This window comes from Phyllobates terribilis, unplaced genomic scaffold (assembly GCF_046119375.1).
Source record: "Phyllobates terribilis strain yellow unplaced genomic scaffold, ASM4611937v1 Scaffold_9__5_contigs__length_417890890, whole genome shotgun sequence".
Lineage (NCBI taxonomy): Eukaryota > Metazoa > Chordata > Amphibia > Anura > Dendrobatidae > Phyllobates > Phyllobates terribilis.
Genome location: NW_027362769.1, coordinates 292,386,906 through 292,458,994, shown reverse-complemented (window position 1 = coordinate 292,458,994; position 72,089 = coordinate 292,386,906).

Sequence of the window (72,089 nt, the reverse complement as noted above, 5' to 3'; positions counted from 1 at the left end):
GGTAAGGAAGGAGCACTACCCGGGACTAGTGTTGAGCGATACCTTCCGATATCGGGAAATATCGGATCGGATTGGATCGGACCGATACCCCAAAAATATCGGATATCGCCGATTCCGATACCGGAAACCAATGCAAGTCAATGGGACACAAATATCGGAATGAAAATAAACCCTTTCTTTCCTTGTAGGTTAATTCTACATGAAGGAAAACAACTAAGAATAATGTAGAATGTATTGGGGGAGGTGGGGGAGAGAATAAAGGCATAGATGTTTAGCCCAATCAAATGGAATAGCAGGAATTAATATCTTTTTTAAGACGTTCTGAGTTACAAAAATATTGACTATGTTAAGTTTTTTTATATTTTGTCTGATATTTATGTTTCACTACTTCCATGCTCTTCACCTTCTTTTTTAATTCTCCCACACTTTCTCCTTCATCATCCTCAGCATCAGCATCTTTTTCATCAACTTCTTCTTCACCTTCTTCACCATCTTCTTATTCTTCTTATTCAACTATTATTCTTCTTCATATTCTACTTCTTCATCTTCTTCATATTCTTCTTCTTCATCATATTCTTATTTGTGACAGGAATTCCTGTAGTTGTTATCTATAAAAGTTTGAAGATTGCACCTTTCCTTCTGCCTGTCACAAAAGATTTACAACAGGATTTGTCCGCGTTCAGTTTGGCCTGCAGCAGCAGGTCTTTTCCAGGGGCACCACGAGGAGGAACAGACTCACCCCCATGCACTGCTTAGTCTTCTTCTGCTTATAATTTAGATAATATCTTTTGCTCTGATTTTTAGTCTTATGCTTAATGTTCTTCTGCTTTTTGTTCTGCAGCTTCTTGTTCTTCTGCTTCTTGGTTTTCTGTCTCTTGTTCTTCTGTATCTTGGTGGTTGTCTTCTTGTTCTTTGTACTCTTCGTCATCTTCTTCAGGGTCATCTTCTTGGTCTTCTTCGGGGTGGTCTTTAGGGTCGTCGTCTTCAGGGTCATCATCTTCAGGGTCCTCGTCTTCTTCGGGGTGATCTTCAGGGTCCTCGTCTTCAGGGTCGTCGTCTTCGGGGTCCTTGTCTACTTAGGGGTGGTCTTCAGGGTCCTTGTCTTCAGGGTCATCATCTTCGGGGTCCTTTTCTTCGTTGGGGTGGTCTTCAGGGTCCTCGTTTTCAGGGTCGTCGTCTTCGGGGTCCTCGTCTTCTTCGGGGTGGTCCTCAGGGTCCTCGTCTTCAGGGTCATCATCTTCGGGGTCCTCTTCTTCTTCGGGGTGGTCTTCAGGGTCCTTGTCTTCAGGGTTGTCATCAGGGAGATCCAGAGTGATTACCAAAAACCATTTCAAAAAGCTTGAACTTGGAAATGTAGCAGAAGGTACAAGAAGGCTGAGGAACTGCCGAGAACCAGCTGACGGTACTGGAACCCGGATGGGTAGCAGAAGGTACAAGAGCCAATGGAACTACCGAGAACCAGCTGACGGTACTGGAACACGGTTACTAAGCAGGAGGTACCTGTGCCAGAAAGCACTACCAAGGACCAGCAGACGTTGGTGGAACTTGGATACAGAGAAGGAGGCACCTAAGCCAAAGGCACTGCCGAGAACCAGCTGACGGTACTGGAACCCAGATGGGTAGCAGAAGGTACAAGAGCCAATGGAACTACCGAGGACCAGCTGACGGTACTGGAACCCGGTTACTAAGCAGGAGGTACCTGTTCCAGAAAGCACTACCAAGGACCAGCAGATGTTGGTGGAACTTGGATACCAAGAAGGAGGCACCTAAGCTAAAGGCACTGCCGAGGACCAGCTGACGGTACTGGAACCCAGATGTGTAGCAGAAGGTACAAGAGCAAATGGAACTACCGAAGAACAGCTGACGGTACTGGAACCCGGATGGGTAGCAGAAGGTACAAGAGCCAATGGAACTACCGAGGACCAGCTGATGGTACTGGAACCCGGTTACTAAGCAGGAGGTACCTGTGCCAGAAAGCACTACCAAGGACCAGCAGACGTTGGTGGAACTTGGATACCGAGAAGGAGGCACCTAAGCCAAAGGCACTGCTGAGAACCAGCTGACGGTACTGGAACCCGGATGGGTAGCAGAAGGTACACATGAAAAAAAAAGTTGCAAGGCCGTGAGCCAGCCTGAGTTACCAAAGCCCACAGTCCTACAGGGGGTGCTTGTCCTATTGGCACTATGAAACCAGTCTTCATTGCCAGATCCCGCAGACAACATAGGAGTCACCTAAACTGCAGGCACCATAGAGTCGGCTAACCCGACCGCAAAACGACAGGACAACGTATTGGAGGCAAAGTGATGTTGACACTACCCGGAAACAGCTGATGTGCTGGAACCAGGCTGGGCAGGAGGGAGTATCCGTGTCAAAGACACTGCCGGGAAACAGCTGGCGGGGCTGTAACCCAGGGTAAATACTGAAAAAAGATTGGAGCCAGAGGTGTAATTGGAGCAAGTTTTAAATCTGAAGTAGTAGTGAGAATGTGGACAGAGCAGGATAATTTGCCGGACACACAACTGGGGATCAGCTGACGTTAATGAACCCCAATAACACTGGAGCAAGCGTTGACTGTGCAGACGGCACTTCTGAGCGGCAACTGGCAGTGTTGGAAGCCAGGGTAAATACTGAAAACAGAGAGGAACCAAAGGTGTAATTGGAGCAAGTTTTAAATCTGTAGTAGTAGTGAGAATGTGGACAGAGTAGGAGAATTTGCCGGACACACAGCAGGGGATCAGCTGACGTTACTGAACCCCAATAACACGGCAGCAAGTGTTGACTGTGCAGACGGCACTTCTGAGCGGCAACTGGCGGTGTTGTAGCTCAGGGATAATACTGAAAACAGAGAGGAGCTAGAGGTGTAATTGGAGCAAGTTTTAAATCTGAAGTAGAGTGGATGTGGACAGAGCAGGAGAATTTGTCGGACACACAGCAGGGGATCAGCTGACGTTACTGAACCCCAATAACACTGGATCAAGTGTTGACTGTGCAGACAGCACTTCTGAGCAGCAACTGGCGGTGTTGGAGCTCAGGGATAATACTGAAAACAGAGAGGAGGTAGAGGTGTAATTGGAGCAAGTTTAAAATCTGTAGTAGTAGTGAGAATGTGTACAGAGTAGGAGAATTTTCTGGACGCACAGCTGGGGATCAGCTGACGTTACTGAACCCCAATAACACTGGACCAAGTGTTGACTGTGCAGACAGCACTTCTGAGCAGCAACTGGTGGTGTTGGAGCTCAGGGATAATACTGAAAACAGAGAAGAGCCAGAAGTGTAATTGGAGCAAGTTTTAAATTATTAGTAGAGTGGATGTGGACAGAGCAGGAGAATTTGCCGGACACACAGCAGGGGATCAGCTGATGTTACTGAACCCCAATAACACTGAACCAAGCGCTGACTGTGCTGACGGCACTTCTGAGCAGCAACTCTTGGTGTTGGAGCCCAGGGATTACATTTCAGGTGGTAGAAACATGAACACAACAGGAAACCTGGATACTGTTGCTAACCAATTATTTATTATGGAAGAGGACTTGCAAATTCATGCGAGATCCAGGCCTTGTTAATTTTCAGAAAAGTAAGCTGGTCAATGTTATCAGAGGATAGTCGCATGCAACGGTCTGTTAGTACACCACCTGCGGCACCAAAGACGTGTTCCGATAATACACTAGCAGCAGGGCAAGCCAGCACCTCCAATGCATACTGGCTAAGCTCTGGCCATGTATCCAGCTTAGAGGCCCAAAACTTGAAAGGGGAAGAGCCGTCTGGAAGTACACTGAGAGTGCAAGACATGTAGTCTTTCACCATCTGACGGAACCGTTGCCTCCTGCTGACTCGAGCCGTCTGTGATGGTGTAGACATTTGTGGCGGGGACACAAAACTTTGCCACATTTGGGCCATACTGATCTTGCCTTGTGCTGAGGCCATGCTTCTGCTCCCTCTTTGTGCAGAGCTTCCTCTACTGCCTCGACGCACTGAGATGCTTTGTAAAGCACTAGCAGCACTGCTCTTGGGTGGAATGGAGAACATGATGGAATGCACCAGTGCGTCTTAGTACTCCTGCATTTTACACTCCCGGTTCAACGGTGTTATGAGGCTTTGTAAGTTGTCCCAGTAGCGAGGGTCTAGGAGGGTGAACACCCAATCATCAGCCATGTTGAGAATGTGGGCGATGCGGCGATCATTTCTCAGACACTGCAGCATGAAATCAACCATGTGCTGCAGACTGCCAACTGGCCAAGAAACGCTGTCCCCTGCTTGAGGCGTGATCTCTGCCTGCTCTGCATCACCCCACCCTCGCTCTAGATACTGACTACTAGAGCATTGTGTACCTCCCTCCTCTGAACAGATGTCTTCCTCCTCCATTGACTCCTCCTCATCCTCCTCACAAAGTGTCCCCTGCCTAGGCCTTTGTGAGGAACCACATTGCGCAGACTGTACAGAAGCAGATGGCATTTGTGACTCCTCATCCTCCACCTCTTCCAAAACCTCCTCCCTTATTGCTTGCAGTGTTTTTTCAAGCAGGCAGATAAGGGGGATAGTCATGCTGACTAGTGCATCATCTGCGCTCGCCATCCGCGTGGAATAATCGAAGGCACGCAAAACGTGGCAAATGTCCTTCATAGAGGCCCAGTCAGTGGTGGTGAAGTGTGAACGGCGTGCACTGCGACTTGTTTGCGCCTGCTGCAGCTGGTACTCCATTACTGCTGCCTGCTGCTCACACAACCTCTCCAACATATGTAACGTTGAATTCCACCTGGTGGGTAGGTCACATATGATGCGATGTTCCAGAAGACGTAATCGGCGCTGCAGAGCTGCAATTAGTGATCTTGAATTGCTGGAATGCCGCTAGTGAGCACACTCTATGCGGACCTTGTGCAGCAGTGCATCAAGATCCGGATAGTCCCTCAAAAAACTCTGCACAACCAAGTTGAGCACATGTGCCAGAAATGGGATGTGAGTGAGGTTGCCTAGGCCCAGAGCTGCCACGAGACTTCGGCCATTGTCACACACTATCATGCCTGGCTGGAGATTCGCTGGCAAAAGCCACACGTCGCTCTGCTGCTTGATGGCATTCCAGAGATCCTGCGCTGTGTGGCTTCGATTCCCCAAAGAAATTAATTTTAATACGGCCTGTTGACGTTTGGCCACGGCTGTGCTCATATCGGTCGTAACAGGTAACCATTCACGGGTCGATGTGGAAGTAGACCGTGACGGCTCCTGCAGTGCTGATTCAGAGGAACTGGACTATGAGGAGGAGTCAATGTGTACAGACTGGATTCCTGCAAACCTTGGAGTTGGCAGAACACGTACAGTGCCACTCTCAAGATCTGTACCCGGCTCCACAACATTTACCCAATGGGCAGTGAGGGAAAGATATCGTCCCTGTCCATGCTTACTGGTCCACGCATCGGTGGTCAGGTGGACCTTGCTACTGACGGCGTTTTGTAGCGCATGTTTAATTTTTCCCTCCACATGCTGTTGCAGGGCAGGGACAGCTTGCCTGTTGAAATAAAAGTGGCTGGGCACGTTGTATTGTGGGACTGCCAATGCCATCAAGTTAAAGAAGGTGTCAGCCTCCACCAGCCTGAATGATAGCATTTCAAGGGCCAGTAGTTTTGCAATGCCAGCATTCAGAGCCTGTGCTCAGGGGTGGTTTGCCGAGTAGGGGCGCCTTTTCTCCCATGCCTGTGCTAATGATGGCTGTAGACTGGCCTGGAAGTGTGAGGATGACCGGGAACGTGGTGCTGTGGGTGGAATGACACTGTGTCTCTGTACAACAGTACCAGAGGTTCTTCCGTGGCGATCCTGTGAGGAAGCCGAACCAGCTGTGTGTGAGCTGGAGGAAGAGGCTACAACACGAGCTGAAGAGGTGGTAGGTGGCGCTGTAGGTTGGCCTAGGTCTTCAGTGTGTCTATGTAATTCCACCACGTGCTTGGTCTGCACGTTTCCACATATTTGTGGTATTGAGGTTGCTGACACTTTTCCCTCTTTTCACCTTCTGATTACACAGCTTGCATTTGACAAAGCAAATGTCATCTGCAACTGTGTCAAAAAAGGACCAGGCACTGCAAGTCTTGGGAGCGCCCGCTTTTGGTTTTGGAAGAGCCATGCTCCTAATGGGTGCCGAAGTGGAGGCTACAGGCAACCAAGTCTGCCCCCTCCCTCCCCCTCCTTTTTGGACTGTTTGGGGAATCTCTTCCTCAGAGCTGCTCCCACCACCTTCCTGTCCGTCACACCATGATGGGTCAAGGACCTCATCATCTACACCACCCTCTTCAAACAACTGCTTCTCCTGGGTAGTCTTGATAGCACAGTACGCACCAGAAAGTGGCACCTGAGTCTCATCATCAGATGCGTACTGAGGTGTGCTGCTGACCATAGGCACTGGCCCACCCGCCTCTTCAGATTCAGAGAGACAAAACGGTTGAGCATCACTGCATACCACCTCTTCTTCAAATTCTCGAATTCTGCTTGGCTGGCCCCCTCTTTCCAAGCCAAGAGATTCAGAGAACAGAAGTAGAGATGGCTCCTGTCCAGGGCTCTCTGACTGCCTGGGAAATTTGGCAGGTGGTGAAGAGACAGATGGGAGCTCTTCAGTGCTCAGGACCTGAGAGGATCTGGAACTAATTGAAGTTGATGTGTTAGCTGCCATCCATCCGACAACGGCTTCAATTTGGTCCTCCCGCAGCAGTGGGGTATGGCTTGCTCCTACAAAGCTGCGCATAAAGGACTGTTCCCTGGTAAAACTGGAGGATGCTGAGTCACTGGTGCCCGCAGCAGGCACAGAATCCCCACGTCCTCTCCCTGCAGGCACAGAATCCTCATGTCCTCTCCCTGCAGAAACTTCCCGCCCATGCCCACGACCACATGCCTTACTACCTGCCTTCTTCATCTTGGTAGACTGATAAAGATAGGCAGAAAAGTACTAAGGGCTTAGTGTGCTTATTCCTGAACAGCTGCTAACAGGTATAAGAAACACTAATTTTATAAAGTGTGGACTAGACTTTAATATTAGCTAATGTGGCCTACACAACTGTAAAGTGGAGTGTTTGGTGAACTTTATTTAGGATTTTTTTGTCACAAAAAGACACTGGATGTGCCCAAAGATGTAATACCGATAGTATCACAAACTGTTTGTAGCTATTACAATGCAGGAAGGTAACCTACAATGCAATAGATGAGGCTACAAAAAATAGGCTAATACTAATCTGGCTGGGGCTGCAGGGCACAAGGCTGCAGAAAGGCTCCTATATCTACTCCTAAATAGTGTGTTTGGAACCAATCTAGCGGGATACGGATGGAACCATCACACTAATAGGAGAAATCAGGAAAGATTATCAATTAGCAAAAAAGGACAATGTATGAGGCAGTGACGCACGCTGAGCGCACTACAACCAGACGTGGCTGAAGCACACACTACAGCGTGAGCTGCACTCACACACAGAGACCTTGCAGACAGCCGTGAACAGTGCTGATGCAGAGCACTGTGCACTAGCGCTGCAAGGCAAAATAAAACTTCTCTATCTACTCCTATATAGTGTGTTTGGAACCAATGTAGCTGGATACGGATGGAGCCACCACACTAATAGGAGAAATCAGGAAAAATTATCAATTCACAAAAAAGGACAATGTATGAGGCAGTGACGCACGCTGAGCGCACTACAACCAGACGTGGCTGAAGCACACACTACAGCGTGAGCTGCACTCACACACAGAGACCTTGCAGACAGCCGTGAACAGTGCAGATGCAGAGCACTGTGCACTAGTGCTGCAAGGCAAAATAAAGCTTCTCTATCTACTCCTATATAGTGTGTTTGAAATCAATCTAGCTGGATATGGATGGAACCACCACACTAATAGGAGAAATCAGGAAAAATGATCAATTAGCAAAAAAGGACAATGTATGAAGCAGTGACGCACGCTGAGCGCACTAAAACCAGACGTGGCTGAAGCACACACTACAGCATGAGCTGCACTCACACACAGAGACCTTGCAGACAGCCGTGAACAGCACAGAGAACTGTACACTAGCGCTGCAAGGCACAGCGGTTTATAAATTAGCTTGGGTAAAGCAGAATAGAGCAAATAGGTAGCTAAAACTGTCCCTCAGAAAAGTAGCGTCCTATCCCTAACTGAATTCACAGCAGAGTGAGCTCAAAATGGAGGGCGGCAGCTTTTATAGTGCATCATGACTATTGTTGAGCTACCCCCGTAGTGTTCGAGTTCGGTTCGGTTCGTCGAACACCGTCGAACACCGTTAAAACCAATGGCAGGCAAACAAAAACACATAGAAACACAGAAAAAACACCTTCAAAGGTGTCCAAAAGCTGACAAACTGCTCAGAAGACATAAATAACACATGGAAAAGTGACAAGTACATATAGTCATTAGAGATGAGCGTTGTTCGACTCGAACTGTTCGCCAATCTCAAATTCGAGCTGTTTTGGGCGGTGTTCGAGACGCTCGGCAAACACGAACGATTTGAAAAAAATTCGGCTGTTCGAGGCAATGTTCGATAACTGTTCGTGCACCAAAATCATAACTGGATTTTTTCTCAGTAATGCTGAAAACTAATGTTAATACGCAGTTTGAGTATACAGTGGGGCGGGGGGAGGGGCAGGGGATGGATCTCTGCAGGAATAATGAAGATCTCCATTTTTTTTTCTCTTTCCCGCATTTACAGGGGGGAGGTGCAGTCTGTCAGCCTATCAGCAGTGCACACACGGAGCGAAGTGCTTTTTTTCACACAAGCAAGAGCATGTGTCATTGGCAGTGTATGTCACATGTCCTTGCCCTATAAGACCCAGCCATTTTCCCCGTCGCCACCATTTTCTCACTGCTGCAGCTGCGTGTTAGATGGCACCGCTGTTGCTGTGTGCGCTGTACCTTGTTAATTTAAAGCCAATTTTCGCACAAATCTACAGATAGCTTGGGAGTAGGGAATAGTTGTGATTGCAGTCCTTTAAAGGACTAGGTTACAGCATTTCCTACGACTTTTATCAGGCAGGTCTGTGCTCTTAAATAGATAGGTTGGGAGTAAAGACTAATTGTAATTGCAGTCCTTTTCAGGACTAAGTTACAGCAGTTCCTATCAGTTTTTGCCAGCAGGTCTGTGCCAGTGCTGTGCAAGTTTTTTTCACAGCATTTGGCTAAATCTAGCAAAGCTAATCCTTTTTGGCCTATTGCAGAGTGTGTTAGTCAGTGGAGTAGCCTATCTGTGTTGCAAGCTACACCACCTGTGTATAGAATACCAATTTTTTTACTGCACCTAGTGAAGTAAAACCTTTTGGGCATAGCATCATTCTATTAGTCCATCTATACTGACCTCCATCAGGTTGCAAATTAAAAATATTTTTTATCTGCATCTAGCTCTGAAAAAATGTTTGGCCTTCTAGCAGTGTGTGGGACTTGTTCTATTAGTCCATCTATACTGACCTCCATCATGTTGCAAATTAAAAATAATTTTTTTCTGCATCTAGCTCTGAAAAAATATTTGGCCTTCTAGCAGTGTGTGGGACTTGTTCTATTAGTCCATCTATACTGACCTCTATCAGGTTGAAAATTGAATATAATTTTTATCTGCATCTAGCTCTGAAAAAATATTGGCCTTATAGCAGTGTGTGGGACTAGTTCTATTAGTACATCTATACTGACCTCCATCAGGTTGCAAATTAAAAATAATTTTTATCTGCATCTAGCTCTGAAAAAATATTTGGTCTTCTATCAGTGTGTGGGACTTGTTCTGTTAGTCCATCTATACTGACCTCCATCAGGTTGCAAATTAAAAATAATTTTTATCTGCATCTAGCTCTGAAAAAATATTTGGCCTTCTAGCAGTGTGTGGGACTTGTTCTATTAGTCCATCTATACTGACCTCCATCATGTTGCAAATTAAAAATAATTTTTTTCTGCATCTAGCTCTGAAAAAATATTTGGCCTTCTAGCAGTGTGTGGGACTTGTTCTATTAGTCCATCTATACTGACCTCTATCAGGTTGAAAATTGAATATAATTTTTATCTGCATCTAGCTCTGAAAAAATATTTGGCCTTATAGCAGTGTGTGGGACTTGTTCTATTAGTCCATCTATACTGACCTCCATCAGGTTGCAAATTAAAAATAATTTTTATCTGCATCTAGCTCTGAAAAAATATTTGGTCTTCTATCAGTGTGTGGGACTTGTTCTGTTAGTCCATCTATACTGACCTCCATCAGGTTGCAAATTAAAAATAATTTTTATCTGCATCTAGCTCTGAAAAAATATTTGTCCTTCTAGCAGTGTGTGGGACTTGTCCTATTAGTCCATCTATACTGACCTCCATCAGGTTGCAAATTAAAAATAATTTTTATCTGCATCTAGCTCTGAAAAAATATTTGGCCTTCTAGCAGTGTGTGGGACTTGTTCTATTAGTCCATCTATACTGACCTCCATCAGGTTGCAAATTAAAAATAATTTTCATCTGCATCTAGCTCTGAAAAAAAATTTGGCCTTCTAGCAGTGTGTGGGACTTGTTCTAATAGTCCATCTATACTGACCTCCATCAGGTTGCAAATTAAAAATATTTTTTATCTGCATCTAGCTCTGAAAAAATATTTGGCCTTCTAGCAGTGTGTGGGACCTGTTCTATTAGTCCATCTATACTGACCTCCATCAGGTTGCAATTTAAAAATATTTTTTATCTGCATCTAGGTCTGAAAAAATATTTGGCCTTCTAGCAGTGTGTGGGACTTGTTCTATTAGTCCATCTATACTGACCTCCATCAGGTTGCAAATTAAAAATAATTTTTATCTGCATCTAGCTCTGAAAAAATATTTGGCCTTATAGCAGTGTGTGGGACTTGTTCTATTAGTCCATCTATACTGACCTCCATCAGGTTGCAAATTAAAAATAATTTTTATCTGCATCTAGCTCTGAAAAAATATTTGGTCTTCTAGCAGTGTGTGGGACTTGTTCTGTTAGTCCATCTATACTGACCTCCATCAGGTTGCAAATTAAAAATAATTTTTATCTGCATCTAGCTCTGAAAAAATATTTGTCCTTCTAGCAGTGTGTGGGACTTGTTCTATTAGTCCATCTATACTGACCTCCATCAGTTGCAAATTAAAAATAATTTTTATCTGCATCTAGCTCTGAAAAAATATTTGGCCTTCTAGCAGTGTGTGGGACTTGTTCTATTAGTCCATCTATACTGACCTCCATCAGGTTGCAAATTAAAATAATTTTTATCTGCATCTAGCTCTGAAAAAATATTTGGCCTTCTAGCAGTGTGTGGGACTTGTTCTATTAGTCCATCTATACTGACCTCCATCAGGTTGCAAATTAAAAATAATTTTTATCTGCATCTAGCTCTGAAAAAATATTTGGCCTTCTAGCAGTGTGTGGGACTTGTTCTATTAGTCCATCTATACTGACCTCCATCAGGTTGCAAATTGAATATAATTTTTTTCTGCATCTAGCTCTGAAAAATTATTTGGCCTTCTAGCAGTGTGTGGGACTTGTTCTATTAGTCCATCTATACTGACCTCCATCAGGTTGCAAATTGAATATAACTATTTTCTGCATCAAGCTCTGAAAAAATATTTGGCCTTCTAGCAGTGTGTGGCACTTGTTCTATTAGTCCATCTATACTGACCTCCATCAGGTTGCAAATTAAAAATAATTTTTATCTGCATCTAGCTCTGAAAAAATATTTGGCCTTCTAGCAGTGTGTACGACTTGTTATATTAGTCCATCTATACTGACCTCCATCAGGTTGCAAATTGAATATCATTTTTTTCTGCATCTAACCCAGACTATAGTTTTGGCCTAATACCACAGTTTGGCCACTCAGCTCTGCTCGGTTCCCATCCATTGGTTTTTTGTGCAAACAACTCCAGAGTTGTGAATTAGTTAACCACCAAAATGAGTGGAAAAAGGCCTGCTGCTGGTGGAAAGGGGAATAGGCGTGTTGGGAAAGGGAAAAAAGGTTGTGTCCGCTGGGTAGGTGTTAAAGCAACAGTAACATCTGCAGAAGAAAGACCATCTTCAGCCAAACTAAAATGTTTACTTCTTTTCGCGGACAATGTGATAAGATCCCTTTCTTACGGCCACGCCAATCGCTACAAATTCCAGATGAGGCACAAAAACAGCAGGTGCTTCAACGGATATCAAGTGCTCCTTTAAGTGGGCTCTCCTCCACATCAACTTCAACATCACAAATACTCCAGTCCTCAGAGGTGTCACCCCAATCGCACTTGCTTCCTCACAGCTCCCAAATCCCCAGCTGCCCGTCTGAGTATGAGGTAGAACAGATGGTTGAGTCTGCAAAGCTGTTTACTCATACTATAGCCTGGGAATCAGAAGTCGGCTCCAGCGCTTCTGTGAATCCAGACGAGGAAATGATCTGCACTGATGCCCAGAATCTTTATGAGTCGGATCCAGGACCAGACGCAGAAGGTTCTGACCATAATGTAGACCCTCATTCCCAAACTGTAACTCCTGTTGGTGGAGACAATGAGGAAGACGATGATGAGACTCAAATACCTGATTGGAGCGACAACTTTAGTTTTTTGTCAGGGCAGGAACAGGTTGGATCTGAGGACGAAGGCTGTGATAACACACAGGGTGATGATGATGAGGTTGGAGATCCCACTTACTGTCAACCCACAGTCAGCCAAGAGATGAGGTCAGCAGAGGAGGTGGTGGAGGATGCTAGTGACGACGAGGTCAGGTTGCACCTTCCTGGACAGAGACGTAGTACTGGAAGCACGTCAACAACTGCATCCTCAAACACAACTCTGCCTCTGACCACAAGTCGTGGTGGCTCTTCAGGTCGCATGGGTGCTAAGCCTTGCATAGCCTGGGCATTTTTTCAGATCGATAAAGATGACCCAACTCGTGTTATCTGTAACATTTGTCAACAAAAGCTAAGTAGAGGCCAAAAAATACATAGTTTGAGTACTTCATGCATGAACCGGCACATGGACATGAAGCATAAGTTGCAGTGGGAAGCTCACTGTGCTACAATGCGGCCTAGCTGGCCGGGCCAACCATCGTCTGCCCCATCTTGTGCATCTGCGGCCTCTTCATCCTCTGTGACTGGGGGAACCTGATCCTGCGATCAGACCCGCTAAAGTCCTCGGCTAGTCTGTACGAAGACCTATAGATGCAAGGGAGGGAACCCTACAAGAACTAGGGACTGGGATAAAGTTGGACACCTCCTAGCAGAAATTGTAGCAGTCAAAGACAAACACACAACAAAGAACATAGAGGTCCGAAGACCTAGCACAACTAACAGAGAACGGTAACAGAGCACCAAGCTAGCTCAAGAGTAGTAAATACAATGAAGTCTAGCAAGGCCAGGAGGGCGGAGCCGGATTAAATAGGCAAAAATGGTCATGTGACCAGCAAACTAGAAAAAACCTAACAGGAGAGTTCTAACAGTACCCCCTCTTCTAAGAGGATTCTCCGGATCCCCTAGGACCGGGCTTATCAGGAAACCTCCTGTGAAACGCTCTGACAAGTCTGGAAGCAGAAACATCATCCGCCCTCACCCATGAGTTATCCTCGGGTCCGAAACCCTTCCAAGCGACGAGATACTGCAAACTCCCTCTATACCGTCTATAATTTAGGATGCGGGAAATTTCATATTCCCCGTCCTCCACCACCGGAGGAACAGTGGCAGAGGCGTTACCAACCGACACATCAGCTTTTTTCAACAGAGAAACATGAAACACCGGATTAATCTTCCAGGAGGTAGGAACCTCCAACCTAACAGCAGATTGGTTAACTATCTGAAGCACCTTAAAGGGCCCTACAAACTTGGGACCCAATTTTTTCGAAGGAATCCTCAATCGCAGATTCTTAGAGGACAACCAAACCATGTCACCAATAGCAAACGAAACCTCTTGCCGTTTCCTATCAAAGTACCTCTTAGATTTTTTGTTAGCCTCCTGAAGATTATCACGCACATCCGTCCAAACTCTCTCCAAATCACCGGAAAAACTCTCCTCCTCCGGCACAGCCGTTACCAATTTGGAGAATGACCCAAAAGATGGATGTCTCCCAGTACAACACAAAAAAGGCGAACACACAGCAGAAGAGGATGTATGGTTGTTAAGAGCAAATTCAGCAAGTGGCAGAAACTCAGACCACCCCTCTTGATTGTCTGCCACAAAGCAACGCAAGAACTGCTCAACATCCTGGTTCTTTCTTTTTGTCTGGCCATTAGACTCAGGATGATATCCTGATGAAAACGACAAATGAACTCCCAACCTGTCACAAAAGGCACGCCAAAAATGAGCCACGAACTTAGGTCCCCTATCAGAAGCAATGTCAGTAGGAACGCCATGTAGTCTGACAATTTCGTTGACAAAGGTCTTAGCGAGTGTCTTAGCGCAAGGCAGTTTGATGAAGGGAACCAAGTGACACATCTTGCTAAAACGGTCCACGACCACCCAGGTGACCGTGAAACCTTCAGAGGGGGGAAGGTCAGTAATAAAGTCCATAGCCAGATTTGTCCAAGGTGCACTAGGAACCTCTAGAGGGCAAAGCAACCCCGCAGCAGGAGCATGCGAAGACTTAGATCTAGCACACACAGTACATTGACGCACCCACTTAATGACTTCTTTCTGCCATCCAGGCCACCAAAACTGCGACCCACAAGTCTCTTGGTCTCAGAAATTCCTGGATGACCTGCCAACCGAGACTCATGACACTCAACAAACAAATCTCTCCTAAAGGTCCTAGGCACAAACAACCTCCTATGGGGAGTGTTAGATGGAGCATTCTCCTGAGCTTTAAGTATCTCATCCTCCAAAACGGAATCCAAAGCAGCAATCACAACACCTTGTTGTAAAATGCTCTCCTCCTCCTCCTCAGCACTGACCATGGGAGAAAAGCTGCGAGACAATGCATCCGCTTTAACATTCTTGGTACCCGGGATGTAAGTAACGGAAAAATTAAACCGCGAGAAAAAAAGTGCCCACCTAGCCTGACGGGCATTCAAGCGCTTGGCAGCATCAAGATAGATCAGATTTTTATGATCAGTGAAAACCTGAATGGGAAATTCAGCACCTTCCAAGACATGACGCCAGTGTTCAAATGCGAGTTTAATAGCCAGCAATTCCCGATTACCAATATCGTAATTAAGTTCAGTCTCAGAAAAAATTTTTGAAAAAAAGGCACAGGGATGTACTCCATCCTTGCTTTCCTGAGACAACACCGCACCAACCCCCACAGAAGAAGCATCAACCTCAACCAAAAACGGCTTAGTCACATCAGGCTGCATAAGGATGGGAGCAGAGGTGAACCTCTCCTTTAGAAACACAAAAGCTTCAATGGCCTCAGAAGTCCACTGAACCGCATTAGCACCTTTCCTAGTGAGATCGGTCAGCGGTTTGACAATAATAGAACATTTTTTTATGAATTTTCTGTAATAATTGGCGAAACCCAAAAACCTCTGTATCGATTTCAAACCAATAGGCCTAGGCCATTCCTGCACAGCTTGAACTTTAACCGGGTCCATCTCAAAACCTTCACTGGAGATAATGTAACCCAAAAAACTAATTCTCTGTACAGCAAACTCACATTTCTCTAGCTTAGCAAAAAGCGAATTGTCCATTAATAACTGTAAAACCTCACGTACGCTCCGCCAATGAGACTCCAGATCAGGCAAATAAATCAGAATGTCATCCAAATAAACAACCACATTTTTGCCGATCAAAGGTCTAAGGATGTCATTAATAAGATTTTGAAAAAAGGCATAACCAGATTCTCAAAATGACCCACAGGAGTGTTAAAAACAGTCTTCCATTCATCACCCTCCTTCATGCGCAACAAATTGTATGCCCCCTAGAGATAAATTTTAGAGAACCACTTGGCCCCCACTAACTGGTTAAACAAATCAGGAATCAATGGCAGTGGGTAAGGATTGCGTACAGTAATTTTATTAATCTCACGAAAATCCAGACTAGGACGTAAACCGCCGTCCTTTTTTTTAACAAAAAAAAATCCAACAGCCACAGGAGACTTGGAAGGCCTAATGTGACCGGCGGCCAAGCTTGTCTGTATGTATTCCTCCAAAGCCTTTCTCTCAGGAATAGTAAGATTAAATAAACGACTTTTAGGAAGAGTCGCTCCAGGGACAAATTCAATGGTACAATCATAGTCTCTATGGGGAGGCAAAAGTTGTGACTCCTCCTAAGAAAAAACTCTTTAAAAATCCTGAAGAGGTACGGGTAATTCCCCTTTTTCCAACGCAGCAATACGTCCGTTACAACACTTGTCATAACATTTAGGGCTCCAGGACTTAATTTCATTGGTAGACCAATCCAGTACAGGATTATGCAATTTTAACCAGGGCAACCCCAATATTACTGGAGAAGGCAAATTATTCAATACTACCAAATCCAAATTCTCTTGATGAACACCATTAATAGTGAGGGGAAACTCACAGACTTTGTGAGTAACACTCTTCAAGGGAGAGCCATCAACAGAAACCACAGCAATAGGGGATGACAAAGGTTTAGGTTTTAATGTAAGTTTTTCCAAGAATCCCCCATCAATCACATTCAGAGTAGAACCACAATCCACAAATACCCGAAATTCAATTAATTCTTCCTGAGCAGCGGTAGTAGCAGATAGGAATACTCCCTTTGTATTTAAACAGGCTATAAGTGCATAACTGTCCATTTTTTTCCTTTGTTCATACGAAGCACACAGTTCTTAATAAATGACCAGAATTTCCGCAATAGAAGCACAAACCTTCATAAAGCCTGCGGTCTTTTTCCTGAGAGCGGGGTGTCATCGCCCCAATCTCCATCGGTTCTCCTTTGTCAGCACAGACCCTCTCAAGACTCGGAGCTGACATAGCAGAGGATTTGCTCTCATTAACCCTTGCACGCAGTCTCCTGTCCACTCGTATAGCTAATTGCATAGCCTCCTGCAAGTTTCCAGGTGTGGGATAAGCAATCAGCAAATCTTTAACCCTTTCACCTAGCCCCGCAAGAAACAAACTTTTCAAAGCTGAATCGTTCCACCCCACCTGGGCAGACCACCGGCGGAAGTGAGAACAATACTTTTCCACATTACCTGATCCCTGCCTCAAACGTCTCAATTCAGACTCAGCAGATGAGACACGATCAGGATCATCGTACAACAAACCCAAAGCAGAAAAAAAACTATCCACTGATCTAAAGCACGGATCAGTAGGTTGGAGAGAAAAAGCCCATCCCTGAGGATCCTTGCGGAAAAGTGACATTATGAACCCTATGCGTTGTGATTCATCACCAGAGGATCCGGGTCTTAAACGAAAATACAATAAACAAGCATTTTTAAAAGAAAAAAAATCTTGTTGTTCACCAAAAAATAGATCAGGCAGACGTACCTTTGGCTCTACCAAATGTGCTCCAGAACAGCTACTCACGTGTTGTTGGAGCTCGGCCACCTCCAGAGAGAGTCCCTGCAAGCGTTGAGCCAAATCTTGAACCGAGACCGTGATGGAAACTGGAGGTCTTTCCTTAGAGAAATTTTTTGGGCTGGACTTACTGTTATGATCTGCTACAAGCACTAAGGAAAGACAGGAGATCTGTCCTTACAATAGAACTAAACTGGATCCCTACAATGTAAAGGGGAACCTGATCCTGCGATCAGACCCGCTAAAGTCCTCGGCTAGTCTGCACGAAGACCAATAGATGCAAGGGAGGGAACCCTACAAGAACTAGGGACTGGGATAAAGTTGGACACCTCCTAGCAGAAATTGTATCAGTCAAAGACAAACACACAACAAAGAACATAGAGGTCCGAAGACCTAGCACAACTAACAGAGAACGGTAACAGAGCACCAAGCTAGCTCAAGAGTAGTAAATACAATGAAGAAGAGTTCTAACAGTAACACCAGCTGGTGTTGAGGGCTGTCCGACATCGATAGCACCACCTTTGGATCAAGGCAACCTAACATGTCCGCCTGCATCTTCCTCACACACCGGCAGTTTTCCGGGGACACCCTTATCAACCCCGTCTAAGCACAACAGCCAGCCCTCGGTCCCTCAGATCTGGACAAGTAAAAGACCATTTCCTCCTAGCCATGAGAAAGCTAAGAGGTTGAATTTCACCATCTGCAAGCTCTTGGCTACAGAAATGCTGCCTTTCCACTTGGTGGACACAGAGGATTTTCGAGACCTTATGTCCGTCGCAGTGCCCCAGTACCAGATGCCCAGTCGGCACTACTTCTCAAAGAAAGGTGTGCCTGCGCTCCACCAGCATGTCGCACACAACATCACCGCTTCTTTGAGAAACTCTGTGTGTGACAGGGTAAATTTCACCACAGACACTTGGATGAGTAGGCATGGATAGGGGCGTTACATGTCGCTGACTGGGCACTGGGTAAATATGGTGACAGCAGGACAAGGGGCTGCTGTCCAAGTCTTGCCATCCCCGCGAGTTGTGCGTCAATCCTCTTTATCTCAAAATTCCTCCACTGCTTCTGCCTCCTCAACCACCTCTCGGTCCTCCACCTGCACCCAAAGCCTGTCTGGTCATTTCACAAGCTTTCTAACTGCGCAGAAGGGATCCTGCACACCTCCTTACTATGCTGGCAGTAGGGCTCAACGTCATCAGGCGGTTTTTACTTTGAAATGTCTGGGAAATGTGAGTCACACAGCTGAGGAGTTGTGGTCAGCTCTGGAGAACCAATTTCATGAATGGTTGTCTCCACTGGACCTGAAACCAGGGAAGGCCATGTGCGACAATGCTGCAAACCTGGGTGCGGCCCTTCGCCGGGGCAATGTCACACACGTGCCTTGTATGGCTCACGTGTTGAACCTGGTTGTCCAGCAATTTTTAGCCCACTATCCCGGACTAGATGGGCTTCTGCAGAGGGCACGGTCGCTGTGTGCTCACTTCCGCCATTCGCATCCTGCAGCTCAGCGACTTACATCTCTACAGAAGTCGTTGGGCCTGCCACTTCACCGGCTAAAATGCTATGTGCCTACCCGGTGGAATTCAACTCTGCACATGTTGCAGCGACTGTGGCAGCACCGACAAGCCCTGGTGCAATACGTTCCGATGTATAGCCTGGGCCAACGAGATCCAGAGGTGGGGCAAATCACGCTGGAGGAGTGGTCTCAGATCAGGGACCTATGCACCCTTCTGCACAGTTTTGAAATGGCGACGAAGATGTTTAGTGCTGACGATGCCATTATCAGCATGACTATTCCGGTGATTTACATGCTGGAGCACATGTTAAACAGAATTCGGAGTCAGGTGGTGGCACAAGAGGAGGTGGAGGAAGTAGAGGAGGAGGAGTTGAATGCGGAAGGTCTAACATCTGCAAGGTCCAGACAGTCGGCAGCACCAAGGAGGCAGGCATGTGAGGGTGGGGGAGATGGTTTTACCAGGGGGCATGGTAGCAGCCAAACTAGTGAGGAAGGTGCAGGAGCCCAGGAAGAAGTGGAGGACGAACTGATGGAAGACTCATCAGATGAGGGAGACCTTGATCACATTTCTGTTGTGTGAGGTTGGGGGGAGAGGACAGAGAAAGGAAGCATGACTGTTACCTCGCCACCAACAAAACAGGGACTTGGTGCTCCTGGATGCGCAAGACACATGAGTGCCTTCTTGCTGCACTACCTGCAACATGACCCTCGAATTGTGAGAATTAGAAATAATCCTGACTACTGGGTTGCCACACTGTTAGATCCCCGGTACAAAAGTAAATTTGCAGAAATTATTCCTGCCATAGAAAGGGATGCACGCATGCAGGAGTATCAGCAGAGACTGTTGCAGAATCTTACATGTGCTTTTCCACAAAACACCAGTGGTGCACGTAGTGAATCTCACAGTTCCAACTTGCCAACCGTGGGACCGTCGAGTGTTCAGCACTCAAACCGTAACAGAACCACAGAATCTGCTGGTAACATCAATTTTGTGGAATCATTTCACCACTTTTTTAGCCCATCCTTTGCAAGGCCACAGGAGACAAGAAGTCTGACACATAGTCAACGCCTAGAGACGATGGTACAGGAGTATCTCCAAGTAAACATTGAAGCCATGACTGTGTCACTGGACCCTTGCTCTTTTTGGGCTTCCAATCTGGATAAATGGCCGGAGCTCGCCACTTACGCCTTGGAGATCTTGTCATGCCCCGCAGCCAGCGTTCTGTCTGAACGTGTGTTCAGCACTGCTGGTGGTGTGCTGACAGATAAGCGCACGCGGCTCTCCACTGATAATGTAGACAGACTCACGTTCATAAAGATGAACAAATCATGGATCTGAAATGACTTTTCTACCCCTGTGTCATCCTGGGGAGAGTAAAAGCTTGATGATTGGTTAAAATCACCTCACCAACCGTTTTAAGCTTTCAAATTACTAATCATGTTTATCTGTATCTTGGCTGGAAAATAATTTGGACTTTGCAGCAGTGTGCAGTACTGATTCTATTAGGCCATCTATACTAAACTCCACCAGATTTAAAATTACTAATCATGTTTATCTGTATCTTGGCTGGAAAATAATTTGAGCTTTGTAGCAGTGTGCAGTACTGATTCTATTAGGCCATCTATACTAAGCTCCACCAGAATTAAAATTAATAATAATTTTTAGCTGCATCTAGCCCGGAAAATAATTTTGGGGCTCAGAGATGCACAAGACACATAAGTGCCTTCTTGCTGCACTACCTGCAACATGACCCTCAGATTATCAGAATTCGAAGTAATCCTGACTACTGGGTTGCCACACTCTTAGATCCCCCACACTCTTCGATCAACCTTTTCATTTTAATAAAGACCAAAAAAATGGTCATTTTTAAAATTATAAGCATTAGCAGCTTATTAGAAACTGAAATCAAACAGTTTTCAACTCAAAACTTTATTCTAGGTTATTTTACATTTGCACATCCTTGTTCGAAAGGAGCTTCTGAACTCTCTCGTCCATTGAATTTGTCAGGTTTTGGATGGTTTCTGCTTCAATTGTTTTGCATGAGGACAGAATACCCTCCCAGAGCTGTTGCTTAGATGTGAACTGCCTCTTGCCATCATAGACACTCCTTTTGATGATGCTCCAGAGGTTCTGAATGGGGTAGACGTCAGGGGAGCATGGGGGTCACACCATAAGTTTGTCCCATTTTATGCCCATATCAGCCAGAGATGCAGATGTGTTATGTGCAGCATGAGACGGAGCATTATCATGCATGAAAATGATGTTGCTGTGGAATACACGGTTCTTCTTCTTGAACCATGGCAGGAAGTGCTGTTTGAGAAACTCCACATACATTATGGAGTTCATCTTTACCCCTTCAGGGATCCTAAAGGGGCTGACAATCTCTCTCCCCATTATTCCAGCCCAAAACATTACTCCACCTGTAGCGGCGGTTCACTCTGACCGCAATCCACGGGTGGCTTAGTCGGACATTTAAACATGAAAACCACATAAATAGTTCCGCCACTGGTTTGACCGCCCTGAGCCACGGAACTGGGTCGCCGCCACGAAGACTACAACCACCAGCATCCACCAAAAAGGGTCCGGCTCCGGGTGTCCCAAGGCCCAGGGGGTGCGTCAGAACATTTTCATCACCTTTCACAATCACCAATGGGACAAGGCAGTGATGTCCTCTGTCCCCTCTCTTATACATCCTAGTGACGGAGCACCTGCTCTCATCAATTCGCCATAACCCCAATATTAGGTGGATTGAGGTGGGAGGCACCGAGTACAAGTGCTCTCTATTTGCTGATGATGTCCTAGTATATATCACTCAATCACATATATCCATCCATGCTGTTATGGCTGAAATAGATCACTTTGTTACATGGTAAAATTTTAAAATCAATGCAGCGAAGTCTGAGGCCCTCGATGTCTCCCTCCCCAAATCCATATAGGATTCCATCCAGTCCAACTTTCCCTTTGCCTGGCCCTCACAGGGTATCAAATACTTAGGAATTCCTATTCATAGAGACCTCTCCCATCTATGTTATCTTAATTTTGGGCCCTTTATTGAACAACTCCATACAGACCACGGTTGGCAAGTTAGAACTGTAAGATTCACTACGTGAACCACTGGTGTTTTGTGGAAAAGCACATGTACACTGCGTTCCAAATTATTATACGAAAAGTGTTTAGGAGTGATAAGGGAAGAATTTGTTTGTTTGTCAGTTAAACTCATTGATGGTGATGTGTGTCAGGGCTCTTTATATCACTGTAAGCAATTGCAGACACCTGTGCTAATTAGTTTGGCAGGTGTGTCCAATGAAAGGCAAGACTACTTAAAAAGGCTCTCTCACATTATTAAGCAGCCTACATTTTCTGCCAAAATGGGAAAGAAAAAGGATGTGTCGGCTGCTGAGAAGCAACAAATTGTGGAGTGTTTAGGTCAAGGCATGACTACAATCAACATTGTGCGATGATCAGGATGAAGTGTCTTGGCAATCAAGAAGTATGTAGCTGATTCACAGTACACACGTGTGCGTGCTGATAAGGGCAAATTGAGGACTCTTTCCTACAGGCAATTACATCAGGTTGAAAGAGCAGCGGCAAAAAAGCCTTCTCATAGCAGCAGACAAGTTTTTGAAGCTGCTTGTGCCTCCAACGTCCCCCGAACAACAAGATGCAGGGTCCTTCAGAGGTTTGCAGCTGTGCATGCGCCATCCTGTCGACCTCCTCTATCCACTTCACACAAGCAGAAACGGCTCCAGTGGGCCAAACATTACATGAAGACTGATTTCAAAACTGTTTTGTTCACGGATGAGTGCCGTGCAGCGCTCGATGGTCCAGATGGATGGAGTGGAGGATGGCTGGTTGATGGACACCCCACGCAAACACGGCTACAGCGCCAACAAGGAGGAGGTGGAGTAATGTTTTGGGCTGGAATCATGGGGAGAGAGATTGTCGGCCCCTTTAGGATCCCTGAAGGCGCTAAAGATGAACTCCATAATGTATGTGGATTTTCTCAAACAGCACTTCCTGCCATGGTTCAAGAAGAAGAACCGTGTATTTCACAGCAAGATCATTTTTCTGCATGATAATGCACCATCTCATGCTGCACATAAAACATCTGCATCTCTGGCTGATATGGGCATAAAAGGGGACAAACTTATGGTGTGACCCCCATGCTCCCCTGACCTCTACCCCATTCAGAACCTTTGGAGCATCATTAAAAGGAGTGTCTATGATGGCGGGAGGCAGTTCACATCTAAGCAACAGCTCTGGGAGGGTATTCTGTCCTCATGCAAAACAATTGAAGCAGAAACCATCCAAAACCTGACAAATTCAATGGACGAGAGAGTTCAGAAGCTCCTTTCGAACAAGGGGTCCTATGTGAAAATGTAACATCACCTAGAATAAAGTTTTGAGTTGAAAACTGTTTGATTTCAGTTTCTAACAACCTGCTAATGCTTATAATTTCAAAAATGACCATTTTTTTGGTCTTTATTAAAATGAAAAGGTTGATCGAAAAGTTTGGGGGATCTAAGAGTGTGGCAACCCAGTAGTCATGATTACTTCGAATTCTGACAATATGAGGGTCATGCTGCAGGTAGTGCAGCAAGAAGGCACTTATGTGCCTTGCGCATCTCGGAGCCCCAAAATTATTTTCCGGGCTAGATGCAGCTAAAAATTATTTTTAATTTTAAATCTGGTGAAGCTTTAGTATAGATGGCCTAATAGGATCAGTGCTGCACACTGCTACAAAGCCCAAATTATTTTCCAGTCAAGATACAGATAAACATGATTAGTAATTTGAAAGCTTAAGACGGTTGGTAGGGTGATTTTAACCAATCATCAAGCTTTTACTCTCCCCAGGATGACACAGGGGTAGAAAAGTCGTTTCGGATCCATGATTTGTTCATCTTTATGAACGTGAGTCTGTCTACATTATCAGTGGAGAGCCGCGTGCGCTTATCTGTCAGCACACCACCAGCAGCGCTGAACACACGTTCAGACAGAACGCTGGCTGCGGGGCATGACAAGATCTCCATGGCGTAAGTGGCTAGCTCCGGCCATTTATCCAGATTGGAAGCCCAAAAAGAGCAAGGGTCCAGTGACACAGTCGTGGCTTCAATGTTTACTTGGAGATACTCCTGTACCATCGTCTCTAGGCGTTGACTATGTGTCAGACTTCTTGTCTCCTGTGGCCTTGCAAAGGATGGGCTAAAAAAGTGGTGAAATGATTCCGCAAAATTGATGTTACCAGCAGATACTGTGGTTCTGTTACGGTTTGAGTGCTGAACACTTGACGGTCCCACGGTTGGCAAGTTGGAACTGTGAGATTCACTACGTGCACCACTGGTATTTTGTGGAAAAGCACATGTAAGATTCTGCAACAGTCTCTGCTGATACTCCTGCATGCGTGCATCCCTTTCTATGGCAGGAATAATTTCTGCAAATTTACTTTTGTACCGGGGATCTAACAGTGTGGCAACCCAGTAGTCAGGATTATTTCTAAATCTCACAATTCGAGGGTCATGTTGCAGGTAGTGCAGCAAGAAGGCACTCATGTGTGTTGCGCATCCAGGAGCACCAAGTCCCTGTTGTGTTGGTGGCGAGGTAACAATCATGCTTCCTTCCTCTGTCCTCTCCCCCCAACCTCGCACAACAGAAATGTGATCAAGGTCTCCCTCATCTGATGAGTCTTCCATCAGTTCGTCCTCCACTTCTTCCTGGGCTCCTGCACCTTCCTCACTAGTTTGGCTGCTACCATGCGCCCTGGTAAAACCATCTCCCCCACCCTCACATGCCTGCCGCCTTGGTGCTGCCGACCGTCTGGACCTTGCAGATGTTAGCCCTTCCGCATACAACCCCTCCTCCTCTACTTCCTCCACCTCCTCTTGTGCCACCACCTGACTCCGAATTCTGTTTAACATGTGCTCCAGCATGTAAATCACCGGAATAGTCATGCTGATAATGGCATCGTCAGCACTAAACATCTTCGTCGCCATTTCAAAACTGTGCAGAAGGGTGCATAGGTCCCTGATCTGAGACCACTCCTCCAGCGTGATTTGCCCCACCTCTGAATCTCGTTGGCCCAGGCTATACGTCAGAACGTATTGCACCAGGGCTTGTCGGTGCTGCCACAGTCGCTGCAACATGTGCAGAGTTGAATTCCACCGGGTAGGCACATCGCATTTTAGCCGGTGAAGTGGCAGGCCCAACGACTTCTGTAGAGATGTAAGTCGCTGAGCTGCGGGATGCGAACGGCGGAAGTGAGCACACAGCGACCGTGCCCTCTGCAGAAGGCCATCTAGTCTGGGATAGTGGGGTAAAAATTGCTGGACAACCAGGTTCAACACGTGAGCCATACAAGGCATGTGTGTGACATTGCCCCGGCGAAGGGCCGCACCCAGGTTTGCAGCATTGTCGCACACGGCCTTCCCTGGTTTCAGGTCCAGTGGAGACAACCATTCATGAAATTGGTTCTCCAGAGCTGACCACAACTCCTCAGCTGTGTGACTCACATTTCCCAGACATTTCAATGTAAAAACCGCCTGATGACGTTGAGCCCTACTGCCAGCATAGTAAGGAGGTGTGCAGGATCCCTTCTGCGCAGTTAGAAAGCTTGTGGCATGACCAGACAGGCTTTGGGTGCAGGTGGAAGACCGAGAGGAGGTTGAGGAGGCAGAAGCAGTGGAGGAACTTTGACATAAAGAGGATTGACGCACAACTCGTGGGGACGGCAAGACTTGGACAGCAGCCCCTTGTCCTGCTGTCACCATAGTTACCCAGTGCCCAGTCAGCGACATGTAACGCCCCTGTCCATGCCTACTCGTCCAAGTGTCTGTGGTGAAATGCACCCTGTCACACACAGAGTTTCTCAAAGAAGCGGTGATGTTGTGTGCGACATGCTGGTGGAGCGCAGGCACACCTTTCTTTGAGAAGTAGTGCCGACTGGGCATCTGGTACTGGGGCACTGCGACGGACATAAGGTCTTGAAAATCCTCTGTGTCCACCAGGCGGAAAGGCAGCATTTCTGTAGCCAAGAGCTTGCAGATGGTGAAATTCAACCTCTTAGCTTTCCCATGGCTAGGAGGAAATGGTCTTTTACTTGTCCACATCTGAGGGACCGAGGGCTGGCTATTGTGCTTAGACGGGGTTGATAAGGGTGTCCCCGGCAAACTGCCGGTCTGTGAGGAAGATGCAGGCGGACATGTTAGGTTGCCTTGATCCAAAGGTGGTGCTATCGATGTCGGACAGCGCTCAACACCAGCTGGTGTTACCACCTCCAAAGAAAATGATGACCTGCCAATCACGCTGGCTGTTGCGGGTAAAGAGGTGGCAGGTCTGCGCCCCAAAACAGGTGTGACTGCTGTCCCCCAGTCACAGAGGATGAAGAGGCCGCGGATGCACAAGATATGGCAGACGGTGATTGGCCCGGCCGGCTAGGCCGCATTGTAGCACACTGAGCTTCCCACTGCAACTTATGCTTCATGTCCATGGTGAGAGGCAGAGTTGTGTTTGAGGATGCAATTGTTGACGTGCTTCCAGTACTACGTCTCTGTCCAGGAAGGCGCAACCTGACCTCGTCGTCACTAGCATCTTCCTCCACCTCCTCTGCTGACCTCATCTCTTGGCTGACTGTGGGTTGACAGTAAGTAGGATCTCCGACCTCATCATCATCACCCTGTGCGTTATCACACCCGTCGTCCTCAGAGCCAACCTGTTCCTGCCCTGACAAAAAACTAAAGTTGTCGCTCCAATCAGGTATTTGAGTCTTATCATCGTCTTCCTCATTGTCTCCACCAACAGGAGTTACAGTTTGGGAATGAGGGTCTACATTATGGTCAGAACCTTCTGCGTCTGGTCCTGGATCCGACTCATAAAGATTCTGGGCATCAGTGCAGATCATTTCCTCGTCTGGATTCACAGAAGCGCTGGAGTCGACCTCTGATTCCCAGGCTATAGTATGAGTAAACAGCTCTGCAGACTCAACCATCTGTTCTACCTCATACTCAGACGGGCAGCTGGAGATTTGGGAGCTGTGAGGAAGCAAGTGCGATTTGGGTGACACCTTTGAGGACTGGAGTATTTGTGATGTTGAAGTTGATGTGGAGGAGAGCCCACTTAAAGGAGCACTTGATATCCGTTGAAGCACCTGCTGTTTTTGTGCCTCATCTGGAATTTGTAGCGATTGGCGTGGCCGTAAGAAAGGGATCTTATCACATTGTCCGCTAAAAGAAGTAGACATTTTAGTTTGGCTGGAAGATGGTCTTTCTTCTGCAGATGTTACTGTTGCTTTAACACCTACCCCACGGACACAACCTTTTTTCCCCTTCCCAACACGCCTATTCCCCTTTCCACCAGCAGCAGGCCTTTTTCCACTCATTTTGGTGGTTAACTAATTCACAACTGTGGAGTTGTTTGCACAAAAAAACAATGGATGGTAACCGAGCAGAGCTGAGTGGCCAAACTGTGGTATTAGGCCAAAACTATTGGCTGGGTTAGATGCAGAAAAAAATTATTTTGAATTTGCAACCTGATGGAGGTCAGTATAGATGGACTAATACAAATAGTCCCACACACTGCTAGAAGCCCAAATATTTTTTCAGAGGTACTGTAGATGCAGATAAAAATTATTTTTAATTTGCAACCTGATGGAGGTCAGTATAGATGGACTAATAGACCAAGTCCCACACACTGCTAGAAGCCCAAATATTTTTTCAGAGCTAGATGCAGAAAAAAATTATTTTTAATTTGCAACCTGATGGAGGTCAGTATAGATGGACTAATAGACCAAGTCCCACACACCGCTAGAAGCCCAACTATTTTTTCAGAGCTAGATGCAGAAAAAAATTATATTCAATTTGCAACCTGCTGGAGGTCAGTATAGAAGGACTAATAGAACAAGTCCCACACACTGCTAGAAGCCCAAATATTTTTTCAGAGCTAAATGAAGAAAAAAATTATTTTTAATTTGCAACCTGATGGAGGTCAGTATAGATGGACTAATAGACCAAGTCCCACACACTGCTAGAAGCCCAAATATTTTTTCAGAGCTAGATGCAGAAAAAAATTATTTTTAATTTGCAACCTGATGGAGGTCAGTATAAATGGACTAATAGACCAAGTCCCACACACCGCTAGAAGCCCAAATATTTTTTCAGAGCTAGATGCAGAAAAAAATTATTTTTAATTTGCAACCTGATGGAGGTCAGTATAGATGGACTAATAGACCAAGTCCCACACACTGCTAGAAGCCCAAATATTTTTTCAGAGCTAGATGCAGAAAAAAATTATTTTTAATTTGCAACCTGATGGAGGTCAGTATAGATGGACTAATAGACCAAGTCCCACACACCGCTAGAAGCCCAAATATTTTTTCAGAGCTAGATGCAGAAAAAAATTATTTTTAATTTGCAACCTGATGGAGGTCAGTATAGATGGACTAATAGATCAAGTCCCACACACTGCTAGAAGCCCAAATATTTTTTCAGAGTTAGATGCAGAAAAAAAATATTTTTAATTTGCAACCTGATGGAGGTCAGTATAGATGGACTAATAGACCAAGTCCCACACACCGCTAGAAGCCCAACTATTTTTTCAGAGCTAGAGGCAGAAAAAAATTATTTTTAATTTGCAACCTGATGGAGGTCAGTATAGATGGACTAATAGACCAAGTCCCACACACCGCTAGAAGCCCAACTATTTTTTCAGAGCTGGATGCAGAAAAAAATTATATTCAATTTGCAACCTGCTGGAGGTCAGTATAGAAGGACTAATAGAACAAGTCCCACACACTGCTAGAAGCCCAAATATTTTTTCAGAGCTAAATGAAGAAAAAAATTATTTTTAATTTGCAACCTGATGGAGGTCAGTATAGATGGACTAATAGACCAAGTCCCACACACTGCTAGAAGCCCAAATATTTTTTCAGAGCTAGATGCAGAAAAAAATTATATTCAGTTTGCAACCTGATGGAGGTCAGTATAGATGGACTAATAGAATGATGCTATGCCCAAAAGATTTTACTTCAATAGGTGCAGTAAAAAAATTGGTATTCTATACACAGATGTTATATCTTGCAACACAGATAGGCTACTCCACTGACTAACACACTCTGCAATAGGCCAAAAAGGATTAGCTTTGCTAGATTCAGCCCAATGCTGTGAAAAAAACTTGCACAGCACTGGCACAGACCTGCCTGGCAAAAACTGATAGGAACTGATGTAACCTAGTCCTGAAAAGGACTCCAATTACAATTAGTCTTTACTCCCACAACCTATCTATTTAAGAGCACAGACCTGCCTGATAAAAGTCGTAGGAAATGCTGTAACCTAGTCCTTAAAAGGACTGCAATCACAACTATTCCCTACTCCCAAGCTATCTGTATATTTGTGCGAAAATTGGCTTGAAATTAACAAGGTATAGCGCACACAGCAACAGCGGTGCCGTCTAACACGCAGCTGCAGCAGTGAGAAAATGGTGGCGACGGGGAAAATGGCTTGGTCTTATAGGGCAAGGACATGTGACATACACTGCCAATGACACATGCCCTTGCTTGTGTGAAAAAAAGCACTTCGCTCCGTGTGTGCGCTGCTGATAGGCTGACAGATTGCACCTCCCCACTGCAAATGCGGGAAAGAGAAAAAAAAATGGAGATCTTCATTGTTCCTGCAGAGATCCATCCCCTGCCCCTCCCCCCACCCCGCTGTACACTCAAACTGCGTATTAACATTAATTTTCATCATTACTGAGAAAAAATCCAGTTATGATTTTGGTGCACGAACAGTTATCGAACATAACCTCGAACAGCCGAATTTTTCTCAAATTGTTCGTGTTCGCCGAACGGCTCGAACACCGCCCAAAACAGCTCGAATTTGAGATTGGCGAACAGTTCGAGTAGAACAACGCTCATCTCTAGTCTTTACTCCCAACCTATCTATTTAAGAGCACAGACCTGCCAGATAAAAGTCGTAGGAAATGATGTAACCTAGTCCTTAAAAGGACTGCAATTACAACTCTTTCCTACTCCCTAGCTATCTGTAGATTTGTGCGAAAATTGGCTTGAAATTAACAAGGTATAGTGCACATAGCAAAAGCGGTGCCGTCTAACACGCAGCTGCAGCAGTGAGAAAATGGTGGCGACGGGGAAAATGGCTGGGTCTTATAGGGCAAGGACATGTGACATACACTGCCAATGACACATGCCCTTGCTTGTGTGAAAAAAAGCACTTCGCTCTGTGCGTGCGCTGCTGATAGGCTGACAGATTGCACCTCCCCTCTGTAAATGCGGGAAAGAGAAAAAAAAATGGAGATCTTCATTATTCCTGCATAGATCCATCCCCTGCCCCTCCCCCCGCCGCGCTGTACACTCAAACTGCGTATTAACATTAATTTTCAGCATTACTGAGAAAAAATCCAGTTATGATTTTGGTGCACGAACAGTTATCGAACATAACCTCGAACAGCCGAATTTTTTTCAAATCGTTCGTGTTCGCCGAACGGCTCGAACACCGCCCAAAACAGCTCGAATTTGAGATTGGCGAACAGTTCGAGTCGAACACCGCTCATCTCTAATCATGACATCATTTCAGCAGCCAATCACAGCCATGCCATTAGTTAACATGCCTACATGCCTAACAGGATGTGCCCACACTTCTTAGGATCCTCATTGGCTGAATAAAATGAAACTGGCTCATTGCATTATGGGAACTTCCGATTCCGGTATCCGATATTCCAAAAGTATCGAAACTAAGTATCGGAATTCTGATACCGCGAATATCGGCCGATACCCGATATTTCAGTTTTGGAGTGCTCAACACTACCCGGGACCCAACCATTCACATCCAACACTACACCACTTCATAAGGGAAGGTCCAGATAGCTGCTAAGGGAGAGCACAGGCCTGGTCCCTGTCAGGAAGGTGGAACTAAGTAGAGGAGGTGGGTGGAGGAAGGAGTGGTCATATTGGACAAAGGGGACAGACCGGGCGTCGTCCGACAAGGACCGCTGTCACTGACTCGGGACACTGTGTGTGAGGTGCAGGGCATTAGGGTGAGAGCCAGCACAGAGAGAGACGACCTGGAGAGGTACACAAGAAAGGGGTCCCATTCAAGTGCACCTAAGTTATCTAATAGTTGGCTGGATCACTTCCCAGGAGGACATAGGATGACGTGGGCGGTTATAATGCGGCGGTTGTGACCTGGAGCATCTTGACAACTGTGAGTAAATACTTGAAGACTCCACTCCACTGTGTCCTTGACTAATTGCTGCGCCACCTGCCTTGCACCGCACCAACAACATCTACCTCATCAATCACTATGAGCAGCCCTGAGGCCTAGCTCTGCCCGTGGAGAGCTGAAACATCTTTGCTGGGTCACCAACAGCCCCAGTGGATCTGAATAGCATCGGCGGCCACATATAGCCACATACCACGGGTGGCGTCACAAACTTTATCCCCAAACACTTTATTTCCTCATTTGACTTTTCTTTATTTGACTGCCCTGGGCCACGGACCGGGTCACTGCCACCGTGACTATCCCAAAAAGGACCGGCACGGCTACCGAGTACCCCACGGCCACAGGAGGCACGTCACATGCGTGACCTAGTCTCCCTGTTCTACTTACCTGCACAAAACTTCTCATCCTTCCAAGATCTCCTTCTCTACTTTCCTCTTATCTCTTCTTGTCACGATCACATACAAGATTTGTCCCGTGCATCTCCGCTACTGTGTAATTCTGTACCCCGACACATCAGACTCTTGCCTACCGTGCAAACCTTGAAAAGGAAGCTGAAGACCCGCTTCTTGTGACAAGCATATAATCTGCGGTAAGCTTTACGGTGACTCCTTTTCACATATAAAGCTCCACGGAATAAATGTTGCTGTAATAGTAATAATAATTATAGTACTTGTACTCTGGGTCAATTGATTGCACTTGTCAGGTGTCTACCCCTAATTTGATGTGTTTTGGCAGCTTTTGGACCCATTTTAAGGTGTTGTGTATGTGTTTTTTTTGTCCCTGCATTGAATCCTCTGGCTTTCGGTAACGTTCGACGATCATTAGACGAATAAATCGGCGAATATTGTAAATTTGGCGATCGTAATTCAAATCGAATATTGAAACATTCGCTCATCTCTATTTATGAGTAAGGTGATGAGGGAATTGTGTAAGGACCTGCAAATCTCCCAACTGAGAACATCAGTATGCCAACCTCAGACAGCTGGCCTCGTGGAGCGGTTCAACAAAACTCTGAAGAGTATGCTGAGGAAGGCCATATAAAAGGATGGCAGAGACTGGGACTGTCTCCTGCAGTATCTGTTGTTCTCGATCCGAGAGGTTCCATAGGCCTCTACTGTATTCTTGCCATTTGAACAGGCATAAGAGGCACAGGACAGGGTCTACAATTGATTAAGAATAAATAACAGCATGGTGACTCAGTGGTTAATACTGTTGTTTTGAGGTGCTAGGGTCCTTGGCCAGATCCTACCAAAGATGATATCTACAAGGAGTTTGTGTATTCTGCCTGTGTTTGTGTGGGTTTCTTTTGGGTTCTATATTTTCTTTTATGCTCCAAAGACATACTGATAGGGAATTTAGCTTGTGAGCTCCAATAGGGACAGTGACACTGATATCTGTAAAGTGCTGTGGAATTAATGGTGCTATATACTGTAAGTGAGTGAAATCAATAAACTTTTACTGCAAAAAAGTACCTGTTTTGCTTGGTTACCTGAATATATATGAACAAAAGAGAAATGTAAATCAAATCAATATTTTATGTGATCACCCTTTGTCTTCAAAACAGCAGCAATTCTTCTAAGTACACTTGAGCACAGTTTTATAGGTACTCAGCATTAAGGTTGTTCCAATTATCTTGGATAACAAACCACAGATCTGTGGATGTAGCTGAGACCCTGGAGAACATGATCAGGGCCAGTTTTTCTGGTCCAGTGACATGTGAATGCCGTTATTAATCATTTAACTGCGATCACACAAAAAAAAATCAGATTTAAAATTTAAAAATCCATTTCTGTCTCCTCTGATATGATCTAACATATCAGAAAAGACAGACAAGGAGTACCCCTTAGGTACCGGATCAGTTATCCCCCAGACTCCCTCCTTCTCTTGCTGAAAGAAAATGGTGCGCGCGTGCGCAGTTAGCCCGCCGAGATCTGCCTCCCTGCACTCAGTAACTGCTGAGAATTTTCTCATTAGTTGATTGCTTTTGATTACTGTGATAGACACTATCACAGTTATCAAAAGCCCCCATATTAGTAAATATGGCAGCATTTGGGGCAGTACATCTCTTTTCCCTCCTTGTAGTTGTTCTGGGAGAGAAGAGAGATATACTACATGTGAGTGCCCTGTCAGAGAAATATTTTTTTTAAAAATCACATATCTACTTCCGTGTCCATACCCCAAACCTTATTAAATACCCCCCTCCATCTGTGTCATCCCCCGTGTCTATTTAAATTTTTTTTATCATTTTTGTTTTCCATTTTTTGCGGTTAGGGTTACTAGTAATGATAGGTGAGCACTAAAATGCTCGGGTGCTCGATTCTCGGGTTGAGCAAATTGGAATGCTCGGTTGCTCGACCCGAGCAATGAGCCAATTGTAAGTCTATGGGAAACTCAAGCATTTTTTAGGCGGCTTCCTCCGGCGGTCTGCAGAGGGCGTAAAAATTGCCCGAATTGATGGGAACAGTACTCAAATGATATGGGAACAGCATGGGGAAGAGCCCTTTAAGCATTTCTGACTCCCAGAGGTGCATTGAGGTGAAAGGTGCATTGCTGGAAAAGGGAAAAAAAAAACTCTTTAAATCTCTTAGTTTGCGAGTGTGAACGAGCTGAGTGTGTCCGGAGCGTAAGTGCGAACGAAAGTAAGTGTGTGACTTGTTTTTCAGTGACTTTGGATTCAGGGAGTTTGGAAGGGAGGACTTTGGACTGAATTGCTGTCTGTATTTCATTAATTCTTTACTTTTCTTTTTACTTAACATTCTGTCTCTTGCTATCCCCATTCAGAAATGAGCTCCATTATTGACAATGCTATCCAGTGTACATCTTGCCACATGTATGTATTCCTTGAACAGTCGGTCGGGGTTGCTTACTGCTGCGCGAGATGTGTGCACGTTGTGCGTTTGGAAGCCCAGATACTGGATCTAAATGAGCAGCTGGCAACACTGAGATCCATTGACAACATGGAAAGGAGTCTGCTGCTCACTGAGCAGCAGCTCACTGGGGTAGATGTGGGGGAGGGTGGTAGTCGGGAGCTGCAGGACAGTGAGGTCGCTAGTTGGGTGACAGTTAGAAGGGGTGGTAGATGGAAGAGTGGCAGGGAGGCTAGTCCTGATCTGGCACACCCCAATAAGTTTGCAAAGTTGGCAGATGAGGGGAGTGACGGTACAGGGGTAGCACTACTGCAGCAAGGCATGTCCCCTGAAAGCCGGAGGAGTGTCAGCTCCAGTAAAGAGGGAAATAGGAAAGTAGGGCAGGCCAGGCAGGTGCTGGTAGTGGGGGACTCAATTATTAGGGGAACAGATAGGGCAATCTGTCACAAAGACAGGGATCGTCGAACAGTGTGCTGCCTACCTGGCGCTCGAGTCCGGTACATCGCTGATTGGGTTGACAGATGTAGAGTCCCTGTGGGTGGAGATAAGGGGAGGGGGAAAAAATAATAAATTATTGATAGGGGTTTGTTAAAAGTCTCCAAAAATAATGGAAGTAGCAGAGAATATCCTCGTAAAGCAAATAGATGAAGCAGCGACTCAAGGAGAAGTCATTATTATGGGAGACCTCAACTACCCTGAAATACATTGGGGGACAGAAACATGTAGTTCAAGCAAAGGTAATAGGTTTTTGACAACTATGAGAGACAATTACCTTTCACAACTGGTTCAAGACCCAACAAGAAGGGGGGCACTGCTAGACCTAATATTAACCAATAGGCCAGACCGCATATGAAATATACGAGTTCAGGGTCACTTGGGTAATAGTGATCACAAAATAATACGTTTTCATGTAACCTTTAATAAGATGTGTAGTAGAGGGGTTACAAGGACACTAAACTTCAGGAAGGCAAATTTCCAACAGTTAAGAGATGATCTTAGTGCAATAAACTGGGACGATATCCTGAGACATAAAGCTACACAAAGCAAATGGGAGACATTTATTAACATGCTGAATAGGACCTGTGCACAATATATACCATTTGGGAATAAACATGCTAGAAATAGGAGGAAACCACTATGGCTAAATAGAGCTGTAAGGGGTGCAATAAGTGACAAAAAGAAAGCATTTAGAGAACTAAAGCAAGTGGGTAGTGATGAGGCATTAAATAAATATAGAAAATTAAATAAATTATGTAAAAAACAAATCAAGGCAGCAAAGATTGAGGCAGAGAGAATCATTGCCAGAGAAAGTAAAAATAACCCCAAAATATTCTGTAACTACATAAATAGTAAAAAACTAAAAAATGATAGTGTTGGCCCACTTAAAAATAGTCTGGGTGAAATGGTGGATGAGGATGAGGAAAAAGCCAATATGCTAAAGGAATTTTTTTCAACCGTATTTACACAAGAAAATCGCATGACAGAAAACATGATTAGTGATAACAAAAATTCTCCATTAAATGTCACTTGCTTAACCCAGCAGGAAGTATGGCGGAGTCTAAAAATCACTAAAGTTGACAAATCCCCGGGCCCGGATGGGATACACCCGCGAGTACTGCAGGAATTAAGTACCGTCTTAGATAGACCATTATTTTTAATCTTTAAAGATTCCATAATAGCAGGGTCTGTACCACAGGACTGGCGTATAGCAAATGTGGTGCCAATATTCAAAAAGGGGACAAAAACTGAACTTGGAAATTATAGGCCGGTAAGTTTAACCTCTACTGTGGGTAAAATCCTGGAGGGTTTCCTAAGAGATGCTATAATAGAGTATCTGAAGAAGAATAACCTCATGACCCAATATCAACATGGGTTTACGAGGAACCATTCCTGTCAAACTAATCTGATCAGTTTTTATGAGGAGGCAAGTTCTGGACTGGACCAAGGAAATGCAGTGGATGTTGTGTATATGGACTTTTCAAAAGCTTTTGATACGGTTCCACACAAAAGGTTGATACGTAAAATGAGAACAATGGGGATAGGGGAAAATATATGTATGTGGGTTAAGAATGGGCTCAGTGATAGGAAACAAAGGGTGGTTATTAATGGAAAACACTCAGACTGGGTCTCAGTTAACAGTGGGGTACCACAGGGGTCAGTTTTGGGACCCCTTCTTTTTAACATATTTATTAATGACCTTGTAGGGGCATACAGAGTATTATTTCAATATTTGCAGATGACACTAAACTCTGCAGGGTAATCAATACAGAGGAGGACAATTTTATATTACAGGAGGATCTATGTAAACTAGAAGCTTGGGCTAATAAATGGCAAATGAGCTTTAATGGGGATAATTGTAAGGTAATGCACTTGGGCAGAGGAAATAAAATGTATAATTATATGCTTAATTGTAAAACACTGGGCAAAACTGTAACTGAAAAAGACCTGGGTGTATTGGTGGACGACAAGCTCACGTTTAGTGGCCAGTGTCAGGCTGCTGCTACAAAGGCAAATAAAATAATGGGATGCATTAAAAGAGGCATAGATGTTCATGAGGAGAACATAATTTTACCTCTATACAAGTCATTAGTGCGACCACACTTAGAATACTGTGTACAGTTCTGGTCTCCGGCGTATAAGAAAGACATAGCTGAACTAGAGCGGGTGCAGAGAAGAGCGACCAAGGTTATTAGAGGACTGGGGGGTCTGCAATACCAAGACAGGAAATTACACTTGGGGTTATTTACTGTGGAAAAAAGAAGGCTTAGGGGTGATCTTATTACTATGTACAAGTATATGAGGGGACAGTACAAAGACCTTTCTACTGATCTTTTTACTCTGAGGCCTGAGACGGGGACAAGGGGGCATCTTCTACGTTTGGAGGAAAGAAGGTTTAATCATAATCACAGATGGGGATTCTTTACTGTAGGAGCAGTGAGACTATGGAACTCTCTGCCACATGATGTTGTAATGAGTGATTCACTGTTAAAATTTAAGAAGGGCATGGATGCCTTTCTTGAAAAGTATAATATTACAGGTTATAAATACTAGATTCCTTGATAGGGCGTTGATCCAGGGAACTAGTCTGATTGTCGTATGGAGTCGGGAAGGATTTTTTTTCCCCAATGTGGAGCTTAGTGTTTGCCACATGGGTTTTTTTTGCCTTCCTCTGGATCAACATGTTAGGCTATGGGTTGAACTAGATGGACTTAGTCTTCCTTCAACCTTAAAAACTATGTTACTATGTTACTACTGTGAATAACATTGTCAGAGGTATTACGCCACTTTTATAGACTCACAATAAAACATACAAAAACAAATCCAAAATGGATTTTCCTGGGAAATATGTTAAGGAACATCCTTTTCAGGGTAATGACTTGTATATCAGGAAAAATAAATAACCAAAAACATAAAATCTTCTCCACACCTTGGGCTATGTTCACACGTAGCGTATTTGATATGTTTTTGCACTTTTGCATTGCTTTCAACCGTGACAAATGCATTCACCGAGAAATGTCATTTTAACATTTTACAACCTTACCTGGTCATGTGATGTGTGAGACATGATCAGACACATCCTGTTTCATTTATGAAGAAGGGACTCTGAAAGTCACAAAGACTATTTTTATGGGGCCATCAGGTGGCCCTTACTATTCTTAAAGGGCCAGCAGCTGGCTATGCTTTGTTGTTCCCATTATTAACAAGTGCGTCTCCTATACTGTTATTGCATATGCAGTGACTGCAAATCAAGAGGAACACCAATGCCCCTTGCAAAAGACGTAGAGGTTAGAGGGCCTACTGCAAAAAATGCTCCCATTATTAGGAAGTGTGTCTCCCATACTGTTTGCCTATGCACATATTCTTAAAGGGCCAGCAGTCGGCCCTCACTATTGTTAGAGAGCCATCAGCCAGCTATGCTTTGTTGTTCCCATTACTAAAGAGTGGGTGTACTACACTGTTATTGCGTATGCAGTGAGTGGCAGGGCTGCTCAAAATTTCGATGCACCCCAATACCCTTTTGAAAATGTTGACACACCCCAATGTTCCTTTGAAGAGACTTAGAGGAGGACCTCCTGAAAACAATGTTCCCATTATTAGGAAGTGGGTCTCCCTTACTGTTTGCCTATGCAGTGAATGCAAGGGCTGTCAAAAATTTGGACCTTATCCAATGCCCCTTGGAAGAGACGTAGAGGAGGGCCTCCTGAAAAAAAATGCTCCCATTATTAGGAAGTAGGTCTCCCATTGTGTTTGCCTATGCAGTGAATGCAAGGGTTGCCAAAAATTTGGAGGCACTCCAATGCCCCTTCGAAGAGACGTGGAGGTCAGAGGGCCTCCTGAAAACAATGTTTCCATTATTAGGAAGTGGGTCTCCCATTGTGTTGGCCTATGCAGTGAATGCAAAGGTTGCCAAAAATTTGGAGGCACTCCTATGTCCCTTGTAAGAGATATGGAGGTCAGAGGGCCTCCTGAAAACAATGTTACCATTATAACATTGTTGGCCTATGCAATGAATGTAAGGGCTGACAAAAATTGGGAGGCACTCCAATGCCCCTTGGAAAAGACGTAAATGGCCTCATGAAAAAAAGTTCCCATTATTAGGAGGTGGGTCTCCCATAGTGTTGGCCTATGCAGTGAATGTATGGGCTGCCAAATATTGGGAGGCACTCCAATGCATCTTGGAAAAGAAGTGAAGGAGGGCTTCAAAATAAATGTTCCCATTAGAAAGAAGCCAGGAAAATCCAGCTGAGCAAATCTTCTAAAACCAATTATTTTATTAGGTCATGAAAAATATTTTAAAAAGTCCACCTTGAGAAGAGAACAGCAAACGCATTTCGAACTATATGTTCTTAATCATTGCATGATGAAAAAACGCAAGGAAGTGGCATTATATGTCATATCCTGCTGATCACATGTTCAAGGTAAACCAATCAAGGTTAGACAGACATAACAAATTAAAAGCGTATAACATGATAAAATGATTAAATCAATATGATATACCAGCAAAGAAAGAGTTACGTGTGAAAAAACAGTAAATAGATGTCAAGTAAATTATTATGCAAACTGATACATGTGTAAAAAACTCCAGAGATCTCATTCATAATGATACATCAGGTCATGCCTGATGTTCATGCCGGCCGGTATACGTGTGTTCAGTGTGTAAATCCACCACCTTTCTCTATTAAGGAGCTTTTTCCTATGATCGCCCCCCCTATATGGTTTTATAACTTTCTCTATACTGGTTACTTTGAAGGCTGTAGTATCCCCGTTATGGCACATAGAAAAATGTCTGGATGCCGCAGAGCATTAAGTAGTCAGTTTATTGTGAGCATCTGACAAATGTCGTCTGATGCGTTTTTTTAGGGGAGTGCAAGTGCATCCTACATATTGGAGACAGCACATATTGCATGAAATAATATATATAATGTAGGTAGAATTACAATTAATGAAATTTTTTATATTATATTTTAGATTAGTAGAGAAAGATGTAAAGGTGTTGGTATTCATTACATGGGTGCAGCAGGTACAAATAGAATGTCCACACTTGTAGAAACCGGTTGTGTTTAGCCAGGTAGTAAGATTAGAGCGATCTTCTTTCAAATAAACACAAGGGGACAAGAGATCACCCAAAGTGGGTGCTCTACGGGCTGTGAATCTAATTGGTGTTGAAAGCACTTCCCTCAATTTTGAATCTACATATAACACTAATAAATACTAATGGACTAATAAAGTCCATATTTTTTCAAAGAACTTTTGGAGTGCTGCCTGCCATTTTTTTGTTATACTGTCTTTGCTTATGGATATCTGTTTGGGGGTCTTGCACCTGATATTTTATAGATATGGTGCTGTTCCAATTTTGACTCTCTCTATATCTATAGATTTATATACAGCGCAACTTTATGTAGCTGCACATTATGGATGAGCCCCTCCGGCCGGAACTCCGTACTTCCTGTTCTCCACACAGCTGCCATAGCTGCTACATGTTGGTGAGTCCCCCCCAGGATATAATCTTCGCACCATGACCGCTGGAGGAATGCTGTCCCCTAAAGGTACACCCCAGCATCTACTATTGTCCAGAGCTCAAGCATGGTCATCTCTACCATAGGCTAACTGACTCTCAGTCTAATCCCCCATGGCAGAACCAGGGGTAAATTTTCAGCCGCTGACCACCAATGTTGCCATGTTGTGATTTTCACAGACGGCAGGCACACTACCCTGGACACAAATTATCTATCTCCAAGCAGGAGACAGCTAAAATCATAATCGCTGCCCGTCATATAACTTCTCACCAGGGGCAACAGGGGAATATACTCACACTGCTCAGGTTGGTGAGCTTAAGGTTCATTCAATCTAACTTTTCTTTATTTCATATAAATAATAATTTTAAATAATATTCAATCACTACCGCTTTTCCACTTTTTAGATCTACTATTAACTGCACTGAATTATTATCTCTGCCTTTCCACATGGGCACCATTTCGGGGGACATTAGGTCATCGCCCTTCGAGGATCAGGTAAATACTCTCAAGGAGGGACACCTATTAGAACCCAGGCCTCTGAATATCCCGCTTAATTGTCTATATTTTCCCAGTTAGCCACTGGCAAATACCGCTCAAACTCGACAAATTCTTAACTTATATCAAGGATACCATCACTCTAGGTACCTGCTAAACAAACGCAATACTCGTAGGTTTTAACTTAACCCCTACCAATATACACATTTAACCTACCCCTTTCTCCACAGGAAATCCTCTCACCTGTGGACCACCCTTTAAACACCCCAAAAGGGATTCCTCTCAATACCCTAAAAGGGATTCTTCTCAAGCTACAGGATCCCTCTTAACACATTGGAACCAACCCTTGACCCAAAAGAATTTGCACCATAGTGTCTGTTTTTGAGCTTTTTAGCATTTTAAATAGATTCTTAAATAAAATAATTATTTTTACAAACTACCTCTTGGTTCTTGGTTCAGCATCGAGCCCCACACAACCAGCACAGGTTATACTACTGTAAATATGACAATCTAATCAAAATAGAGCCAGATTTGTGTTCCAAAATTCAATTTGTTATCAAATTCTGTGTCGTACCTGTGGGTTCAAAATGCTCACTATACCCATGGATAAAATCCTTGAGGGGTCTAGTTTCCAAAATGGGGTCACTTGTAGAGGGTTTGCACTGTTTATACACCTTACAGGCCCTGCAAATGGGACATGGTGCCCATCGTCTCTTTTAGCCAAATTTGTGTCTCAAAATTCAAATATTGCTCCTTCCGCTCCGAGCTCTGCCATTTGTCCAACAGAACTTTTTGACTACATATGGAGTATCGCTGTGCTCTTAAGAAAGTGGGTAACAAATTGTATGGTCCACTTTTTGGTGTTACCTTTGGAAAAAAAGGGAAATTTGGTGCTAATGCAAGATTTTTGTGAAAAAAATTAACTTTTTCAACATGATGATCTAATGTTATCAAATTCTGTTTTGTACTTGTGGGTTCAAAATGCTCACTATTCACATGGATAAAATCTTTGATGGGTCTGGTTTCCAAAATGGGTCACTTTTGGGTGGTTTCCACTGTTTAGGCACCTTACATGCCCTGCAAATGGAACATGTTCCCAAATTCAAATATTGCTGACGGAAAGCAAAAATAAAATTTAGAAGATTGCAGAGACGTTCGCCAATTCAAAAAGTGAATTGCCTGGGGCAGATCATGTGGAAATCTCTCTGTATGCCTTATCACCTTCAGCTGATCATGTTAAAATTTCTGCCTCAAGAACATTTCTATTCAATGATGTTACAACTAATCATGTACCATTGCAGAGTCCTCGTTTTGTATTCAAATTTATCAACAACATAATAATGCTGCCCACCTTAAGTCTAAGGCAATGACTTGTCATGCCTGATGGGGTTGAGCTGTTTAAAAATTCAATAGAAAAATGTTCCCTTTCATCTACAACAACAGAGTCATTGCTCCGTCAGCTGATGTTTTTCTCGGACTCACCTGAACATTAAGCTCTTTATGTAGTAATATTTCTAAAATGTAATCTTTTGCTTTGCAGAGTGTCTATATTTATGAAGTGACGAGAAGGCTACATCTTGTTGTGATATTCTAGAGCCAAGGCATAGTTGTGCAATTGTTTTCTTTATAAGCTTATTATTTTTCTGAGAAAAGAAATAAAGAAGCTCAACACGCCAATATTGATCAGAATACACAGGAAAGTTGATGAATGGGTGTCAAATCCTGCTGGTGAAGCTCAACTACTGTAGAACTGATGAGGAAAAGGATTTTCCGGCACTTCCATCCATAAAATTCATCTTTTTAAGAATAGATCTACCTGTGACCAAGCATTTTTGTTTCCCTGATCACAGCATAACAGACGTGAAATTATTGGTATTAAAAGGTAATTTCAAATCTCAGAGAGACAGAAAAGTTTGTGAATATAGACTCATGGTGACCTTTGACACCTTCAGAGCAGAAATGAATGTGTCGCATAGATCTATTATTCTACATCAACTAAAGAATGTGGTCCTCAGAACTGCAGGGGGGGTGGTCATCACAACACTGGACCAGACAGGACAATAAAACTTTCACACTCCTTATCTATGAACTGCTAAAATATTTTCAGCCAGAACTGTTTATCTCTTTGCCATAGTAATAGCTCTGCTTTATGGCACCTGTAGCATCGGCGTCTCTGCCTCCTGCTAGGCAGAGACGCCGTCCCTCTCACCTTCCTGTTCAGCGCACAGCGGCCTCCTGCACTCCTTCCCTCACTGCTGCCGGCGCTCGCTCCTTCCCGGGCACTGTGCTTAGGGCGCGCGCGCGCTCCCCCTCTCTTAAAGGGGCCACGCGTGTTGTCCTGAGGAGTCCCCGGCCAATTGCCGGAGGACTTCCCATATATAAGGCACCTCCTCCAAAATGGAGGTGCCCGAGCAAAGTTGTTTGCACTGTGTCTCACCTGTGCTTCAGCCCTCAGGTTCCGCTGCTAGCCTGACTCCTCGTCCAGCCTGCCAGCATGTTACCTGCCTTGTCAGTCAGACCACTCACCTGGGAGCGTCCTCCAGTTACCTGCCTGTTACCTGCCTTGTCAGTCAGACCGCTCACCTGGGAGCGTCCTCCAGTTACCTGCCAGTTACCTGACTGTTACCTGCCTTGTCTGTCAGACCCCTCACCTGGGAGCGTCCGCCAGTTACCTGCCTGTTACCTGCCTCGTCTGTCTGACCACTCACCTGGGAACGTCTGCCAGTTACCTGCCTGTTACCTGCCTCGTCTGTCTGCCCGCTCACCTGGGAGCACCCGCCTGTTACCTGCTGTGTCCATCAGCCTGCTCACCTGGGAGCGCCCACCAGTTACCTGCCAGTTACCCGCCTCGTCTGTCTGCCCGCTCACCTGGGAGCACCTGCCTGTTTCCTGCCAGCCTGCCTGGAGACCCTGCTGTCACTTGCTGTGACCATCTTCCTGGAAAATCTAAAGACTGTTACCTGCCCTGCTTTCTCGAACAGTGACCACCTGCCAGCTACCAGAGACTTCCGCCTGCTTGCCGTGTCCATCCGCCATACCGGTCAGTCCCAGCCATCTGACCCGTGGGAGTCACCTGCTCTCTTACAAGGTCGTCCCCAGAGTAGCACCTGGTCCTTCAGCCCGGATCCTCCCTGGTCACGGTGTCGTTAGCTGCCGTACGACCAGGGTCGGTTCGGGTGGATACTTAGTCACGCCCCTCTGGGTCCCTCCTTGCACCTCGGCACAGAGATTCCACCACCCGGCCCCATAACAGTTTGCTCGGGCCATGGAACCCGGTGGCACCCAAGCTCCCTCGCTCTCTGACCTATACCAGGAAGTCTCCCATCAGAGATCCCAGCAGGAGTCCATCCTGAACCACCTGCGGAATGTCCACTCCCGCCTGGACACACTGACTGCTCCACCTACAACCTCCGCTAGTTGCACGACTCGCACCCCGGCAGCGCCGCTGCCCATCAATACCATGGCATCCTGCTCTGGACCCCGGCTTTCTGCACCTCCTCGTTTCGGAGGCGATCCCGCTCAAGCTCGGGGCTTCATAAACCAGTGCACCCTGCACTTTGAACTCTTGGCACATCACTTTACCACCGACTGGGCCAAAGTGGCTTTCATAATGTCCCATCTCACTGGAGTGGCACTGGCTTGGCTAAATCCCCTGTGGGAGAGAGGGGATCCCCTAGTATCCAACTTGTCAGATTTCCTCACTGCTTTCCGGAAAGTCTTTGATGAACCGGGATGAAAGACCTCGTGAGCCTCCTCTCTGCTACGTCTCCGCCAAGGGAGTCTCACCGTAGGCCAATATGCCATACGGTTCCGTACCCTCGCTTCTGAACTTGCCTGGGATAACGAGGCCCTGCTGTCCGTCTTCTGGGAGGGTCTTTCCGGTCGGATTAAAGATGAACTTGCCGGTCGGGACATCCCTACCACCCTGGACGACCTAGTGTCACTTGCTACCCGGATTGACATCCGGTTCCAGGAACGTACCAAGGAAACCACCCGTGAGAGAAAGTTTCCCCGCCTAGCTCCTAACTTCCAGAGATCTGTCTCTTCTTCAGTCACTCCTCGGGCGCACTCACCCGAGCCCATGCAGGTCGACCAGACCAAGTTGGTCAAATCCCGCCAGGAGTCACGCCGGGCCGAGGGGAGCTGTTTCTACTGAGGCAGCAAGGAGCACCTGATCCGTTCCTGCCCGGAGTAGCCGGGAAACGCCGGTGTCTAGGATCGCTCGGAGAGGTCGTCCTAGACAAAAGTAAGTCCTCTCCCTCCCTGACTTTGTCTGTCTCTCTCTCCTGGGGAGAGGATCGGCACTTCGAAAACGCTCACCTGGACTCTGGAGCGGCTGGGAACCTCATCTCCCAGTCCTTAGTTGATAGATACCATATTCCCACCAAGCCTCTCACTGAACCTTTGTCAGTTGCCTCCGTGGATGGTAAACTCCTTCCAGTACCCATCCTGATCGTCACTGAACCCTTAACTCTGCAGGTGGGAATGCTGCACTCTGAGAAGATCTCCTTCCATGTGCTATCTGGACTCTCTCATTCCCTGTTGCTAGGTCTACCTTGGCTCCAGACACATGAACCCGTATTGAACTGGCGATCTGGCGAAGTACTCCGGTGGGGTCCAGACTGCCATAGGACCTGCCTGGTTCCGGTCCGCCCAGCTCACCATCCGCCTACTCCAGCTAATCTTCCCGGTCTCCCGGCTCCATACTGGCCCTATGCGGACATCTTCGGTAAAAAGGAAGCAGAGACGTTGCCACCCCATAGGCCATATGACTGCCCAATCGACCTGGTACCTGGTGCCACTCCTCCCCATGGGCGTATCTACCCGTTGTCTGCGGCCGAAACCCGGGCCATGTCTGAATACATTGAGGAGAATCTGGCTAGGGGATTTATCCGAAAATCTACCTCCCTGGCTGGAGCCGCATTTCTTCTTTGTCAAAAAGAAAGACGGCTCGCTACGTCCCTGTATTGACTACAGAGGACTCAATCTAATCACTATAAAAAACAAATACCCCCTGCCGCGCATCTCCGAATTGTTTGACCGTCTCAAGGGTGCCAGGATCTTCTCCAAGCTGGATCCACGAGGGGCATATAACTTGGTCCGTATCCGTCAAGGAGACGAGTGGAAGACAGCATTCAATACCCGGGACAGTCACTATGAGTACCTTGTGATGCCCTTTGGTCTCTGTAATGCCCCTGCTGTCTTTCAAGAGCTGGTCAACGACATCTTCCGTGACCTCTTGTACTCCTGCGTAGTGGTTTACCTGGACGATATCTTGGTCTTCTCTCCGGATCTCCCCACACACCGGAGGGATGTTCGTCAGGACCTGCTTAGGCTCTGGCAGAACCACCTCTATGCCAAATACGAGAAGTGCCTCTTCGACCAGACCTCCCTTCCATTCTTGGGCTATGTTATCTCCCAAACAGGTCTACAAATGGATCCGGAGAAGCTCTCTTCTGTTCTAAAATGGCCCCGTCCAGAAGGTTTGAAGGCGATACAGCGATTCCTGGGCTTCGCTAATTACTATCGTCTTTTCATCCCACACTTCTCGTCCCGGACTGCTCCCATATCTGCGCTTACCCGTAAGGGGGCAAATCCCAAGGTATGGTCACCTGAAGCCGAGGAGGCCTTCCTTTCCTTAAAGAGAGCCTTCGCCTCTGCCCCCGTCCTGCATCGTCCGGACTATAATAAACAATTCTATCTGGAAGTTGATGCCTCCTCTAGAGATGAGCGGTGTTCGACTAGAACTGTTCGCCAATCTCAAATTCGAGCTGTTTTGGGCGGTGTTCGAGTTGTTCGAGGAACCCGAACGATTTGCAAAAAATTCGGCTGTTCGAGGTTATGTTCGATAACTGTTCGTGCACCAAAAGCGTGTCCTGCATGGATTGTCTGCCACTCACTGTAATGCCACAGCCATGGTGGTTGTGGCATTACAGTGATTGCCCAAATCGATGGGAACAGTGCCAACAGTGAAACATGAAAAGCCGGCAATTCAGCAGCGGCATACACCTGTACCCGACAATTTAGAACCGAAAGAATAGAGCTTCACACATAGATTAGATAGATATAAACATGTCAGCCACATATATACGAAGTACAGTGAAAGTGCTGCTTACTGTACTTGTCATTTAGCGTAAAGGATTTATCAAAAAAAATAATAGTGTTTTCATGCACTGTCTCTTTAAAAAAGCCGGCTGGCAATTCAGCATCTGTACCCGACAATTTATAACAGACAGAATAGAGCTTCACACATAGATTAGATAGATATAAACATGTCAGCCACATATATACGAAGTACAGTGAAAGTGCTGCTTACTGTACTTGTCATTTAGCGTAAAGGATTTATCAAAAAAAATAATAGTGTTTTCATGCACCGTCTCTTTAAAAAAGCCGGCCGGCAATTCAGCAGCGGTACCCGACAATTTATAACAGACAGAATAGAGCTTCACACATAGATTAGATAGATAGAAACATGTCAGTCACATATATATGAAGTACAGTGATAGTGTTGGTTACTGTACTTGTCATTTAGTATTAATATAAAGGATTTATTATTAAAAAAATTGGCGTGGGGTTCCCCTTAATTTTAGGCTCTAGCGGAGGTTAAGCAGACGGCTGGGGCAGATGTTTGAAGCCTGGGAAGGGGGTAATACCCACGGAGCTTCCCAGGCTACTAATATCAGCCCCCAGCTGAATACATAGCCTTTACTAGCTATTAAAATGGGGGACCCCCCCAAAAAAATGACGTGGGGTCCCCCCTAATTTAATAGCTAGCAAAGGCTAGGCAGACAGCTGGGGGCTGATATTAATAGCCCAGGAAGGGAGCCATGAATATTGGCCCCCTCCCAGGCTAGAAACACCAGCCGTCAGCCGCCCCAGAAATGGCGCATTCATAGGATGCGCCAATTCTGGCACTTAGCCTCGCTCTTCCACGCTGCCCTGGTGCGGTGGCAGGGGGTAATAGGGTTGGGGTTGATGTCAGCTTATAATGCCAGCTGACATCAAGCCCAGGTTAGTAATGGAGAGGCGTCTATAAGACACCCCCATTACTAACCCCATAGTCAAAGTTAAAAAAAACACAAACACCCAGAATAAAGTCCTTTAATTGAAATAAAGACACAGTCCTTTATTGTTCTAAATTAAACCATACTTACCGTCACGCCCATTCCAGCTGAAGCCAACGATCTCCTGCAATAAAAGAAAAATAATAAAGCAACCTCATCCTTACCTTTCCATGGTTCCCACGACAGCTTCAGCTCTGCTACATCGAGATGACAGGCTGGACCGCGGCAGAACGCTGCCATCCAGCCTCTCATCCCGCAGACACTGAGAAGCGCAGGCTTGCTTGCGCTGCTCAGCGTCTCTCTGTGACGACATCCAGATGAGCCGAGTTCATGTCCAATGAACTCGGCTCACCTCATGCACGTCACTGACAGCGTGGGAAAATTCTCAAGCTGAAGCGCTGAGTGCAGGAGAATTTTCCCACGCTGTCAGTGACGTGCATAAGGTGAGCTCATGTCCAATGAACTCAGCTCACCTCCTGCACGTCACTGACAGCGTGGGAGAATTCTCCTGCACTCAGCGCTTCAGTGTGAGAATTCTCCCACGCTGAAGCGCTGAGTGCAGGAGAATTTTCCCACGCTGTCAGTGACGTGCATGAGGTGAGCCGAGTTCATTGGACATTAACTCGGCTCATCTGGATGCCCTCACAGAGAGACACTGTGGAGCGCAAGCATGCCTGCGCTTCTCAGTGTCTGCGGGATGACAGACTGGATGGCAGCGTTCTGCTGCGGTCCAGCCTGTCATCTCGATGTAGCAGAGCTGAAGCTGTCATGGGAACCATGGAAAGGTAAGGATGATGTTGCTTTATTATTTTTCTTTTATTTCAGGAGATCGTTGGCTTCAGCTGGAATGGGCGTGATGGTAAGTATGGTTTAATTTAGAACAATAAAGAATTGTGTGTTTATTTCAATTAAAGGACTTTTTTCTGGGTGTTGTGTTTTTTTTAAATTCTTTACTAGAAATTCATGGTGGTCATGTCTAATATTGGCGTGACCCCATGAATTTCGTGCTTAGGGCCAGCTGATAATGCCAAGCTGGCCCTAACCCCTTTATTACCCAGTGAGCCACCGCATCAGGGCCCTGGATGAGTTGGGTACAGCGCCAGAAGATGGCGCTTCTATGAACGCGCCATTTTCCGGGGTGGCTGCGGACTGCAATTTGCAGCGGGGGTGGCCCAGAAAGCTTGGGCCTCCCTGCGCTGCGGATTCCAGCCCCCAGCTGCCTAGTTGTACCTGGCTGGACACAAAAACAGGGCGAAGCCCCACGTCAATTTTCTTTAAATTATTTCATGAAATAATTAAGAAAAAAGGGCTTCCCTATATTGTTGTGTCCGGCCAGGTACAAATAGGCAGCTGGTGGTTGGGGGCAGCCCGTTCCTGCCTGCTGTACCTGGCTGGACACAAATATAGTGCGAAGCCCCACGTCAATTTTTTTAAAATTATTTCATGAATTTCCTGAAATAATTTAAAAAAATTTAAGTGGGGCTTCGCACTATATTTGTGTCCAGCCAGGTACAGCAGGCAGGAACGGGCTGCCCCCATCCACCAGCTGCCTATTTGTACCTGGCCGGACACAACAATATAGGGAAGCCCTTTTTTTCTTAATTATTTCATGAATTTCATGAAATAATTAAAAAAAATTGAAGTGGGGCTTCGCACAATATTTGTGTCCAGCCAGGTACAGCAGGCAGGAACGGGCTGCCCCCAACCACCAGCTGCCTATTTGTACCTGGCCGGACACAACAATATAGGGAAGGCCTTTTTTTCTTAATTATTTCATGAATTTCATGAAATAATTAAAAAAAAAGTACGTGGGGCTTCGCCCTATTTTTGTGTCCAGCCAGGTACAACTAGGCAGCTGGGGGCTGGAATCTGCAGCGCAGGGAGGCCCAAGCTTTCTGGGCCCCCCCCCGCTACAAATTGCAGTCCGCAGCCACCCCGGAAAATGGCGCGTTCATAGAAGCGCCATCTTCTGGCGCTGTACCCAACTCATCCAGGGCCCTGGTGCGGTGGCTCACTGGGTAATAAAGGGGTTAGGGCCAGCTTGGTATTATCAGCTGGCCCCAAGCCCAAAATTCATGGGGTCACGCCAGTATTAGACATGACCGCCATGAATTTCTAGTAAAGTATTTAAAAAAAACACAACACCCAGAATAAAGTCCTTTAATTGAAATAAAGACACAATTCTTTATTGTTCTAAATTAAACCATACTTACCATCACACCCATTCCAGCTGAAGCCAACGATCTCCTGCAATAAAAGAAAAATAATAAACCAACCTCATCCTTACCTTTCCATGGTTCCCACGACAGCTTCAGCTCTGCTACATCGAGATGACTGGCTGGACCGCAGCAGAACACTGCCATCCAGTCTGTCATCCGGCAGACACTGAGAAGCGCAGGCATGCTTGCGCTCCTCAGTGTCTCGCTGTGACGGCATCCAGATGAGCCGAGGTCATGTCCAATGAACTCGGCTCACCTCATGCACGTCACTGACAGCGTGGGAAAATTCTCACGCTGAAGTGCTGAGTGCAGGAGAATTCTCCCACGCTGTCAGTGATGTGCATGAGGTGAGCTCATGTCCAATGAACTCAGCTCACCTCCTGCACGTCACTGACAGCGTGGGAAAATTCTCCTGCAATCAGCGCTTCAGCGTGAGAATTTTCCCACGCTGTCAGTGACGTGAATGAGGTGAGCCGAGTTCATTGGACATGAACTCGGCTCATCTGGATGTCGTCACAGAGAGACGCTGAGCAGCGCAAGCAAGCCTGCGCTTCTCAGTGTCTGCGGGATGACAGGCTGGATGGCAGCGTTCTGCTGCGGTCCAGCCTGTCATCTCGATGTAGCAGAGCTGAAGCTGTCGTGGGAACCATGGAAAGGTAAGGATGAGGTTGCTTTATTATTTTTCTTTTATTGCAGGAGATCGTTGGCTTCAGCTGGAATGGGCGTGACGGTAAGTATGGTTTAATTTAGAACAATAAAGGACTGTGTCTTTATTTCAATTTAAGGACTTTATTCTGGGTGTTTGTGTTTTTTTTAACTTTGACTATGGGGTTAGTAATGGGGGTGTCTTATAGACGCCTCTCCATTACTAACCTGGGCTTGATGTCAGCTGGCATTATAAGCTGACATCAACCCCAACCCTATTACCCCCTGCCACCGCACCAGGGCAGCGTGGAAGAGCGAGGCTAAGTGCCAGAATTGGCGCATCCTATGAATGCGCCATTTCTGGGGCGGCTGACGGCTGGTGTTTCTAGCCTGGGAGGGGGCCAATATTCATGGCTCCTTTCCTGGGCTATTAATATCAGCCCCCAGCTGTCTGCCTAGCCTTTGCTAGCTATTAAATTAGGGGGGACCCCACGTCATTTTTTTGGGGGGGTCCCCCATTTTAATAGCTAGTAAAGGCTATGTATTCAGCTGGGGGCTGATATTAGTAGCCTGGGAAGCTCCGTGGGTATTACCCCCTTCCCAGGCTTCAAACATCTGCCCCAGCCGTCTGCTTAACCTCCGCTAGAGCCTAAAATTAAGGGGAACCCCACGCCAATTTTTTTAATAATAAATCCTTTATTTTAATACTAAATGACAAGTACAGTAACCAACACTATCACTGTACTTCATATATATGTGACTGACATGTTTCTATCTATCTAATCTATGTGTGATGCTCTATCTTTCTGTTCTAAATTGTCGGGTACCGCTGCTGAATTGCCGGCCGGCTTTTTTAAAGAGACAGTGCATGAAAACACTATTATTTTTTTAAATAAATCCTTTACACTAAATGACAAGTACAGTAAGCAACACTATCACTGTACTTATTATATATGTGACTGACATGTTTCTATCTATCTAATCTATGTGTGAAGCTCTATTCTTTCTGTTCTAAATTGTCGGGTACAGATGCTGAATTGCCGGCCGGCTTTTTTAAAGAGACGGTGCATGAAAACACTAATATTTTTTTAAATAAATCCTTTACACTAAATGACAAGTGCAGTAACCAACACTGTCACTGTGCTTCTTATATGTGTGACTGACATGTTTCTATCTATCTAATCTATGTGTGATGCTCTATTCCTTCTTGTCTAAATTGTCGGGTACCGGTGTATGCCGCTGCTGAATTTGCCGGCCGGCTTTTTTAAAGAGAGTGTCTTCTGAGCAGTTTGTCAGCTTTTGGACACCTTTGCAGGTGTTTTCTATGTGTTTCTATGTGTTTTTGTTTGCCTGCCATTGGTTTTAACGGTGTTCGACGGTGTTCTAAGGTGTTCGACGAACAGTTCGACGAACAGTTCCTCGAACATCCCGGTGTTCGACGAACCGAACCGAACCCGAACACTACGGGGGTGGCTCAACACTAGCCTCCTCCTCCGGAGCCGGAGTGGTACTCACCCAAAAATCTTCTACCGGGAGAATGGTAACCTGCGGCTTCTTCTCCAAAATCTTCTCCTCGTCTGAGCACAACTACTCCATAGGAAACCGTGAATTGCTAGCGGTCAAATTGGCACTGGAGGAGTGGCGCTATCTGGTAGAAGGGGCTCTCTACCTGGTAATCATCTACACCGGTCACAAAAACCTGGCATATCTCCGAAATGCCCAGAGACTCAATCATCGCCAGCCCCGGTGGTCGTTGTTTTTTGCCCGCTTCGACTTCATTCTTCATTTCCGCCCGGCGGACAAGAACGTCAAAGCTGATGCTTTGTCCCGGTCCTTCCTGTCTGCCGATCTAGAGGAGGAGCCTACGCACATCATTGACTCCTCCAAGGTGATGAATGTGGCCCCTTGGATCTGACTCGTCTTCCACCCGGTAAGACATTTGTAGCAGTATCAGATCGAGAGAGGGTTCTTCGCTGGGGACATTCTTCTAAACTAGCTGGCCATGCTGGCCAAAAGAAGACCTTCCAGCTCATTTCCCGGCATTACTGGTGGCCTACCCTGCGTAAGGACGTTGTAGACTTCGTCGCGGCCTGTTCATCCTGTGCCCGTAACAAAGTTCCCAGACATCTACCAGCTGGCCATCTCTTGCCCCTGCCCGTACCTGCTGCTCCATGGCAGCACATTGCTATGGACTTTATCACCGATCTTCCTGTTTCTGCCAGTTGTACAGTCATTTGGGTGGTCGTTGACCGCTTTTCTAAAATGGCCCACTTCATTCCCCTGCCTGGTCTCCCATCTGCACCCGAGTTGGCTAAAGACTTTATCCGCCATATCTTCCGTCTCCATGGCCTACCCCTCCACATCATGTCGGATCGTGGGGTTCAGTTCACCTCACGCTTCTGGAGAGCCACATGTAAGCTGCTAGACGTCACCCTGGATTTCTCCTCCGCTTACCACCCACAGTCCAATGGTCAAGTGGAGCGAATCAATCAGATCCTGACCAGTTACCTCCGGCACTTCGTTAATGCCCATCATTCGGATTAGGTGGATCTCCGACCATGGGCAGAGTTCTCTTATAATAATCATGAGAGCGAATCCTCTTCCCAATCCCCGTTCTTTATTGTCAATGGCCAGTACCTCCGGATTCCAGTTCCTGTCTCCGCTTCTGTGGACAACCCTGCCGCAGAGTCTCTTGTCAGCGAGTTTTCTACTATTTGGGAGAATACCAGGTCCGCTCTTCTTCTGTCCTCCGAGCGGATGAAGAGATTTGCTGATAAGAGACGTCTGGATCCACCTCAATTCCGTCCGGGAGACAAGGTTTGGCTCTCTTCCAAATTTGTGCGGCTCAAAGTACCCTCCTACAAGTAGGGTCCTCGGTTCATCGGACCCTTCGAATTTCTCAGGCAAATTAACCCAGTGGCCTACAAATTAAAACTCTCAGCCACCCTACGCATTCCCAACTCCTTCCACGTATCCCTCCTCAAACCCGTTGTCCTTAACACTTTTTCCGACAATCCAGGTACTCCTCCTACTCCGGTTTCTGCTGAGGACGTCTTTGAAGTGGAGAGTATCCTGGCCACCAAGAGGGTAAGAGGGAGAACATTTTTTCTGGTGGATTGGAAGGGGTTTGGTCCTGAGGAAAGAACTTGGGAACCCAGGGAGAACATCAACGCTCCGCTTCTCCTTGAGAAATTTCTCTCTGGCCTAAAAAAGGGGGGGCCTAAAGGGGGGGTACTGTAGCATCGGCATCTCTGCCTCCTGCTAGGCAGAGACGCCGTCCCTCTCACCTTCCTGTTCAGCGCGCGGCATCCTCCTGCGCTCCTTCCGTCGCTGCTGCCGGCGCGAGCTCCTTCCCGGGCACTGTGCTTAGGGCGCGTGCGTGCGCTCCCCCTCTCATAAAGGGGCCGCGTGCATCGTCCTAAGTAGTCCCCGGCCAATTGCCGGAGGACTTCCCATATATAAGGCACCTCCTCCAAAATGGAGGTGCCCGAGCAAAGTTGTTTGCACTGTGTCTCACCTGTGCTTCAGCCCCCAGGTTCCGCTGCTAGCCTGACTCCTCGTCCAGCCTGCCAGCCTGTTACCTGCCTTGTCAGTCAGACCGCTCACCTGGGAGCGTCCTCCAGTTACCTGCCTGTTACCTGCCTTGTCAGTCAGACCGCTCACCTGGGAGCGTCCTCCAGTTACCTGTAAGTTACCTGACTGTTCCTGCCTCGTCTGCCAGACCGCTCACCTGGGAGCGTCCACCAGTTACCTGACTGTTACCTGCCTCGTCTGTCAGACGGCTCACCTGGGAGCGTCCACCAGTTACCTGCCTGTTTCCTGCCTCGTCTGTCTGACCGCTCACCTGGGAGCGTCCGCCAGTTACCTGGCTGTTACCTGCCTCATCTGTCTGCACGCTCACCTGGGAGCACCCGCCTGTTACCTGCTGTGTCCGTCAGCCTGCTCACCTGGGAGCGCCCACCAGTTACCTGCCAGTTACCCGCCTCGTCTGTCTGCCCGCTCACCAGGGAGCACCTGCCTGTTTCCTGCCAGCCTGCCTGGAGACCCTGCCGTCACTTGCTGTGACCATCTTCCTGGTAAACCTAAAGACTGTTACCTGCCCTGCTTTCTCGAACTGTGACCATCTGCCAGCTACCAGAGACTTCCGCCTGCTTGCCGTGTCCATCCGCCATACTGGTCAGTCCCAGCCATCTGACCCGTTAGAGTCACCTGCTCTCTTACAAGCTCGTCCCCAGATTAGCACCTGGTCCCTCAGCCCGGATCCTCCCTGGTCACGGTGTCGTTCGCTGCCGTACAACCAGGGTCGGTTCGGGTGGATACATAGTCACGCCCCTCTGGGTCCCTCCTTGCACCTCGGCACAGAGGTTCCACCACCCATCCCCATAACAGCACCTATCTAATCTATTGCATTATTTCTGTGTCCTATTATGTATAAATATGTGACTCTTCAGATTTTGTGTTATACTATGCCTGATGACGAGGCCTGAGTAGTCTCGAAAGCTTGCAACTTGTTACCATCTTTTCAGTTAGCCATTAAAAGGTATCAAGCACTGAGGATTCTCAAATCTAAATATTTTTCTATCTTCACAGTACAAAAATATATATTTTTCATGGAACTTTTTAATTAGAAATTAACTTAAAAACAGGAGGATCCTCCATGAGGATAAAACCTTACGCGTTTCTGGCGTACATTATGCCCTTAGTCATAGATAGTGTTGAGCCACCCCCGTAGTGTTCGAGTTCGGTTCGGTTCGTCGAACACCCGTGTGTTCGCCGAACTGTTCGTCGAACTGTTCGTCGAACACCTTCGAACACCGTTAAAACCAATGGCAGGCAAACAAAAACACATAGAAACAAATAGAAAACACCTTCAAAGGTGTCCAAAAGCTGACAAACTGCTCAGAAGACACAACTAACACATGGAAAAGTGACAAGTACATATAGTCATGCGAAAATAAAAGAGGTGGAGGAGTAAAAGGAGGGGGAGACACAGATATAGGCATGTCATGCCCTTCTAAAATCCAAAAAGTGAGAAGCCGACACGGCCAATCCGCTCCTGCCCGTGCCACCTCCGTGTCGCCGGGTTTGTGCCAGAGCCGCGGTGAACCCTGATGGCCAGCCCCCCTCTCCCAATACTGGTGCCTGTCCGCTGGTGGGTCGAGCGAGCCCCCCTGTGGTGGAGGCAGCTCTAAGCTTTTTAATTTAAATTGTCTCTCTAATTTGAATGAATACACTTTAAATCCATTTACAAGGATCTATTGGAGGGCAAGTCTCATGCCAGCAGCCGCGTAATTCCAGCTCCAGTAGCGTCCACTAAAGCTGCTGCAGTTAAAAAGCTTTTATAAGGATCGAGCTCGGCTGTCCACCGCAAGGCATCCTACTGCCAGTCCCAGCCCCTATGCCTTGGGGTGCCTCCTGATGCTCTTCACTGAGTATCCCATGGTCCCGAAGCATTTCCTTTGAAAAAATTAAGTGTCTAAACTACAGGTGGTGTAGCTTGCTTAACAGCCGGGATAATCCGCTGACTAGCAGACACTGCTACTAGGCACAAAGTATTTCCTGGGCTAGATGTAGTTAAAAATTTGTAATTAGATACTCTCGTTGGATGCTGAGAAAGCATTCCATAGAGTCTCCTGGCACGCCATATATGATTCTCTTAAAAAGCTTGGGGTAGGGGTCTAGGGGACCCTTTTATAGCCAAAATCACGGCCCTGTATCGCAATACGTCACCTAGGCTGAAGATAAATGGAACTGTAGCACCCTGAGGGCTCGGTTGCTACAGACGTATTGCACCTCACCCAGAGGTGTGATATCTCACTCTCGGGTAAGGATGGAGTGTGGATCAGGACCCGACACCTGCATGCATTACACCACATTGCCGTGGGGCAGGGCAACCAATATGCCCCTGAGATGGGCACGACAGTCCCTGTCCCTGGCTGGAGTGGGGGGAGGGAACACTGAGGAAGGGGAACCCTGTAGTGCAGGAGCAGGGAGGAAGCAGTTCCTGGGTGCATTGAGAAGGGAGTATAAAAGGTGGGCACCATCTTAGTTCAGTGCAGAGAAGTCTGAGCAGAAGTGGCAGGGAGCAGGGGCTCTGCATGAGCTCTGCTCCGGAGGCGGGCCTAGTAACAGAGGCCCAGGCCTGGAAGAGGGAGAAGGAAGGAAGAGGAGCGGAGAAGGCTCCAGGAACGAGGAATGAAGGGATCCCAGGGGTGCGGACGGGCGAGTCGCCACCGCACGCCCGAATCCACCTGCGTGGAGGGGTCAGGCCAAAGGGGGAGACCGGTCGCCGAACTAGTGGAGGCAGGAAATGACCCTCAGCTAGAAACCGGAGGCTCTGACATTTTATGTGGCGCAGCCCCTCGCTACACCCGCTAGGAAGGCACCACATAGGGTCAGGGAAACTGGCGCCAAGTTTACCAAGAGGAGGCCCGAGGCAGCCGGACAGAAGTGTTGGTAAGAAAGGCCAGACAAAGGACACACAAAGGGGGTCCTGTGAAGTGCTCCAAAGTTATCTGGGAGTTGTCTGAGCCACTCACCTGGTGAGCACAGTACGACGTGGGCAGCCGTTACCTGCAGACGTGGTCTGGATAATAAGAACTGTGAGTAAAGGCCCTGGACTGCATCACTGACTCCGTGTCGTTACTGCTGCTGCCCTGCACCATCACCCCCATCCTCCGCATACACTGCCCTGAGGCTATACTCCTCCCGTGGGGAGTTATGCTACGCTCTGCTGCACCCACAACACCAGCCTCAGCGGTCTGCCCTGTAGCGGCGGTTCACTCTGACCGCAATCCACGGGTGGCGTAGTCGGACATTTAAACATCAAAACCACATAAATAGTTCCGCCACTGGTTTGACCGCCCTGAGCCACGGAACCGGGTCGCCGCCACGAAGACTACAACCACCAGCATCCACCAAAAGGGGTCCGGCTCCGGGTGTCCCAAGGCCCAGGGGGTGCGTCAGAACATTTTCATCACCTTTCACAATCACCAATGGGACAAGGCAGGGATGTCCTCTGTCCCCTTTCTTATACATCCTAGTGACGGAGCACGTGCTCTCATCAATTCGCCATAACCCCAATATTAGGTGGATTGAGGTGGGAGGCACCGAGTACAAGTGCTCTCTATTTGCTGATGATGTCCTAGTATATATCACTCAATCACATATATCCATCCATGCTGTTATGGCTGAAATAGATCACTTTGTTACATGGTAAAATTTTAAAATCAATGCAGCGAAGTCTGAGGCCCTCGATGTCTCCCTCCCCAAATCCATATAGGATTCCATCCAGTCCAACTTTCCCTTTGCCTGGCACTCACAGGGTATCAAATACTTAGGAATTCCTATTCATAGAGACCTCTCCCATCTATGTTATCTTAATTTTGGGCCCTTTATTGAACAATTCCATACAGACCACGGTTGGCAAGTTAGAACTGTAAGATTCACTACGTGAACCGCTGGTGTTTTGTGGAAAAGCACATGTACACCGCGTTCCAAATTATTATGCAAAAAGTGTTTAGGAGTGATAAGGGAAGAATTTGTTTGTTTGTCAGTTAAACTCATTGATGGTGATGTGTGTCAGGGCTCTTTATATCACTGTAAGCAATTGCAGACACCTGTGCTAATTAGTTTGGCAGGTGTGTCCAATGAAAGGCAAGACTACTTAAGAAGGCTCTCTCACATTATTAAGCAGCCTACATTTTCTGCCAAAATGGGAAAGAAAAAGGATGTGTCGGCTGCTGAGAAGCAACAAATTGTGGAGTGTTTAGGTCAAGGCATGACTACAATCAACATTGTGCGATGATCAGGATGAAGTGTCTTGGCAATCAAGAAGTATGTAGCTGATTCACAGTACACACGTGTGCGTGCTGATAAGGGCAAATTGAGGACTCTTTCCTACAGGCAATTACGTCAGGTTGAAAGAGCAGCGGCAAAAAAGCCTTGTCATAGCAGCAGACAAGTTTTTGAAGCTGCTTGTGCCTCCAACGTCCCCCGAACAACAAGATGCAGGGTCCTTCAGAGGTTTGCAGCTGTGCATACGTCATCCTGTCGACCTCCTCTATCCACTTCACACAAGCAGAAACGGCTCCAGTGGGCCAAACATTACATGAAGACTGATTTCAAAACTGTTTTGTTCACGGATGAGTGCCGTGCAGCGCTCGATGGTCCAGATGGATGGAGTGGAGGATGGCTGGTTGATGGACACCCCACGCAAACACGGCTACAGCGCCAACAAGGAGGAGGTGGAGTAATGTTTTGGGCTGGAATCATGGGGAGAGAGATTTTCGGCCCCTTTAGGATCCCTGAAGGCGCTAAAGATGAACTGCATAATGTATGTGGATTTTCTCAAACAGCACTTCCTGCCATGGTTCAAGAAGAAGAACCGTGTATTTCACAGCAAGATCATTTTTCTGCATGATAATGCACCATCTCATGCTGCACATAAAACATCTGCATCTCTGGCTGATATGGGCATAAAAGGGGACAAACTTATGGTGTGACCCCCATGCTCCCCTGACCTCTACCCCATTCAGAACCTTTGGAGCATCATTAAAAGGAGTGTCTATGATGGCGGGAGGCAGTTCACATCTAAGCAACAGCTCTGGGAGGGTATTCTGTCCTCATGCAAAACAATTGAAGCAGAAACCATCCAAAACCTGACAAATTCAATGGACGAGAGAGTTCAGAAGCTCCTTTCGAACAAGGGGTCCTATGTGAAAATGTAACATCACCTAGAATAAAGTTTTGAGTTGAAAACTGTTTGATTTCAGTTTCTAACAACCTGCTAATGCTTATAATTTCAAAAATGACCATTTTTTTGGTCTTTATTAAAATGAAAAGGTTGATCGAAAAGTTTGGGGGATCTAAGAGTGTGGCAACCCAGTAGTCATGATTACTTCGAATTCTGACAATATGAGGGTCATGCTGCAGGTAGTGCAGCAAGAAGGCACTTATGTGTCTTGCGCATCTCGGAGCCCCAAAATTATTTTCCGGGCTAGATGCAGCTAAAAATTATTTTTAATTTTAAATCTGGTGGAGCTTATTATAGATGGCCTAATAGGATCAGTGCTCCACACTGCTACAAAGCCCAAATTATTTTCCAGTCAAGATACAGATAAACATGATTAGTAATTTGAAAGCTTAAAACGTTTGGTAGGGTGATTTTAACCAATCATCAAGCTTTTACTCTCCCCAGGATGACACAGGGGTAGAAAAGTCGTTTCGAATCCATGATTTGTTCATCTTTATGAACGTGAGTCTGTCTACATTATCAGTGGAGAGCCGCGTGCGCTTATCTGTCAGCACTAGTGTTGAGCCACCCCCGTAGTGTTCGAGTTCGGTTCGGTTCGTCGAACACCCGTGTGTTCGCCGAACTGTTCGTCGAACTGTTCGTCGAACACCTTCGAACACCGATAAAACCAATGGCAGGCAAACAAAAACACATAGAAACACATAGAAAACACCTTCAAAGGTGTCCAAAAGCTGACAAACTGCTCAGAAGACACAACTAACACATGGAAAAGTGACAAGTACATATAGTCATGCGAAAAGAAAAGAGGTGGAGGAGTAAAAGGAGGGGGAGACACAGATATAGGCATGTCATGCCCTTCTAAAATCCAAAAAGTGAGAAGCCGAGACGGCCAGTCCGCTCCTGCCCGTGCCACCTCCGTGTCGCCGGGTTTGTGCCAGAGCCGCGGTGAACCCTGACGGCCAGCCCCCCTCTCCCAATACTGGTGCCTGTCCGCTGGTGGGTCGAGAGAGCCCCCCTGTGGTGGAGGCAGCTCTAAGCTTTTTAATTTAAATTGTCCCTCTAATTTGAATGAATACACTTTAAATCCATTTACAAGGATCTATTGGAGGGCAAGTCTCATGCCAGCAGCCGCGTAATTCCAGCTCCAGTAGCGTCCACTAAAGCTGCTGCAGTTAAAAAGCTTTTATAAGGATCGAGCTCGGCTGTCCACCGCAAGGCATCCTAGTGCCAGTCCCAGCCCCTATGCCTTGGGGTGCCTCCTGATGCTCTTCACTAAGTATCCCGTGGTCCCGAAGCATTTCCTTTGAAAAAATTAAGTGTCCAAACTACAGGTGGTGTAGCTTGCTTAACAGCCGGGATAATCCGCTGACTAGCAGACACTGCTACTAGGCACAAAGTATTTCCTGGGCTAGATGCAGTTAAAAATTTGTAAGTAGATACTCTCGTTGGATGCTGAGAAAGCATTCCATAGAGTCTCCTGGCACGCCATATATGATTCTCTTAAAAAGCTTGGGGTAGGGGTCTAGAGGACCCTTTTATAGCCAAAATCACGGCCCTGTATCACAATACGTCACCTAGGCTGAAGATAGATGGAACTGTAGCACCGAGGGCTCGGTTGCTACAGACGTATTGCACCTCACCCAGAGGTGTGATATCTCACTCTCAGATAAGGATGGAGTGTGGATCAGGACCCGACACCTGCATGCATTACACCACATTGCCGTGGGGCAGGGCGACCAATATGCCCCTGAGATGGGCACGACAGTCCCTGTCCCTGGCTGGAGTGGGGGGAGGGAACACTGAGGAAGGGGAACCCTGCAGTGCAGGAGCAGGGAGGAAGCAGTTCCTGGGTGCATTGAGAAGGGAGTATAAAAGGTGGGCACCATCTTAGTTCAGTGCAGAGAAGCCTGAGCAGAAGTGGCAGGGAGCAGGGGCTCTGCATGAGCTCTGCTCCGGAGGCGGGCCTAGTAACAGAGGCCCAGGCCTGCAAGAGGGAGAAGGAAGGAAGAGGAGCGGAGAAGGCTCCAGGAACGAGGAATGAAGGGATCCCAGGGGTGCGGACGGGCGAGTCGCCACCGCACGCCCGAATCCACCTGCGTGGAGGGGTCAGGCCAAAGGGGGAGACCGGTCCCCGAACTAGTGGAGGCAGGAAACGACCCTCAGCTAGAAACCGGAGGCTCTGACATTTTATGTGGCGCAGCCCCTTGCTCCACCCGCTAGGAAGGCACCACATAGGGTCAGGGAAACTGGCGCCAAGTTTACCAAGAGGAGGCCCGAGGCAGCCGGACAGAAGTGTTGGTAAGAAAGGCCAGACAAAGGACACACAAAGGGGGTCCTGTGAAGCGCTCCAAAGTTATCTGGGAGTTGTCTGAGCCCCTCACCTGGTGAGCACAGTACGACGTGGGCAGCCGTTACCTGCAGACGTGGTCTGGATAATAAGAACTGTGAGTAAAGGCCCTGAACTACATCACTGACTCAGTGTCGTTACTGCTGCTGCCCTGCACCATCACCCCCATCCTCCGCATACACTGCCCTGAGGCTATACTCCTCCCGTGGGGAGTTATGCTACGCTCTGCTGCACCCACAACACCAGCCTTAGCGGTCTGCCCTGTAGCGGCGGTTCACTCTGACCGCAATCCACGGGTGGCGTAGTCGGACATTTAAACATCAAAACCACATAAATAGTTCCGCCACTGGTTTGACCGCCCTGAGCCACGGAACCGGATCGCCGCCACGAAGACTACAACCACCAGCATCCACCAAAAAGGGTCCGGCTCCGGGTGTCCCAAGGCCCAGGGGGTGCGTCAGAACATTTTCATCACCTTTCACAATCACCAATGGGACAAGGCAGGGATGTCCTCTGTCCCCTCTCTTATACATCCTAGTGACGGAGCACCTGCTCTCATCAATTCGCCATAACCCCAATATTAGGTGGATTGAGGTGGGAGGCACCGAGTACAAGTGCTCTCTATTTGCTGATGATGTCCTAGTATATATCACTCAATCACATATATCCATCCCTGCTGTTATGGCTGAAATAGATCACTTTGTTACATGGTAAAATTTTAAAATCAATGCAGCGAAGTCTGAGGCCCTCGATGTCTCCCTCCCTAAATCCATATAGGATTCCATCCAGTCCAACTTTCCCTTTGCCTGGCCCTCACAGGGTATCAAATACTTAGGAATTCCTATTCATAGAGACCTCTCCCATCTATGTTATCTTAATTTTGGGCCCTTTATTGAACAATTCCATACAGACCACGGTTGGCAAGTTAGAACTGTAAGATTCACTACGTGAACCACTGGTGTTTTGTGGAAAAGCACATGTACACCGCGTTCCAAATTATTATGCAAAAAGTGTTTAGGAGTGATAAGGGAAGAATTTGTTTGTTTGTCAGTTAAACTCATTGATGGTGATGTGTGTCAGGGCTCTTTATATCACTGTAAGCAATTGCAGACACCTGTGCTAATTAGTTTGGCAGGTGTGTCCAATGAAAGGCAAGACTACTTAAGAAGCCTCTCTCACATTATTAAGCAGCCTACATTTTCTGCCAAAATGGGAAAGAAAAAGGATGTGTCGGCTGCTGAGAAGCAACAAATTGTGGAGTGTTTAGGTCAAGGCATGACTACAATCAACATTGTGCCATGATCAGGATGAAGTGTCTTGGCAATCAAGAAGTATGTAGCTGATTCACAGTACACACGTGTGCGTGCTGATAAGGGCAAATTGAGGACTCTTTCCTACAGGCAATTACGTCAGGTTGAAACAGCAGCGGCAAAAAAGCCTTGTCATAGCAGCAGACAAGTTTTTGAAGCTGCTTGTGCCTCCAACGTCCCCCGAACAACAAGATGCAGGGTCCTTCAGAGGTTTGCAGCTGTGCATATGCCATCCTGTCGACCTCCTCTATCCACTTCACACAAGCAGAAACGGCTCCAGTGGGCCAAACATTACATGAAGACTGATTTCAAAACTGTTTTGTTCACGGATGAGTGCCGTGCAGCGCTCGATGGTCCAGATAAATGGAGTGGAGGATGGCTGGTTGATGGACACCCCACGTAAACACGGCTACAGCGCCAACAAGGAGGAGGTGGAGTAATGTTTTGGGCTGGAATCATGGGGAGAGAGATTGTCGGCCCCTTTAGGATCCCTGAAGGCGCTAAAGATGAACTCCATAATGTATGTGGATTTTCTCAAACAGCACTTCCTGCCATGGTTCAAGAAGAAGAACCGTGTATTTCACAGCAAGATCATTTTTCTGCATGATAATGCACCATCTCATGCTGCACATAAAACATCTGCATCTCTGGCTGATATGGGCATAAAAGGGGACAAACTTATGGTGTGACCCCCATGCTCCCCTGACCTCTACCCCATTCAGAACCTTTGGAGCATCATTAAAAGGAGTGTCTATGATGGCGGGAGGCAGTTCACATCTAAGCAACAGCTCTGGGAGGGTATTCTGTCCTCATGCAAAACAATTGAAGCAGAAACCATCCAAAACCTGACAAATTCAATGGACGAGAGAGTTCAGAAGCTCCTTTCGAACAAGGGGTCCTATGTGAAAATGTAACATCACCTAGAATAAAGTTTTGAGTTGAAAACTGTTTGATTTCAGTTTCTAACAACCTGCTAATGCTTATAATTTCAAAAATGACCATTTTTTTGGTCTTTATTAAAATGAAAAGGTTGATCGAAAAGTTTGGGGGATCTAAGAGTGTGGCAACCCAGTAGTCATGATTACTTCGAATTCTGACAATATGAGGGTCATGCTGCAGGTAGTGCAGCAAGAAGGCACTTATGTGTCTTGCGCATCTCGGAGCCCCAAAATTATTTTCCGGGCTAGATGCAGCTAAAAATTATTTTTAATTTTAAATCTGGTGAAGCTTATTATAGATGGCCTAATAGGATCAGTGCTGCACACTCCTACAAAGCCCAAATTATTTTCCAGTCAAGATACAGATAAACATGATTAGTAATTTGAAAGCTTAAAACGGTTGGTAGGGTGATTTTAACCAATCATCAAGCTTTTACTCTCCCCAGGATGACACAGGGGTAGAAAAGTCGTTTCGGATCCATGATTTGTTCATCTTTATGAACGTGAGTCTGTCTACATTATCAGTGGAGAGCCGCGTGCGCTTATCTGTCAGCACACCACCAGGAGCGCTGAACACACGTTCAGACAGAACGCTGGCTGCGGGGCATGACAAGATCTCCAAGGCGTAAGTGGCTAGCTCCGGCCATTTATCCAGATTGGAAGCCCAAAAAGAGCAAGGGTCCAGTGACACAGTCGTGGCTTCAATGTTTACTTGGAGATACTCCTGTACCATCGTCTCTAGGCGTTGACTATGTGTCAGACTTCTTGTCTCCTGTGGCCTTGCAAAGGATGGGCTAAAAAAGTGGTGAAATGATTCCGCAAAATTGATGTTACCAGCAGATACTGTGGTTCTGTTACGGTTTGAGTGCTGAACACTTGACGGTCCCACGGTTGGCAAGTTGGAACTGTGAGATTCACTACGTGCACCACTGGTATTTTGTGGAAAAGCACATGTAAGATTCTGCAACAGTCTCTGCTGATACTCCTGCATGCGTGCATCCCTTTCTATGGCAGGAATAATTTCTGCAAATTTACTTTTGTACCGGGGATCTAACAGTGTGGCAACCCAGTAGTCAGGATTATTTCTAATTCTCACAATTCGAGGGTCATGTTGCAGGTAGTGCAGCAAGAAGGCACTCATGTGTGTTGCGCATCCAGGAGCACCAAGTCCCTGTTGTGTTGGTGGCGAGGTAGCAATCATGCTTCCTTCCTCTGTCCTCTCCCCCCAACCTCGCACAACAGAAATGTGATCAAGGTCTCCCTCATCTGATGAGTCTTCCATCAGTTCGTCCTAAACTTCTTCCTGGGCTCCTGCACCTTCCTCACTAGTTTGGCTGCTACCATGCGCCCTGGTAACATCATCTCCCCCACCCTCACATGCCTGCCGCCTTGGTGCTGCCGACCGTCTGGACCTTGCAGATGTTAGCCCTTCCGCATACAACTCCTCCTCCTCTACTTCCTCCACCTCCTCTTGTGCCACCACCTGACTCCGAATTCTGTTTAACATGTGCTCCAGCATGTAAATCACCGGAATAGTCATGCTGATAATGGCATCGTCAGCACTAAACATCTTCGTCGCCATTTCAAAACTGTGCAGAAGGGTGCATAGGTCCCTGATCTGAGACCACTCCTCCAGCGTGATTTGCCCCACCTCTGAATCTCGTTGGCCCAGGCTATACGTCAGAACGTATTGCACCAGGGCTTGTCGGTGCTGCCACAGTCGCTGCAACATGTGCAGAGTTGAATTCCACCGGGTAGGCACATCGCATTTTAGCCGGTGAAGTGGCAGGCCCAACGACTTCTGTAGAGATGTAAGTCGCTGAGCTGCGGGATGCGAACGGCGGAAGTGAGCACACAGCGACCGTGCCCTCTGCAGAAGGCCATCTGATCTGGGATAGTGGGCTAAAAATTGCTGGACAACCAGGTTCAACACGTGAGCCATACAAGGCACGTGTGTGACATTGCCCCGGCGAAGGGCCGCACCCAGGTTTGCAGCATTGTCGCACACGGCCTTCCCTGGTTTCAGGTCCAGTGGAGACAACCATTCATGAAATTGGTTCTCCAGAGCTGACCACAACTCCTCAGCTGTGTGACTCACATTTCCCAGACATTTCAATGTAAAAACCGCCTGATGACGTTGAGCCCTACTGCCAGCATAGTAAGGAGGTGTGCAGGATCCCTTCTGCGCAGTTAGAAAGCGTGTGGCATGACCAGACAGGCTTTGGGTGCAGGTGGAAGACCGAGAGGAGGTTGAGGAGGCAGAAGCAGTGGAGGAAAAATGACATAAAGAGGATTGACGCACAACTCGTGGGGACGGCAAGACTTGGACAGCAGCCCCTTGTCCTGCTGTCACCATAGTTACCCAGTGCCCAGTCAGCGACATGTAACGCCCCTGTCCATGCCTACTCGTCCAAGTGTCTGTGGTGAAATGCACCCTGTCACACACAGAGTTTCTCAAAGAAGCGGTGATGTTGTGTGCGACATGCTGGTGGAGCGCAGGCACACCTTTCTTTGAGAAGTAGTGCCGACTGTGCATCTGGTACTGGGGCACTGCGACGGACATAAGGTCTCGAAAATCCTCTGTGTCCACCAGGCGGAAAGGCAGCATTTCTGTAGCCAAGAGCTTGCAGATGGTGAAATTCAACCTCTTAGCTTTCTCATGGCTAGGAGGAAATGGTCTTTTACTTGTCCACATCTGAGGGACCGAGGGCTGGCTATTGTGCTTAGACGGGGTTGATAAGGGTGTCCCCGGCAAACTGCCGGTCTGTGAGGAAGTTGCAGGCGGACATGTTAGGTTGCCTTGATCCAAAGGTGGTGCTATCGATGTCGGACAGCGCTCAAGACCAGCTGGTGTTACCACCTCCAAAGAAAATGATTACCTGCCAATCACGCTGGCTGTTGCGGGTAAAGAGGTGGCAGGTCTGCGCCCCAAAACAGGTGTGACTGCTGTCCCCCCAGTCACAGAGGATGAAGAGGCCGCGGATGCACAAGATATGGCAGACGGTGGTTGGCCCGGCCGGCTAGACCGCATTGTAGCACACTGAGCTTCCCACTGCAACTTATGCTTCATGTCCATGTGCCGGTTCATGCATGAAGTACTCAAACTATGTATTTTTTGGCCTCTACTTAGCTTTTGCTGACAAATGTTACAGATAACACGAGTTGGGTCATCTTTATCGATCTGAAAAAATGCCCAGGCTATGCAAGGCTTAGCACCCATGCGACCTGAAGAGCCACCACGACTTGTGGTGAGAGGCAGAGTTGTGTTTGAGGATGCAGTTGTTGACGTGCTTCCAGTACTACGTCTCTGTCCAGGAAGGCGCAACCTGACCTCGTCGTCACTAGCATCTTCCTCCACCTCCTCTGCTGACCTCATCTCTTGGCTGACTGTGGGTTGACAGTAAGTGGGATCTCCGACCTTATCATCATCACCCTGTGCGTTATCACACCCGTCGTCCTCAGAGCCAACCTGTTCCTGCCCTGACAAAAAACTAAAGTTGTCGCTCCAATCAGGTATTTGAGTCTTATCATCGTCTTCCTCATTGTCTCCACCAACAGGAGTTACAGTTTGGGAATGAGGGTCTACATTATGGTCAGAACCTTCTGCGTCTGGTCCTGGATCCGACTCATAAAGATTCTGGGCATCAGTGCAGATCATTTCCTCGTCTGGATTCACAGAAGCGCTGGAGTCGACCTCTTATTCCCAGGCTATAGTATGAGTAAACAGCTCTGCAGACTCAACCATCTGTTCTACCTCATACTCAGACGGGCAGCTGGAGATTTGGGAGCTGTGAGGAAGCAAGTGCGATTTGGGTGACACCTTTGAGGACTGGAGTATTTGTGATGTTGAAGTTGATGTGGAGGAGAGCCCACTTAAAGGAGCACTTGATATCCGTTGAAGCACCTGCTGTTTTTGTGCCTCATCTGGAATTTGTAGCGATTGGCGTGGCCGTAAGAAAGGGATCTTATCACATTGTCCGCTAAAAGAAGTAGACATTTTAGTTTGGCTGGAAGATGGTCTTTCTTCTGCACCTACCCCACGGACACAACCTTTTTCCCCCTTCCCAACACGCCTATTCCCCTTTCCACCAGCAGCAGGCCTTTTTCCACTCATTTTGGTGGTTAACTAATTCACAACTCTGGAGTTGTTTGCACAAAAAAACAATGGATGGTAACCGAGCAGAGCTGAGTGGCCAAACTGTGGTATTAGGCCAAAACTATTGGCTGGGTTAGATGCAGAAAAAAATTATTTTTAATTTGCAACCTGATGGACGTCAGTATAGAAGGATTAATAGAACAAGTCCCACACACTGCTAGAAGCCCAAATATTTTTTCAGAGCTAAATGAAGAAAAAAATTATTTTTAATTTGCAACCTGATGGAGGTCAGTATAGATGGACTAATAGACCAAGTCCCACACACCGCTAGAAGCCCAAATATTTTTTCAGAGCTAGATGCAGAAAAATTTTTTATTCAATTTGCAACCTGATGGAGGTCAGTATAGATGGACTAATAGACCAAGTCCCACACACTGCTAGAAGCCCAAATATTTTTTCAGAGCTAGATGCAGAAAAAAATTATTTTTAATTTGCAACCTGATGGAGGTCAGTATAGATGGACTAATAGACCAAGTCCCACACACTGCTAGAAGCCCAAATATTTTTTCAGAGCTAGATGCAGAAAAAAATTATTTTTAATTTGCAACCTGATGGAGGTCAGTATAGATGGACTAATAGAACAAGTCCCACACGCTGCTAGAAGCCCAAATATTTTTTCAGAGATAAATGAAGAAAAAAATTATTTTTAATTTGCAACCTGATGGAGGTCAGTATAGATGGACTAATAGACCAAGTCCCACACACTGCTAGAAGCCCAAATATTTTTTCAGAGCTAGATGCAGAAAAAAATTATTTTTAATTTGCAACCTGATGGAGGTCAGTATAGATGGACTAATAGACCAAGTCCCACACACCGCTAGAAGCCCAAATATTTTGTCAGAGCTAGATGCAGAAAAAAATTATATTCAATTTGCAACCTGCTGGAGGTCAGTATAGAAGGACTAATAGAACAAGTCCCACACACTGCTAGAAGCCCAAATATTTTTTCAGAGCTAAATGAAGAAAAAAATTATTTTTAATTTTCAACCTGATGGAGGTCAGTATAGATGGACTAATAGACCAAGTCCCACACACTGCTAGAAGCCCAAATATTTTTTCAGAGCTAGATGCAGAAAAAAATTATATTCAGTTTGCAACCTGATGGAGGTCAGTATAGATGGACTAATAGAATGATGCTATGCCCAAAAGATTTTACTTCACTAGGTGCAGTAAAAAAATTGGTATTCTATACACAGGTGGTATATCTTGCAACACAGATAGGCTACTCCACTGACTAACACACTCTGCAATAGGCCAAAAAGGATTAGCTTTGCTAGATTCAGCCAAATGCTGTGAAAAAAACTTGCACAGCACTGGCACAGACCTGCCTGGCAAAAACTGATAGGAACTGATGTAACCTAGTCCTGAAAAGGACTCCAATTACAATTAGTCTTTACTCCCACAATCTATCTATTTAAGAGCACAGACCTGCCTGATAAAAGTCGTAGGAAATGCTGTAACCTAGTCCTTAAAAGGACTGCAATCACAACTATTCCCTACTCCCAAGCTATCTGTATATTTGTGCGAAAATTGGCTTGAAATTAACAAGGTATAGCGCACACAGCAACAGCGGTGCCGTCTAACACGCAGCTGCAGCAGTGAGAAAATGGTGGCGACGGGGAAAATGGCTTGGTCTTATAGGGCAAGGACATGTGACATACACTGCCAATCACACATGCCCTTGCTTGTGTGAAAAAAAGCACTTCGCTCCGTGTGTGCGCTGCTGATAGGCTGACAGATTGCACCTCCCCACTGCAAATGCGGGAAAGAGAAAAAAAAATGGAGATCTTCATTGTTCCTGCAGAGATCCATCCCCTGCCCCTCCCCCCACCCCGCTGTACACTCAAACTGCGTATTAACATTAATTTTCATCATTACTGAGAAAAAATCCAGTTATTATTTTGGTGCACGAACAGTTATCGAACATAACCTCGAACAGCCGAATTTTTCTCAAATTGTTCGTGTTCGCCGACCGGCTCGAACACCGCCCAAAACAGCTCGAATTTGAGATTGGCGAACAGTTCGAGTAGAACAACGCTCATCTCTAGTCAGCACACCACCAGCAGCGCTGAACACACGTTCAGACAGAACGCTGGCTGCGGGGCATGACAAGATCTCCAAGGCGTAAGTGGCTAGCTCCGGCAATTTATCCAGATTGGAAGCCCAAAAAGAGCAAGGGTCCAGTGACACAGTCGTGGCTTCAATGTTTACTTGGAGATACTCCTGTACCATCGTCTCTAGGCGTTGACTATGTGTCAGACTTCTTGTCTCCTGTGGCCTTGCAAAGGATGGGCTAAAAAAGTGGTGAAATGATTCCGCAAAATTGATGTTACCAGCAGATACTGTGGTTCTGTTACGGTTTGAGTGCTGAACACTTGACGGTCCCACGGTTGGCAAGTTGGAACTGTGAGATTCACTACGTGCACCACTGGTATTTTGTGGAAAAGCACATGTAAGATTCTGCAACAGTCTCTGCTGATACTCCTGCATGCGTGCATCCCTTTCTATGGCAGGAATAATTTCTGCAAATTTACTTTTGTACCGGGGATCTAACAGTGTGGCAACCCAGTAGTCAGGATTATTTCTAATTCTCACAATTCGAGGGTCATGTTGCAGGTAGTGCAGCAAGAAGGCACTCATGTGTGTTGCGCATCCAGGAGCACCAAGTCCCTGTTGTGTTGGTGGCGAGGTAACAATCATGCTTCCTTCCTCTGTCCTCTCCCCCCAACCTCGTACAACAGAAATGTGATCAAGGTCTCCCTCATCTGATGAGTCTTCCATCAGTTCGTCCTCCACTTCTTCCTGGGCTCCTGCACCTTCCTCACTAGTTTGGCTGCTACCATGCGCCCTGGTAAAACCATCTCCCCCACCCTCACATGCCTGCTGCCTTGGTGCTGCCGACCTTCTGGACCTTGCAGATGTTAGCCCTTCCGCATACAACTCCTACTCCTCTACTTCCTCCACCTCCTCTTGTGCCACCACCTGACTCCGAATTCTGTTTAACATGTGCTCCAGCATGTAAATCACCGGAATAGTCATGCTGATAATGGCATCGTCAGCACTAAACATCTTCGTCGCCATTTCAAAACTGTGCAGAAGGGTGCATAGGTCCCTGATCTGAGACCACTCCTCCAGCGTGATTTGCCCCACCTCTGAATCTCGTTGGCCCAGGCTATACGTCAGAACGTATTGCACGAGGGCTTGTCGGTGCTGCCACAGTCGCTGCAACATGTGCAGAGTTGAATTCCACCGGGTAGGCACATCGCATTTTAGCCGGTGAAGTGGCAGGCCCAACGACTTCTGTAGAGATGTAAGTCGCTGAGCTGCGGGATGCGAACGGCGGAAGTGAGCACACAGCGACCGTGCCCTCTGCAGAAGGCCATTTAGTCTGGGATAGTGGGCTAAAAATTGCTGGACAACCAGGTTCAACACGTGAGCCATACAAGGCACGTGTGTGACATTGCTATGGCGAAGGGCCGCACCCAGGTTTGCAGCATTGTCGCACACGGCCTTCCCTGGTTTCAGGTCCAGTGGAGACAACCATTCATGAAATTGGTTCTCCAGAGCTGACCACAACTCCTCAGCTGTGTGACTCACAATTCCCAGACATTTCAATGTAAAAACCGCCTGATGACGTTGAGCCCTACTGCCAGCATAGTAAGGAGGTGTGCAGGATCCCTTCTGCGCAGTTAGAAAGCTTGTGGCATGACCAGACAGGCTTTGGGTGCAGGTGGAAGACCGAGAGGAGGTTGAGGAGGCAGAAGCAGTGGAGGAACTTTGACATAAAGAGGATTGACGCACAACTCGTGGGGACGGCAAGACTTGGACAGCAGCCCCTTGTCCTGCTGTCACCATAGTTACCCAGTGCCCAGTCAGCGACATGTAACGCCCCTGTCCATGCCTACTCGTCCAAGTGTCTGTGGTGAAATGAACCCTGTCACACACAGAGTTTCTCAAAGAAGCGGTGATGTTGTGTGCGACATGCTGGTGGAGCGCAGGCACACCTTTCTTTGAGAAGTAGTGCCGACTGGGCATCTGGTACTGGGGCACTGCGACGGACATAAGGTCTCGAAAATCCTCTGTGTCCACCAGGCGGAAAGGCAGCATTTCTGTAGCCAAGAGCTTGGAGATGGTGA